A 72,089-nucleotide genomic window follows, 5' to 3' on the forward strand; every position below is an offset into this window, starting at 1 on the left:
AAGCTTAAAAAAGGTTGACTAGTGGCGCCATCTGGATGTCCAAAATAATTTGAAAATCTTTAGTAATTATATTAAATGTGAAACTTAAGTCAATAGCTACTAAAATAGGCCAAACACTGACAGTAAATAGCAATGTCCGCCGATTGCTCTGAAGCAAACCACTGTGACTCGGGGCGAGTACCGGCTTCGGACGACGAAATCCGTTCGACGCTCATGAGAGAATGAGAATCATGAGATACAACTGTCAAGCATTTAAAGACGTTTATATCTACGATTCAAGGATGGTAAAGTTTTGAATTTTGATTTTTTTTTTGCGGATGGTATTGGATTTCATTCGTTACATCATTATTTGAAGATTTGTTATCAATTATAAGGCAGCTTTACTCTTGAAATTTGAATTTAACTTAGGGTAAATGTACCTATAGTGGTGGTAGTACCAATAGTGGTGGTATTGCACTAAAATGCGGTTCATACGGCAAATCACAAGTAATTAAGTTATTTACGTTAGTGTAAAATGTTCTTTAGCCTTTTACAAAAAGGTTAAAAAGTTAAATGGGGCCATTCCGTTACTTAGTGTCCGAAAAATCCATTATTTTGTGAAATGTGTCAACATTTTTCCAAAATCCTTAGGATTTCAATATATAATATATATATATATATATATATATATATATATATATATATATATATATATATATATATATATATATATATGTATATATATATATATATATATATATATATATATATATATATATATATATATATATATATATATATATATATATATATATATATATATATCGAGGGTGGCATCGTAGAAGTGATACACTTTGTTTTTGTAATAAAATTGACACCAGGATTGATTTCTCTTAGGAATCGATTGAAATAGCTTCTATTGGTACTAAACCTGCATTTCATTTAATTAATTTCAAATCTTTCACCTTTACACTTGATAACCGCCCGTAGGCGCTTTTGGAAATCGTTGCAGGCCGCACGCACAACTTCATCCAGCATTTCGTCCCATATATTTAACAACCGTTTCTTGAATCCGTCCAAATGCAAATATGTGACGTCGCCCAACTTTTCAAGCATGTATCCCCATATGCAGAAGTCCAACGTGTTCAAATATGGAGACGACGCAGGCCATTCCGATGCACTGATAAAAAATAGCAAAAGCACATTGCACCACTTCTGAAAGATCGAAGCCTTATGGGCTGGAGGTGAATCATGTTGGAAGCAAAAGCTGTCGTTGCCAAAAAGCTTCTTAGCGTATGGCTTCAAGTGGCCTTGAAAAACGTGTTCTAAATAGTTCTCCTTGTTGATCTTCACGCCTTTGTCGAGAAAAAATAACGAAATCTTCTCTTTGACCGAGATAGCTCTCCAAACCATCACAGCTGACGCATTTTGATACCGTTCGACTGTTCTTTTGACGGCTGTTATATCCCGAATACATGTTCCATAAATACGATCATTCTGCTTATTCAAAGTTTCCTCCAGAGTGAACAGTTTTTCGTCCGAAAAGATGATGTTGTGGCCTGCGTGCGTCTTCAGCAACAAGCGAGATCTGGTCACCCTTTCGGTAATAGTTTTGCTGGTAAAGCCGTGATTTTTTTGCTTTTTAAACGCTCTGTAACCAAGGTCCTTTTTCAGAATGCTTTGCATGGAAAAGTGACTCACGTTCATTTAACGCGCCATTTTTCTTCCCGCGCGAGCTGGATTTTGCCCCACACGTACCTTTACAGCTTTGATCACCGCTGGAGTCCGAACACTCAGTTTTTTGCCCAGTTTCTTATTTGGAACAACCGTGCCTGTCTCCTCGTATCGCTTGATGGTCCGGTAGACGAATAGTCGACTTAAATTGAGATGAGACAGTTTCTGCTTACTCTGTATGTTTGTCAATCCATGCAAATGCAAGATTTTTATTTGTTCGCGACTTGAATCCATTATAATATATGAGAACACTGAAGTGAACACTAAGTTTACGTTTTTCACGATAAATAGTAAACAAATTAAGCAGTCAAAATATGCAAATGAGTTTGACACACAGTGACAAAAAACACAATACAGGAGCACTCGAATAGGTGTATCACTTCTACGATGCCACCCTGTATATATATATATATATATATATATATATATATATATATATATATATATATATATATATATATATATATATATATATATATATATATATATGCAATAACATATATAAAGATATTTGAATATTTATGTAAAGGTCAAATTTAATGTTTTTCACATAAATTTGTTACACTGCTGAAAACTTTATAGAAAAATATCGCAAAACATTTTCACCATGTAAATAACGTTTATAACTCTTTAAAATAAAATCAATCAGTATTTTTATACATTTTTATAAAGTAAATTCAATCCTGCCGTCCCTCCTAAATTTGAACTAGGGTAAATGTACCAATATTGGTGCAATTTGTAGTGGTACCGATGTGTTTTAATGGATTTAAAGTGTCAGGAAGGACATTTTCTGAATATTTTAACACATACCAATTGGAATATGTTTTATCTACGCAATCACAACTATTTTTATCATGAAATACATCAAATTTACGAAAAAATACATATTTTTGTGACTGCTTCGTTGTACCTATAATGGTGGTATGGTTCCTATAGTCGTCGTATTGTGTTCCTATAGTGGTGGTAAACAAAGATGCATCAAAACCGGTGCATAATATCAATGAAAGTTTTGAAGCTGTTTTCGTATGAATAGGAAGGATTACTGCCATAATATAGGGTTCTTGCGTAATTTGATCGTAAAAAATGTATAAATTTAATCAATGAAATTATTGACTAAAGTACTGCATCACACCTGTCATCAACCTACACCCGGAAGAGTGTGCTTGATTTTAAGTCAATTTTTCATTCAGCCATATAAGGGAATTTTGGCCTGTTTTTGATAAATTACCTACATAAAACTCATTTCTGGTGATTATTTTAGTGAAAACAATACGACATGTCAAATATATCCTTGAAAAAATCTAAAACGACCTGTTTTCATTGATTTTATAACTATAACCACTATAGGAACATGCCTGTTTTGTGTACCTATAATGGCACTATGGTAAAAAAACACTTAAAAATGCATAAATATGGTCAAAAGGCAAATAATTTTAGTAACACAATAACATTTCATAACAGTTATGTTGAAAAACTAGTAATTGCGTGGTTATGTGGCCATTTGGAACGTTAACAGAAAAATGAGTTTCGTTATGAAATTCTATGGATTTTGGAAAAATGTTGACACATTTCACAAAATAATGGATTTTTCGGACACTAAGTAACGGAATGGCCCCATTTAACTTTTAAAACCTTTGTAAAAGGCTAAAGAACATTTTACACTAACGTAAATAACTTAATTACTTGTGATTTGCCGTATGAACCGCATTTTAGTGCAATACCACCACTATTGGTACTACCACCACTATAGGTACATTTACCCTAAGTTAAATTCAAATTTCAAGAAAGTGAGTAAAGCTGCCTTATAATTGATAACAAATCTTCAAATAATGATGTAACGAATGAAATCCAATACCATCCGCAAAAAAAAAAATCAAAATTCAAAACTTTACCATCCTTGAATCGTAGATATAAACGTCTTTAAATGCTTGACAGTTGTATCTCATGATTCTCATTCTCTCATGAGCGTCGAACGGATTTCGTCGTCCGAAGCCGGTACTCGCCCCGAGTCACAGTGGTTTGCTTCAGAGCAATCGGCGGACATTGCTATTTACTGTCAGTGTTTGGCCTATTTTAGTAGCTATTGACTTAAGTTTCACATTTAATATAATTACTAAAGATTTTCAAATTATTTTGGACATCCAGATGGCGCCACTAGTCAACCTTTTTAAGCTTGAGTATAACCCTAGTAAAAAAATAATTTTGAATTGATCATGTAATTTCAATTTGTGTAAAAATAAACATGTATAATTGATATTATTTTAATGTTTGATATTGCCCGTACCTAAAATTATTTAATTTCAATGACATAAATTTCAAAATTTAAAAAATAATTTATAAAATAAATAATTAATTTATACTTTTAATTTCAATCGTCGATTTGAAAATGAAATAAATTGATTAAAAATATTAATCATACTATTTTGATATGAAACATATTGAATGAAACACTTGATTTAAATTTAAAAATAGTGGAAATATAAAAATGCATTCATTTTCATCGTTTACTTTACATAAAATGTAACGTCTTCAATTTTAAATTATTGAAAGTATCATTTATTTTATATTACTTGTTATAAATTAAAACAATGTCGATTCCTTGAATGATTTATTGCCTACCAACTTATTACATATGTCATTTTACCTATATCTTGTATGAGCGGCTCATTCAACTGATCTAAAATGTCCATAATATCATAAAAGGACTTGTTAAGAGGAAGTACATTCTCATTTGAATTTAATTTTTCAAACTCAAAGAAAAGTCTACAAAGAAGGTGAACTAATATAATGATCTGCTGGTGAACTAATAGAATGAAGGTGAACTAATATAATGATCGAACAGATTGCTCTCTCTAGTGCATTTACGTGCATGGTATTCCCTATCATTCTGGAATATTTTATGTCGCGCTTCTCCGTATTCTGCTCCTGTACTTCCTAACAGAACAGGAGTGTTAAGAATTAGTTCTCCAGCATGCGCTAAAATTTTATGAACAGTTGCTGGTATGTAACACCAGCTATATAAATGGATCTTCTTCTTCTTTGGGTCAACAACCGTTGTCGGTCAAGGCCTGTCTGACTCACTTGTGAGCTTGGCTTTCAGAGGCTTATTGATTTCCCCCATAGCAGGATAGTCAGTCCTACGTATGGTGGCATGGTCCATTTGGGGCTTGAACCCATCACGGGCATGTTGTTAGGTTGTAAACATTGACCACTGCACTTCAAGAATAAGCACAGAGTATTTGATCGCAAAAATGTCGTATTTTTAGCTCTGTTTGTTGCATTTAGTATTTCAATCAATCAACTTTTAAATTGTTCAGCGCTTAGAAGGGACAAAAGGGGACCGAAAAATTTTCAGTGAAGTTGTAGAAAGTGTTAAACTTTAATTCAATGTGGATAGCAACAACAGGAAGTTACAGGAAAAAAATGGCGCTCTATAATATTTCTTCTTCTTCTTCTTCTTCTTCTTCTTCTTCTTCTCTGGTGTGGGAGGTTGTTACCCGGTTCGGTATGAGAATCCAGCTTCCTGGGCCTTCATCATACTACTCCGCGTATGGAGCACAAAAAGGAACTTTTTTTCTCCAACCTCAAACTTGTTTAGGACCGGCTACTTAGGCCATATATCCTTTTTCCTTTGTAGTTATATTTTGATTTTTTTAATATGTTGTGACTGAGGATACAGAGCTTCCTGTTCCCCAAGTTCGCCAGATTGAATGCCATAGACATTTCGATCTGATCAAGCTCGGTTAGAAAAAGAAACAGGAGTATCTGATTTTTTTTATTTTTTTTTAGAAGGATATTCTGTTCTTCTTAATAAAGTCTATAATTAACCTTAAGGTTTTTGTATCTTTTTTTTCCATGCTGCTATGAAGTTTGGTTCATTTATTTTTTGTTGATATTTCTTTCTGCAGAGTATTTTTGGCATTTAAATACTCTGTGTGTTCCGGTGTCCGGTTCGTGACATGTGTTGCATGTGCCGTTGTCTGTTAGTTTCATTTTGTTTAGCCAAAAGTTGCTGTAGTCATGTCCTGCAATAAGTCGGTTTAGTGTCTTTATGTCTCTTGGATATATAATATAAACATATATATATATATATATATATATATATATATATATATATATATACATATATATATATATATATATATATATATATATATATATATATATATATATATATATATATATATATATATATATATGTATAATTTATTTATATAACTAGCACTCAGCAGTGATTACGGGGGTATAAATTTCGGCTCGCGAGGTAAAACACGTCTGCACTCTTCGGCTGCTTCTCTACCTTACTGATTTTAATTGCCGGGCTAGTTTTTCAGTTATAAAACAGCTCTCACTTCCCGAATCTAGCAACACTTGTGCGTTGTGTTTGTGGCCTTCATCGTCAAGAATTATGACCATGTCAGTGGCCAGGAGGACTGTCTTATGTTTGCCTGATGAAGCACCTGTGATCCACTCGATGACCGATGTTGATGCTAACGTGGTCGGAGAATCTCGCTGTTCTTCTTCTGTTGACGGTATAGTAGGTGAGGGTTGCGGTAAAATACACAATTGTGTATGATGGCGCTTGTGACAACTCTTACACGTGCTGGAGGATTTGCATTCACGTAGATGATGACCGGGACAAAGACAATTATAGCACAATTTGTGCTGCGTGATGACCTTTTGCTTCGCATTTAAGGATAGTTTTTTTTAAACCCGTCACATGCATACATAGGATGGTCTCTGTAGCCATAACATAAATTTTGTTGATACCACAACAACCACAAGAAACCGTGCCGAATTCGACCGTTGTGCAATCGAAGGCGAAAATTGTGTTATTAAATTGGACAGAGTAGCTTACACCATCCGATGTGTGAGCAAGTGGTAGACAGTGGTGTCTACTCAAAACGACTATTATTGCAAACAAGTGGACACTTGTTTATTTATTTATTTTTATTTAATTTTATTTTATTAATTTCTCGGCCACGTTGGGTTACAGCAATAGTGCTTACTGACTATAGTATACAATTATTCACGAAGGAGTAGGAAGGAGTTTATGGTACGGAAAAGGAGCGAAGACGGGATCGATAGACAGGATAGGAGAGGACAGCATCAAGGGAAAGCGGAAGTGATTACATTAGTAAACGCTGCTACAGCTTGATTTATGTCACAGTCAGCATCAGTAAAGGACCAATCGGTACCGGCTAAAATATGATGAAGCTTTTGGTAGTACAGTTTCCTAAAATTGAACATACGAGCCGTAGGTATTCGTTGAGAGGATGCAGGGCGAGAGTGCGTAAGGAGCACACTTGTCTCATGAGCAGGATGATGATTGTCTAGCGCGACGAGTGGAACAGGTGAAGCTATGACGGGGGAGCTGCGCTCCAAGAAGGCATAGCATTGGCAGCATTGGCAAATAGAAGGTCCAATTGACTTCCGCGTATATTTTTTATGCCAGATAATTGCAGCAAACCGTTTACCGACATTCCATCAAGCAGAGAAACATTTTCACGAGATACACCAGTAGGAATGAAGTGATTAACCCACGATGCAAACGGTTGCCAGGAGAGTGATGGTGAATTAAAATCACCAAGTAACACCATAAGATCATTTGATTTAAGTTTGCCAGCAACGAAACTAACACTCTCATGCAAATTGTCAAGGACTTCTTCGGAAGAACGCAGATCGGGTGGAATGTAAACGGCGCCGATATAGATTGCAAGGTTTTGAAGCTTAACAATTGTCGAAACAGACTCCAGCGAGTCGAACGGCAGTGATAAAGTTGACGTGTTCAGCACGGAAGAGCAGGCAATGAGTACACCACCACCACGGCAACGGTTACTGCTGAGAGAATTTCGGTCGCAGCGATAGATGACATACGCATCCTCCGAGATAAGAGAGGACGAAATTGAGCCATTGAGCCATGTTTCAGTTAACACCAACACATCCATATCAAGTTCAGATAGACAGAGAGGCGTAACTCGTCTAGTTTTGTGCGCAATCCTCATACGTTATGTTATGATAGTAGATGTTTACCCAAGGAAACATTTTGGACCTAGCTTGAACAAAAACTGGGCTGTCTTGCTCTATCTTCTATACCGCACCTGCTTGCAGTCATTCGCGAGCGTTAAAATATACTCTCCCGCTTTCATGTTCTCGCGAATTGCCTGCTGCTGTAAGAATGTATGAGTGAATGTGTAGCGTTTTTCTCTGTGCTTCCTCTTCTCCCCCTCGTTCGTACTCCCTTCTTCCATCGATCCGATGCGCGATTCCTGATTCGACCGCGCAATAACATTTGTAAGGTTCCGCCGCAATGAGATACTATACGGAAATATACAGATCATTTCCTTTAAGCATCCGTGGTCCACACGGAACGCCGATGAACCAAACACCACCGGCTAATGTCAAATTCTCGATATTGACGGTAACTGGTGAATGTGTCCCTCCCCTCCCTTATCAACTTTAATTCACTTACTTCTCATCTCCTTCCCTTTCCCCTTCTCCTAGAACTCATACAAATGGAATTCTAGAGAGAAGTGGAGAAGAGGGGGCGGAGAATCAGCTTTTAGCTCTCTCTCAAAAAATAAGTCCAAAATTGTCTGCCTTTGGGTACCAGTTTGAGTACTGAGATAGGGCCCCATCTCAGGTCCATAGTTTTACCCATTCATCGCGTTTTGGACGTTTGGGTAGTTGATCGATCGAAGGGATGAGAGAGCGAGATGCGCCGGGAGTGCTCTCGCTGCAAGTTATTAACGGCGAAAGAGAGTCGGACGGATTATGTGTATTAGATGCAGGGTTAGCTTCCATCAATTCGGGTAAAGTCGGTAGTTCATGAGAATATTCAGCCGGATCAGCCGGTTTACGCTTGCTGAAAGTACTGCGTATAAGGCAAGCTCATAGGGCTCATCTGGCGAAATAGTGAAATCAGCGTTTCGCAGTTGTGTCGTGTGGTTGATAGAAGATGGCGATGAAGGATGATCCGATTCACGAGTAATAGGCGCAGAAGGTGCAAGGTATGCTGCAGTAGTGGGTCGCCAAACATTGACGGAGCGGGGATTAAGGTCGATGAACTCCTTAAAAGAGATCTCGCGAGGCCAGGTTGAAGCAGCCAAAGCAATAGCCCGGTGCGAATCCGGTACACCAATTTTAAAAGATACGTAGGAGAGCGTAGAAAGATCCCGGTCGCGTCGTACAAGGCTGTATACCAAGATGTCGTCTGTCCCTATGTTGGAACAGGCCATTTCACGGATCGCTTCAATCGGAGTATCAGGAGCAATACGGGAGATAAAGACCCAAGTACGGGGTGGGCGTTCAGGAACGGTCGTAATATTATTGCAGGACAACCCTGTACCCGATGACAGCATAGCGCGTGTAACGGTATTGGTAGGCGACGGGTCGGGAGAGCGATCCATCAATCGACGTTTGGAGGGATTCTCACCAACAGCTTGATGGGTGAGCTTAGAGGCCGCAACTGGATTCGTGGTCGTTGAGTGCGTAGCAGGAATCGCGGAATGGTGAGCACTCGATGTAGTAGTATGCGTGGCAAGATGAGAGTTGAGCTTGTTCATTAGTGAGTTGAAGGAAGTGAGAAACTCACGGTGCATGAGATCAAGCCCCTTGATGCCATGCTTAACTTCATCAAGCGTTGTGAGTAGTGGAGCCTGTGAGTAGTTGCGTTCCATTGAGTGAGAAGCAGTAAGTGAGTCGATGAAATCTTTCACGGAACGAATTGATGATGCTGATTCCTGTTTCATCAAAGCTATCTCGTTTCTAAAACAATCCAATGAAGAGGAAAGTTCAAGTCGCAAGCCAGCTGATGTCGCCTGCACAGAACGTGAGGTATCGCGGAAATCGGACTGCAACGATTCCGACAGGTAGGCAGCATCACGAGAAAGGCCGTGCGAGAAGCGTAAAGTGTCAACGGCCCGCAAACGCTGAGCACAATCAGCGCAAGCCCAGAATAAATTTTGTGACTTCTTAAAATCACGCAGTAGCGGGGTTGAAAGTCCAATGCACTTATCGTGGTAATAGTGTTCACAAATACCGAAGCACGGAATTGGATCTTTGCTAATAGCACCTTCACATTTCTTACAGATCACAGACGCCATCGCAAAATAGCGCAAAGTTCGACTGAACAGTGAGTGGTCACAACAACCGCAGGCGGATTGCAATGTTTATATGTTGAACCGTACAATTCACAGGTGCCGCACAAATTTTGTGATACGTGAACGCGCGAGTGTAAATGAACCGAACTAAAACAATTCAAGCCTTAATCAACAAGAAAATCGCGGTAAAAAATCAACTTGGAAATAGGAGAGTGAGAGAGCACAATCAGCCGCTTTGAGTGACAAGTGACAAGTGGACTGGAAAACCCTGTAAACGCGAATGGCACAGCTATGTCGAGCAATTGAGTAAGGTAGTAAATGTTTCAGTACCACGTTTAGTATGCCGATTAGATTTCACAATAATACAGATCCACATATTTTGTGATGCGTCAGAAAAGGGCTACTATATACTCTTACATACGTGCCGAGACAATGAATGGCAAGGTGTCATCAATGGTACTAAAATCAAAGTCAAAGGTGGCTCCGATCGCCAATAGACAAACTCTGCCTCGCCTGGAGTTATGCGCAGCGGTATTAAATAGTCGGTTATACGGCTTCATCAAAGAGTCATTGAAAGCCGAGGTAAGATGTTACCTATGGACTTATTCGATGATGGTACGACATTCGATCAACTCATCACCGAGTCGATGGAAAAACTTCGTTGCCAACCGTGTAGCAAAAATATAGAGACATACGAAGGAGTGCGTGTACGCCAGGAAGCACGTTCCTGGTGCAGAAAATCCAGCGGATTAAGTCTCACGAGGATGCTTGCCGGATGAAGTAACCACTATTTGGTGAAATGGACCTTCGTGGTTGTTAATGAATGAAGAATTCTGGCCACTACAACAAGAACTAAAACAAGATGCAGTTATAGAAGACGAGAAAACTGTTGTATTCATCGTCACGCAAGCAGAATCCTTTAGCAAGCAACTATTCGCAAAGTTTTCATCTTACTCAAGGTTGCGAAGAATAGTGAGCTACTGTTTACGTTTTATACATCGATGGTTAAAACGAGAACAACTAGCAAAGGACAACGACGATGAAGGGTCAAGGTGGTTGACTACGACTGAGCTTCAATTAGGAGAGAAAGCCATTTGTAGTATGGCGCAGCGCGATGCATTTGCAGCCCAACTCAGCACATTGGCGAAGACGAATCGTGTCTTAGAAACATCGCAGCTTCAATATTTACACCTATTCATCGGCACAGATGGACTTATTAGAGCAGCCGGGCGACTGTGCAATGCAACATTAAGCAAGAGTGAGCAGTTTTCGATAGTTATTCCAAGAAATCATCCTCTTGCTGATCTATTGGCTTATCACTTCTTCTTTTTGACACAACAACCGCTGCCGGTCAAGGCCTGCCTGTACCCGCTAGTGAATTGGGCTTAGCTTTCAGTGACTTATTGTCACCATAGCAGGATAGTCAGTCCTACGTATGGGGGCACAGTCTATTCGGGACTTGAACCCATGTCGGGCATGTTGTTACGTCGTACGAGTTGACGACTGTGCCACCAGACCGGCCCAATCACTATCTTTTGGCTTATCACTATCATCGTCGAATGTTGCATGCTGGACCGCAGGCTATGCTGAACGAGATTCGTCAAACCTTTTGGATCCTGCGACGGACATACAGGGTTTCGAATCATATAAGGGAATAGTTCAATCACTTAGGGGAATGTTGCAAATCGGTAGGGGAATGTTGCAAGCAAGCTGTGGAAGTTTGCAATCACATAGGGGAGTGTTGCAATCGACTAGGGGAATTTTGCAAGCGTACTGTGGAGCTGTCGTCAGACGGTGGGTGCCGGTGTGAAAAGCTTCGAATTGATACCGATGATGTTTTTTTAAACATCATTTGGAGTTGTTTTTGTGTGGGATTCAGCTGTACACATGATAAACTAAATAAATCCTGCTGCGGAGCCATAATTAAACATGATATGTTAGTAAGATTAACAAAAATATGTTGAGGTACGTACAGCGGCACCCACCGTCTGATGACAGCTCCACAGTACGCTTGCAAAATTCCCCTAGTCGATTGCAACACTCCCCTATAAGATTGCAAACATCCGCAGCTTGCTTGCAACATTCCCCTACCGATTTGCAACTCGTACGACGTAACAACATGCCCGACATGGGTTCAAGTCCCGAATAGACTGTGCCCCCATACGTAGGACTGACTATCCTGCTATGGTGACAATAAGTCACTGAAAGCTAAGCCCAATTCACTAGCGGGTACAGGCAGGCCTTGACCGGCAGCGGTTGTTGTGTCAAAAGAAGAAGTGATAAGCCAATAGATCAGCAAGAGGATGATTTCTTGGAATAACTATCGAAAACTGCTCACTCTTGCTTAATGTTGCATTGCACAGTCGCCCGGCTGCTCTAATAAGTCCATCTGTGCCGATGAATAGGTGTAAATATTGAAGCTGCGATGTTTCTAAGACACGATTCGTCTTCGCCAATGTGCTGAGTTGGGCTGCAAATGCATCGCGCTGCGCCATACTACAAATGGCTTTCTCTCCTAATTGAAGCTCAGTCGTAGTCAACCACCTTGACCCTTCATCGTCGTTGTCCTTTGCTAGTTGTTCTCGTTTTAACCATCGATGTATAAAACGTAAACAGTAGCTCACTATTCTTCGCAACCTTGAGTAAGATGAAAACTTTGCGAATAGTTGCTTGCTAAAGGATTCTGCTTGCGTGACGATGAATACAACAGTTTTCTCGTCTTCTATAACTGCATCTTGTTTTAGTTCTTGTTGTAGTGGCCAGAATTCTTCATTCATTAACAACCACGAAGGTCCATTTCACCAAATAGTGGTTACTTCATCCGGCAAGCATCCTCGTGAGACTTAATCCGCTGGATTTTCTGCACCAGGAACGTGCTTCCTGGCGTACACGCACTCCTTCGTATGTCTCTATATTTTTGCTACACGGTTGGCAACGAAGTTTTTCCATCGACTCGGTGATGAGTTGATCGAATGTCGTACCATCATCGAATAAGTCCATAGGTAACATCTTACCTCGGCTTTCAATGACTCTTTGATGAAGCCGTATAACCGACTATTTAATACCGCTGCGCATAACTCCAGGCGAGGCAGAGTTTGTCTATTGGCGATCGGAGCCACCTTTGACTTCGATTTTAGTACCATTGATGACACCTTGCCATTCATTGTCTCGGCACGTATGTAAGAGTATATAGTAGCCCTTTTCTGACGCATCACAAAATATGTGGATCTGTATTATTGTGAAATCTAATCGGCATACTAAACGTGGTACTGAAACATTTACTACCTTACTCAATTGCTCGATATAGCTGTGCCATTCGCGTTTACAGGGTTTTCCAGTCCAATAAACAAGTGTCCACTTGTTTGCAATAATAGTCGTTTTGAGTAGACACCACTGTCTACCACTTGCTCACACATCAGATGGTGTAAGCTACTCTGTCCAATTTAATAACACAATTTTCGCCTTCGATTGCACAACGGTCGAATTCGGCACGGTTTCTTGTGGTTGTTGTGGTATCAACAAAATTTATGTTATGGCTACAGAGACCATCCTATGTATGCATGTGACGGGTTTAAAAAAACTATCCTTAAATGCGAAGCAAAAGGTCATCACGCAGCACAAATTGTGCTATAATTGTCTTTGTCCCGGTCATCATCTACGTGAATGCAAATCCTCCAGCACATGTAAGAGTTGTCACAAGCGCCATCATACACAATTGTGTATTTTACCGCAACCCTCACCTACTATACCGTCAACAGAAGAAGAACAGCGAGATTCTCCGACCACGTTAGCATCAACATCGGTCATCGAGTGGATCACAGGTGCTTCATCAGGCAAACATAAGACAGTCCTCCTGGCCACTGACATGGTCATAATTCTTGACGATGAAGGCCACAAACACAACGCACAAGTGTTGCTAGATTCGGGAAGTGAGAGCTGTTTTATAACTGAAAAACTAGCCCGGCAATTAAAATCAGTAAGGTAGAGAAGCAGCCGAAGAGTGCAGACGTGTTTTACCTCGCGAGCCGAAATTTATACCCCCGTAATCACTGCTGTACAGAATTACCTGTGTGCAGTGCAGTGCTGGAAAGTGTTGTTCGTGTGTGGTTTTTCAGGAGTTTTGTGCTGTAGTGTAGTGCGTGTGGGATAAAATACAAAGTTTAGGTATCCTTTTACGTCGTTCGTTGTTTTCCCAACGAGACGTTCTTCTTCTTATCTTCTTATCTTTGCGAGTTTGGACCTATATGCTCCTATGTTAGATGGTAACCATCTCTCATAGTCCGAGGCTTGCGGTATTCTTAATTGTCGTCCAAGTGGCTATCCAAGTTTTCTGACTGCCACAAATTGCTACGAGTAATTGCATATTGCCTTAGAATGAGAACCAAACGTGATGCTCTGAAAGAAACTGTCGTTATTAGCACAGACGAATTATGGAATGCTGAAATCAGATTCTTGCGAGTGGTTCAAAGTAATATCTTTGAAAAAGAATGGAATCAGCTCAGTCAAAATAGTCCTGATTTCAACAAATTTAGGCTAAAATGGTTCCATACATTTCTTTGCGATGATAGTCTTATCGGCATTGGTGGACGTTTATCAAATTCTAATCAGCCATTTGAAAGCAAACCCCTGTAGCGACCTTGGCCGCTACGATATAGACCGTCGATGACAGCTGATAACGGCGGCCGTATCCGTACAGGCGGCTAAAGAACACGAACCGTGAAATAGGAGAGGAGGTGAGAGAAAGATCATCGTGAGAATGGAGAGAGGACAAGGTTGACGATCGAAGGAGCCAACGGGCGATGGCGGTAAAAAGATGAAGGAGATTCTGGTGTCGGTGCTTGGCTAGATCGGAAGTGTAGTAATTGAAATAAAAGTTCTGGTGTTGGGGAGCATAAAATTTAGCATTTTATTTATAATAAATAGTTCTAACCGTTTCACCCCGCTGCGCAAAGCGATCGAAAATTTCTCAACCTCTCGCTCTATGTAGCTAGAGAGCAAGAACCAATAAAGATAAAGCGTAGTGAAAGGATGAGGAAGAGGGGAAGGAGGATAGAAAGAGATCGTGTTTGTGAACAATTTTGGCCATTATCATTTTTGCGCCAACACGGTCGCGTACCGGAGCTTTGCGTCAGAAAGAGATAAACACATACAGCGCGCTCTCTCGAACGACCGTAAACGCTTCAATCGATCAAGAGCTTCGATCGGTTCTTCGGACGTTTCTGCTCGCTTTCTCGATCGGTTTCGGCGGAAAGCGAGCTAGAAACCGAGCTCAAAAACTGCTTGATATTGTTGTGCGGGTCGAATGGATACTCAAAAAACACGGATAATGAGTCGAATTATATATTTTATCTCAAATTCCTGTTTTTTAAATTAAACAATGTTTTGGTAAAGTGTAGCCAGTTTTTATTAATTTCATGCTTTGCCAAAGAGCAACAACCTATTTTCGAACATCCTCTTCAGCACTCAATGTCACCTTTGTATTTGTAACTGACACTTTTCAACGGCATGGATAAACGAAGAGCTGGATAAAATGTGCCCATAAAAACGGTGCTCCACTGCAGGAGATTTGTTTTAGAGCTTAATAAAAGTTATCTGTTGATTACAATTATATAGTTATTTGCAAATAAATATATCGATGTATTTTAATTCTTATTTTCTGTTAAGAATAATGTTCTGTACCATATTATTTGTTTATTAAACGTCGATGATATAAACATTTAAAAAAGAAATGTGTACTCAGATACCTGTATTTACAACTTATAATACTTAATGGTCAACTAATACTATGTTGGGTAAAACCAGGTTTACTGTGTCAGCTAAAACATGTATCGGGGAGTACCTATACATGGTATATGGGTCCAATAAACTCCGTGGTAAAACAAAAACTCAGTGGTATCCAAACGGATGATTGCCATAGCAGATCTTAATTACCTACGGTTATTACGACAGATAAGAGGAATCGAAGCTTTGGGATAAAATCATTGTCATCATAGTTTTTGCACTCCTCGGACTGCATATTCTTCTATTTTTATTTAAAACGAGACATCAATGTTCTCCCGTGTGAAACCGGGTAAATCAGCTAGTAAATAAATAAAAGAATAAATAAAAATAAATAAAAAATAAATGTAAATTTAAACGGACATTTTGTTAAGTCGTATAATCTGATGATTATTTCGAAGTGTTGAAAATTGCATTATTTTGCTGCTAAATTTAAATTTGTATTGTTCATGATTATCGTTCCATTACGGATTATAAAACTTACATGATTTTGATTCAACACTCAAATGAATACATTTTGAGTTTTGAAATTTATCCTTCCTGTGAAATGTTTCTTAGAAAGAGAGTGGTCATTGAGCCTCGTAAGAGCATGGTGTCCCATTTTTTTCACAAAAGAACGACAATGCGCAGAAATAAAAAGAAACGAAATCAATAATCAGTGACAAAAACAGACAGGACAATCTTTATTCTTGAGTTGGCGATAACATCAAATAGTAATTGATTTGTGGATCAACACCGGCATTTTTCCGAAAAACAAACAAGAATGATTCACGCTTCTGTATCAAGCACAATATTCCTTGGGTTTCGTAAATTATTTATGCTTCAGCTTCGACAGCTTCTGCTGCTTCTTCCTTCACTTTGCTGTCACCTTTCTTGGACCAGTCCGGTTTCTTCTATACATTCAGAATCATGTCGCGATGATGCATCACATGTGTAGGTTGTCACGAATTCCCAGATTGAAATTAAACACGAACAGTTTGGATGATGACGAAATGACGAAGAGAAGTTGAAAAGGAAAATTGAAAGATAAAAAAAATTAGTCATGATAGCATATAAAACATCGTGAAGAACATCGTTAAGAGATTCCTCTTCTGTTATTACTTTAGGCGTCACTATTTGTGTGGTCATGTCAGCATTATACAGACTTACTGGACTTTTTGAACCACGTAACCGGATAGTCTGTCGTTGCTACGGGGGACGATCGTGATGGGAATTGTCTTTGTAGGTACTGGGATACCCATTAGATCATCGGGCCACCCCGATTGGAAATCAATATTACTTATAGAAAACTTATTTATTCTTGTAGTATTTAAGAAATGAAGAAAAGTCTGATTAAGCATATCTCATTCATAGTGTTTACTATGTTAATTATTTTGAAATACTTTGTATTCTGTGATACAAGGTATAAATAATTTCACTATTCCTCACGAATGGGATTGGAATCAAGCAACAGAAAAAAAATGCAAAAAAGAAGTTATTTTAATCAATGACAGATTCCCCAACTTTTTAAAACGTTTAAATGATTGAAACTCGCACCAAATTGTATCTATCGGCAACTTTTAAAATATATCGGTTGATTTTAATTGATATTGCGATTGATCCAATTTTTGTTGGAAAAAATTGAATAAAAATAAAAACTGTTACATTTTTATATTTTAATGTTTAATAAATTTGTATGATTTTGTTTACTCTCGTACGTGTTTACTTAACGTGCCTCTTGATATCAATGAGATTATTTATTTCCATTTGTGACATGTACACAAAAAACACCTATTATAAAACATAATATTTTACGACCAACGGCACGAGTAGCAAAATAAAATAAAAAAACTTAAAAATGATATGCAATAAATTTTGATGCTCGAATATGTAAATGTTTCAACTGATTCTAAATAATTGATGTTACAGTTTTTGAAGTGATTTTGAACGAGTTATAAAAATACCAAAACATTTCAAATTCACTTTTATGATTTTTATTTGTTGAATGATATTATTGATTAAGCTTTTGACGAGTAAAATTGCATGATATCGTCTATCTCGGGGAAAAAATCCGGTGACAACAATACAGGAAATATTGCATATTTCAAATTCAAGTATGATAATCAGTGAGCAGTTATACTTCATCTAAAGTATGTTTTGTCATTGTTCCAGTAATTTTTAACATCTATACCAAAACCTAATTTTTGAACGATCTAAAAGAAGAATGATCGAATCGAATGATTAACAAAATCTAAAAATATTCGTAATAAAATTAAAATAGGTTTTTTTTAAATCGTTAGCTATTTATTTCCCATATTATGCAAAAATTCGGTTGCTCAAAATTTGATATCGAAGAAACCTGATGTGATTAAAATCATGTGACAGCTATCAAAGTTAAATATTGTTGTTTGCATATCATATTTTGTTTGTTTTGATTGAGTGTCAAATGGATTTCTTTATATGGTTTGCTTCATTCTACGTAGATGCTGGGTCATGGTGTCTGCCACATCTACTTCTTCTGCCAGTCGGCTTTCTCCGATTTCTTTGCCTGTTAAAGGTAGTAGGAATCGGTTCATAAATGTAAATTTTTCATTGTTTTGAAGGTTTTGAGCAAAAAACAAAACATTATGAGAAGGACCAAAATCCGAATCAAAAACATATGCGACATTTAAAAATACTCCCATTGGACCTCAAAATGTCAAAATATAGGTCCACATTTGGCGCAAACTAAAAAAAAAATCAACTTATTATGTGGACACCCTGTATGATTGAAATATACTCACTATATTTTTTTACCGAAAGCATTGATCTTGCATCAAAAATATGTGTTTGAGATTTAAAATAGCGATTACGGTTGTCATTGTAAAGGATGACAAAAAACATTGATCCTTGAAATTAGTGATGAACTGAAAAAAACTATTACTAACAAATAAAACACAAAATTGGCTAAAAATTTTCACAATGTGGTTTGTTGCGCATTTACATTAAACGAAACCAGCTTATTTAGTTAACATCAGCAAATAACTGTTATTCTAAAAGATTTTCATTGTTTTAGTAAGCAATGAAAAAAATAATAAAATAATGATTTTCAATATTTTCTATTCTATTATGTGCTCGATGCAAGAAAAACAGCTTATTTAATAATGATTAAGTCCTGTTTGTCTATGGACATTTAATATATATATTATATATTAAACTTCACGTTATTATACGTTATTATGAGCTGTTAATTGATAAGGCTGTTCAATGTATATTGTATGTATAGAATATTTCATTTTCATTTTATAAAATCTTTAGTATCGAGTGAATGCTACTTTATAAGTTAACATTGTGTGGATAAATTGAAAATGCGGCTATATACGTGCCGTAATAATGGAATAAATTGTGTGAATGAATTTATGTAAAATACTATTATTTTTCTACCTTAGCAAAAAATGATTGAAAATACAATATGTCTTAAAAAGATTAAATATATGCTGAAGAATAAAATGGGTGTTGTCGCAACAATCAAAAACAAATTTAAAAAAAGTTTAAAAAGAGGTCCTTCAATCTAGCTTCAGGCAGAATAATAAAGCTTACCTCTTTGTCCTCTTCCTCAAGAGTAAATTCCTTCTTCTTGACAACCTTAAGTTGATTACGGAAGTTGAACTCAGCAGCCTTCTTTTGAAGTTTGGCAAATTTGTTCTCATACTTGGAAACCTTCTTGAGAGTTGGCTTAACACTGTTGGAACAAAACGAAACAAAATTGAAATGAAAATGGTATTGAAAATTGCAATTGAAAATTAATAATTCGTATACTCACAACTTGCCACGTAGATCGTTAACCTGGGCATTTAGATCGGAGATCTAAGTTTTGTGTACATTGTGTGACAATAGAGTATATTTAAAATGAGAAAAAGTATAAGAACAAAATTAGTTTGAAAAATTAAACAACTCATTTAGTTATGAAGAAAAATTTAAGCGGAAAGGTAAGCATAGAGTGTCTAAATAGATAATAAAAAACTGTAAATTATATATACTTGCAAAACATGCATGATGCTGTTATTTTCAAATTAGAATTAAAGAAAAGCAGTGAAGATGATAACATCAGAAAAGCATAATTACACTATTTTTCTAATCGTTAAAATTTGAAGCATTGAGCATCACACCAAGACACCAGTTACTGTAAAGTTATAGGGTCATGTTATTCAAGTTATTGAAACTCTTGTGTTGGGTTTATTTTAAATGTATAATGTAATAAAGATATGAAAAATTAATTGATTGCGTTAATGATTAAACAATTGTTTTTAAAGTATGAATTCCAATTTTCGGGATTCAAAAAGAATTGTTTTAGTTTTTAAATAAGTTAGTTGATAATCTTTGAGATAATGGAAAATTATTTAATTGTTCATAACAATGTAAAGTAGGATATTCATTTTAAACTGAATGTAGCCATAAATGACAGCGTTTTTTCATAACACTTTTGATTTTCACAAATTTAAAAGCGCTTAATTGTATAAAGTTTGGTGGAATTAAAATCAACCATGATTGTAAATTGCGCTTGATGACCAACTCAAAATCAATGGAGCCAATGCCAAGAAAAAAATATAAAAATACAATAACTTTAAATTGCATGTGTTTATTGAGTTGCAAATTTTTTCATTATTATTAAATTTTATTATTCATGAAACGAGAGTTTAGTATATTTTTCATGTTTTGATTTACAAATATGAGTTGAAGATAAAAACTTGCTATTGATTTTTAAATCATTAACTGGAATTTTAAATGATATATTTCATATTTGTTAATTAATTCTTTTTTCTATTTCGTAACATATTTTCCCATTGAAGAGATAAACGAAAACTGATAGACTATACAGTATAGGGTTCATAACATAATTTAAATGCATTAAACACTGTGTTTAATACTTATTCGACGTTTAATACTTATTCGACTGTAAAATCTTTAATAACATGTTTTTAACAATTAACAAAGCTAAACTCATTACTGAATACAACAAATACACCATACTAAGCTAACAGTATTAGATTATACATTCGATTCAAAGTTTCAACGTGTGTTTCAAAGATCGCATATGGTTTGAGACGTATTAATAAAATAGTTTGTAATTTCTTGCTTAACATATGCTGTTCGGTATCGGTTCTACAAAAAAATCTGATAATTTCATATACATTTACATACATTTGATATTATACTAATTTGTATATAACACAACATCGATTATCCAAGATGCTCAAGATCAAAGGTCTTCAAGATGATAGGTTCTCTAGTACTTTTTTACGGAACACTACGTATTTGATAAGAATTGAATTGAATACGAAATATTTGTCTAGAATGAGAATGGCGGTTTTGGTACTTTAACAATACATTGAGCTTGCTATGCAAATTAATGTAAACTTGTAACCTTGAATATCCGAAAAAGATTTTTACCTAGTATCATTTTTCATTATAAGCTTTGACAGACTGTTCTTCCTGATAAATAATATTATTTATTAACTAATTAGACTTTTAAACTGAGGGAACGCCAGCATGTACTAAAACTATGTTAAAACATATGTTTAACTATTTAACTATTTACTAACTATACAACGACCTAAAAAAATGCAAGTCTTTTTTGCAATATCCGAAAGCTATGAAAGTTATAAATGATTTTCTCAGAAGCAAAGTGACTATGCAAGTATTTGGTAGTTTCATATAGGATCTTCATCGAGCAATATCTCCTTCTTTCAGGAAAAACTAAGTTAAAAGGTTATTCGTATTCTAAAACAATATTGCCTCTTCTAAACCATATTGCCATATCTTCTAAACTAAAATGGCTTTCGGTTGCCGTGCCCACCATAGCGAAATAACTTATAGTGGAAAAGAAAGGCTATAGATTGCCTTCAAAATGAATGTGTGGCCAGCCACTGGTTAAATAAATAAATGATAACGTCAGTACTGAGACTGCGTAAGCTTATACCTCCTCAGAACACAATTGAAATATATTTATTCTTTGTCGATTGTTTTCATTGTACATTGTACATTCTACGAATTGGCTGTAATGATCCATTTAGTGGCCAGGATTCATACTTATTTTAGCGATGCAGTTACTGATCACGTACTTGTTATAAAAGCCAGTTAATAAATTTATGATCTTATTGGGCTGGTATTCAGCCTCTGATATCTCATTCGCCTTATCACTTATTCATCAAACAGATCATATCAAATAGGTTTACAAATTTAATTCTTAGGAACCCAACATACTTTTCCTACTTTTCCTACATATTAACCCAAATGTTTTGGATTGTCGATGATACAGACTATCTTCGTTTATTTTTCTTCTTTTATGTCTTGCATAAAACATAAAATCTCATATTTATATTCTTGTTCTGATCGTCATGGCAAGCTAATTTGGCAGTATGCACATTTTTTGCAACAATCAAACAATAAAATTACGGTAAAACACAGTTGAACCTGGTTTGAGCTCAAACTCGCATAATGGATGTACAATTGATTTACTTAATTATGTATTAATTAGTTAAAGGTAACAGGAAACTAAATAAAAAATCATAGTGAACAGGTCGCATATGTTTCGCGTTCAGTTCTCAGTTCGACGGAGACTTAAATGAAATTTTAACGCAAGTTATTCGTAAAAACTTTTAGAATAAAGTTACTTTTAAGCCAAGATGTCTGCATTGAAGCCGAGTTGCTTGAATGCTGTAAGTATAGCTCTAAAGGTCGATGAATGAACTGATATTTAGTTACTGCTATCAATGCTAGTTATGTCATCTATTTTACTGGGTTAACTCTAGTCTTTGTTGATATAAGAATATATTTTATAAAAAAGTAGTGAATTATGTAAAAAAGTGGTGATTTAAAAAAAGAGTTTTGATTTCTTTATTTTACTTGTTCCACCACTGTTGAAGTAAATTTAGTAAAACTAAAAGTTGTCCTGTTCTCAGATATTTCAAAATGTTTTGGTTACGAATTTTTAATACTCGTTTCGTGACGTAAGATAAATGGTAAACATAGATCAGTTTGCCATGTCTAATCATACGATCATGTTAAACAATCACATTTTTGGTAAAATTTTCTTTCATGTTGATTAATTAATCAATTAATCAATCAATCATGCCTTGGAATTGTTTTAACATAATATAATTTAAAAAACAGGTTTTTAGTACATGCTTACCGTGTATCCCTACCAAATATTTACTAAAAAAACTTTCCTGGTTGAACAAAAACTTTAACCTCCAGACTGAACAGCACAATATATTTGGGTTTTATCAACACATTAATCTCAAACTATTATCATGAACAACTATCAACACATTCCTTAAATACTCCCAACGATTTGAATGTTTTGCGTATTTCTGTACATAATTTATCTAACTTCTGGGCTTTTTGGTTTGATTTTCTGTTTGAATATAAAGACATTAATCAAATAAACAATAATTCAAAATGATAGCGTTGCTTGTGTCATTATTACTCTTGCAACTAGTTACTAGTATTTAGTGAATTTTGGAAACTTGAAAAAATAATTTTAATAAAAATACAAAATAAATAGTGGAAATAATAATTGATAAACTGCAGTTCACATAACGTAGTATCCATTACTATTGCAATTGCTAATGTAATATTGCTTGTATATCTACTAACAATAATTAAGTAAAATAATTGTGTTTAATGCAAAACGATATAAAAAACATGAAATTAATTAGCTCTCTCCATATCGTTACTTTCCGGTGTTTTTTTGTACACAATGAAATGAACTAAAGAATTCAGAATGATATTGTTGCTCATAGAAACACGAAACGAGTTCGTAAAATGTGATGGAATGATTGAGCATGCGTTTTTAAGATTACACTGTTTTTCAATTGTCTTCATCATACTTTGACAAGATCATACTTTGATTACATTGGCCTTCAAAAGTGTAATTATAAAATAGTTTTACAAATGAAAGGATACTATTTAATTCCTATGGCTAGTCAAGATTATAACTTCCACTTTTACTCAAAATGATACAACGCCCTAACGCCCCCATTTTGGTGGAATATTTATATTAGTATTAGCAAAACTTTAGTGCGCAGCAACATTTTGAGTTAAATTAAAATAAAAATAAAAGAAAAGGTAAATTGTTGGAAATGAATGTATGAAACGCAAAAAATATATTGCAACTTTAAAAGGTTAGCGCCCAGAGGCACAATAAAGTGATCACGATTGCTTGAAAATAAATGAACCCTTGCAAGATGTGCTAAAATGGACATAACTCATATTATATTTATGTAGATCTTTTCAGAATAAACATAATGTGTAAGCTTAGAACGAAACGATTAATTTTTTGGGATTTGTAATGTACTTTTATACTGATTAATTTTGTCAAACTTTTTTTAAATTATAATTAACATATTACTTTTAAATAGTATTACAAGTTTTTACTCGTAACATAAAATAATATTCTAGAAACGTACTATGGCACGCTAAACCTAACGGTATTTCAAACATCAAACAGTGAAATAAATTTAAAAACATTAGTGAAAAAGTGAAATTAAGGAGTTTTTTACTTATAAAGTTTTCTTTACATTAAGATTAAAGATAAATATATTATTTCTTCAAGAGCATTTGGCAACTATTTCAGTTTTAATTAAAAAAAAACATGGTTTTTTAAATATTGGCGTATATACACCGACAAATAAAAAAAAATGAATTTTTTGTCTGCATTGCATCTAAAATCGAAAGGTATTCAACCTTTCAAGGTGTTAAAAAATTCAATATTTGATTACTTTTGAATTATTAATTTATTGGCAAATAAATAAAAGATTGTGTTTGCTTCAAACACATAAATTAATCGTTGTTGTAAATTTTTGGTGTACATGGTTCAACCTTGCACAGTCTTTTTATTGGGGATCTGACACAAAGTGTCACTTAAATTGAATCATGTGTGCTTTTGATTGCCAATTAAAAATATATTAAAAATTATCGAATTCGTACAAAGGATTGTGAATATTTCGTTGTCACATCAAACTTTTTAATTAAAATGGGTTTTATAATGCATTATCTTGAGTTTATTACTAAACAAACAAATGACAAAACAAAACAAACTTGCATCCATGTCTACTAACTCATAACACTAATGTGCCAACTTCTTTTATTAACTTTAATAAGCAATTAAATTTAATTTTATAAGCTCTTTTGTTGTATGTTTCGGAGGTTTATCAGCCTCTGCTTTCGCTATGCTTTATTCATTATTAATATTTTCATAACGTTTCCTAAATAATTGTTTTATGAGTGAAATCTAAACACTCAGAATTTACTCAATATTCTCTAACAGAATTTTACAAATTTAAAGCATTAAAAGTTCATGTAACGAGAAAAATAAACTTATTCCATCATCACACATATAACCAATTTTGGTTCTTTGCTTTTGAATAAAGCACAAAATTGAAGAAATCTCTCAATAAATTAAGAAATCTGACAAGTGGAAGTAAATCTTGCAAATCATATTAATTTATACAAACTGAATAGATGACACAGTAAATGACAAATAAATCAAAAACAAACTGGAACAACAATTTAATAAAACAATTCGTTTATATACACTCAAGAACTCACAGAAGAAAAATGTGCTTTTAAATAATGAAGCTGTCATAAAACAAAACATATGTTAAAACGAATAAAATACTACCATGCTCTGCACGAGTTATAACAAACTGTATAACAGTAATTAAGTTTTTTTTATCTGTACAATAAAATGAATATTTTTATCCTTTTCAGACGAACTAAATAAACTCCCGAAGAAAAAAAGCGCTGCTGAGTCTAGTTTGTTATAATTGCTTTTTTAAGTAAATTGTTAAAATGAAAGGATTTTTCAAATAACTTTTTACCTTTTCAATCTAATACGAACGTGTCCTTTATTCGTTTACGTATAATATTGAAAATAATGTTTATAATTCTAAAAACGTTGTTTTAAAACAATAACAAATACATGTAGCATAGGCACTAAGGTAAAGACTATTCATAGAAGAAATCATCATCAATCAATTTAAAAAATCAGAGAGTACGTTATTTCAAAAGTGTATCCATATACACAAGGCATATGGCCGGACAATACATCGGGAGAGTAATACGTAATATCAACAATTGCATAATCAAGCAGAGTTTTGGTAACGGATAATATATTAGCGCAACACTCAAAAAGACAGAACTTGGTCGATGTAATAAAAACTTTGCTTAAAATTTGTTTTACATTATTACCAAAGTTTTTAATACATTTTTCATTGATTTTGATAAACTATGGGTCACAATCCTGTACATTTATCGTAAAAATTCATGAATAGAAGTCTTAGTGAAGAAAAGCGAAAGAAGCAACGAAAGATATGAGATGAAGAAATGAGAATTTCAACATAAAAAAAAAACAAAAAAACATTGTTGATGTTTTTAAACAAAACCAGACGAAAAAATGTTCAAATAAGTGCACAATCACTTTAATTACTTAAAATGTGAGTGAAAAATTATAAATACTAGGAAATTCAAATTACGTGTTGAAATGCAACTACAATTAAGAATTCAAACTCATGTCTCACGTTAATTTTGTATTGTATTATTAATGAATTGTAAAAAAAAAGTCCTGCAATAGTGTGAGTTTTACTAATTGGATATGTATTAAACATTGATAATCAGGAGTGATTTGGCATGTATTCATGGGATGGTAAAATGGCTTATATTTATGGAGTTTACGTGAATTGCTGGATTGGTTTTAATCGGTTTAAAATAGTTTTCGAATTCAATCAGTACCTCCCAATCTCTTTTCCGGACTTCATATTCCAAATCCCATTTTTGGCCTTCACACGTATACATACGGTTGTAATATTCTTTTACAATGTCTTTCAACTGGTCTGCAAATGGGAAAAGCGAGTATCGATACTTAGATGAGGAAAGTTTTTACACAAGTTAATCTTCTAATAGTTATGATTATTATACACAAAAACTAAAATACACAATATTGTATCAATTTACGATATATATCAGATAATAAGGAACTTTTGAATGAAACAATGCAATAATCATTTATGCAAACATTGATTAATATGATATATAATGATACAAAAATAACACATTAATATAAAAATGGAACAAATATAATATATTATTGATAGAAATTACACCAAAGTGCGTGTGCTGCAAAATATGTATCTATATTCATATTTATTTAAGATAATTATAATAAGACTTGAATCATTTAATTGTCAATGAGGTTGAAGCTAATGTTGCAATGTGTTATTAATATAAAACTTGAAATGTCAATGGAATGCTTATTAAACATTTTTGTTTGAACTGTAGTTTTACTGAAACTATGTTTAATATAGTTGTGTAAACATAGAACATAACGCATATCATATTTGAATGTAGAAAGTCCCATTTTGTCCCGATATCTTAAATCTTTCGTATTTAGTTTTTTCCTGTTTACTAACTAAAACCATTCGCCTCATTGGAAAATTCGTCTTTACGTAATAAATGAAGTTAAACAAAGTATGATGTCATTATACTTTGTCATGTCAAGATTACACGACATTCAAAGAACGCGTAATAAATTTTGTACATTAAAATAAATGTGTATCAAGAATTTCATAGAAATATTAAACAGTTTAATTTTTATTCGGATGATATGTATTAACTCGTATGTATGTTACGATTTATGTTACGTAACAGAGTGAATGACTTAAGATATTTTTGAAGAAAAATCATGAAGAAATAAATAGAAATAATGATCTAGATAGTAACATATTTTAGCAAATGTTTAAAAGTAGTACATATAAATAGATCAAGTTAATATCACTGCAAGTCAGTCTTGCATTTACATTTCATTATTCAGGAATTTCAGAAGGGGTCTGTGGTTGTTTGTTGAGTTTTGTTAGATACATCACACCATTTTATGACTATTTTCACCATATGTTTTTTCTTTCGTATTCGTTTTCACTATTTAACGGCCCCAGAAGTTATAAAAGAAATGATTCAAACAATTGAGAGAAATATTGCAATAAATGGTGAGGCGATTCGAAAAATATGGGATAAATCTTGAATATAGTAAACTTTAAAAAAGTCTACTGTAACAATTTGAGAAAATGTACAAAGATATGAACATAAAACGTAATAAAATTCAACGAACACGTTTCTAAGCCACATCCAGAATAAAGCAAGGAAAAGGTTACATTTGCTTGCACCATTATGATTATAGTATAAAAAGTGTTTGCTTAAAATTAACAATTACACTTAATCAGGCCCTTCAAACAGATAAGATTTTTCATTTGCTCATCGTTCATCAGTTTGTAGAAAAAAGAAAATTAAATATGTTAACCAATATTTATTAAACAACGATTTGAAAGATGGCAGGAAAAAATAACATTTTGAAACACCGTAGATTTAAGTACAATCAAACTTAATTATTCTACTCCTAATTCAGTTACAGTTAATTTGATTGATATCTGTTAAAGCTTTCGACAAAACTCATAAATTTCGACTCAATTCTTTTTAATGTGATGTTATTGCAGTAAAGCGTTTTGTAAGTTCACTCTCAAATATAATACATGATTATGCAAATATTTTGCTTGTATATAAAAATACTGATAATTTCAATTCATTTCATTGGAGAGATGATATGTAAGACTATTGTTCCCAGTAAAATAATGCATATTTTATGTTTGCATGAAACTATGAGCGCCAAGCCTCATTTTAAAAATTCTTGCTGAACTACTTTTGTTGTGCTTGAATAGATCGTATACTGTACTATTGTGATAAAGCTTGAGTAACATACTTTTTGGTGGAGTTAGCTATTACTAGAATTTAAATTACGTTAAAGAATTAAGTGGAAGTTCCAGTATGAAAAAAATGTTGGTATGCTTCGGATAACAAAATGTTTGGTAAAGTATAAAGCGCGGATGATCAGGGACGCATACAGAAGAATAACATATATGTATTTGTGCATGTTTATAACGAAGTATAATGACACACATACACTCACGCTCATGTAGATATTTATATATTGTGTGTATTGGGACAGTTTTATATTAATATATACACTCAAATTTATGTATAACTATTTATAAATGAGAGTGTGTAGATTATATGCATACATTATTATTTCAACGGCATCAAAGTAATTGTATTTTATTTGTTTTTTTCCTGTTTTTTCATTGGCAATCAAACAATTTAATATTCCGTATGTGTGAGTTGCGCTGTCATCAGCTAGTCAGTGATTATTGAATAAAAAATGCGCCTACTCTCCTTCATTTATGTAATTGTAATGTTGTGAAATATGTTCTTCATCCAGAAGACGGGATAAACAAGACACTAAAGTAGTTTTATATTCTATTGAATGAGTAAATTACATGCTCTGGATTATTTTTGCGTTACCTATAGCCGTGGAATTGTAATAAAGCACTCAGAACACAATATTTGCTTCAATAAGTCATATTTGATGCATTAATTTTGTATGACTATCAGTTTTAGAATTCCTAAATATGTTTGATTATTGATTTGTATAACAATATTTGCAACATCGGGTGACAGTAGGTGACACCCAGAATAATTGAAATTTGTATCTTGTAAAAAAACAACAAGACGTGATTAACTTAAAATAAAATTTTAAAAGAGCCACTCATTAATGAATCAAACGAAATGATACCGCTAAATTTCAAAATTTACCTCATACTGTTTCAATTTTTCCGTTCTTTCTAAATCAAATTTGTCACCTTCCAAACCAAATACCCTATTCCAATATTCCTTACATATTGTTTGGAGCTCAGCTATGAAGAAGGATAAAATAGGCGAGATTATGGTTGTTATTTTTTATGCGTGTTTTTTCGACCAACATCTAACCTAAGTTAGCCGTTGTCTCAATGGTTGTAATGGGAAAGATTCTAAAATTGCTCTTGTTGTGGTATAAACCATCAGTTTAAATGAAATATTTATTGAATATATTAATAGCAAATAATACAAGTGTAATATATATATATATATATATATATATATATATATATATATATATATATATATATATATATATATTTATTTATATATATATACATATATAAATAAATATATATATATATATATATATATATATATATATATATATATATATATATATATATATATATATATATATATATATATATATATATATATATATATATATATATATATATATATATATATATACATATATGAACAGTCGGATATAGGATCACTTTTTAAAAAATTATTTTACTCAAACTTATTGCTATAATTTGAATGGCTACTACTTCTATTGTGCATCTTTACGTCTCAATATATTATTGTTTGTTTACTATCGCCAGGGATTGTACGAAGGACTTTTTTCATGTTCTGTTTAAATGTCATGTTTTTACTGATTTTCAGTTATACAATTTACTGAATACATTTCAGTAATACACATTTTACTTTAAATCAGTAAAATCAGTGTGAAATTAGCCGTTTCGCTGAATATCAGTAAAATAAATTACTGAAAATGCAGCAATTTATTTTGTGAAATCGACCTGCTAGTCAGAACATTAAAACAAAAGGATTACTGAATCTTGAACTCAAAACAATTTAGTAAAATTTTAGTGAACTGCAGTAAAAAAAGGTTTCTGTGTAGAAATTGCCTAAGAAATTCTTTCAGTTTATGTGATTCGCGAAAATATGTATACTAATTATTCGTTGCGATCTCTAGTTGCAAACTATTTATACCATACATGGTTCAACATCTTCTATTACAATGCAATGCATTGTACCAATGTTGGTTTAAACACTCACTCTCAAATCACTTAAGTAAACATTATGAAACTGTCCAAGGTATTGCAATGAACCGACTCACTTACGAGGAAATAGTAACGTGAGAAGGATGAAAATGAATTTCTTTGTACATGATTTGTTTTAAGATTGGTGTGATTTAGTACTATGTCAATTCGCATGCACACTAGTGATGGGGAAAATGAAGTTACGTAGGAATCGATTCCAGCTACATCCAAAGTTTTCTGGAATCGATTCCGGATAGTAAGCCCGGAATCAGTTTCGGGAATCGATTCTGGAGACGGCTCCAGAATCGGAATCGGCTCCGGAATTGATTCCGGAATCAGCTTCGGAATCGGAATCGGCTCCGTAATTGGCTCCGGATTGGTTCCTGAATCAGAATCGAAATCGATTGCGAAACGGAGTCGGTTTTGACATCTCCATAAGAAAAGGCGTTTGGGTTCAAAGATTCTACGTATTGATGGCCGCAAATAATCAAAATGTATTTGTAATCGATCCATCTTCATGGAGATTTCCGAACTAATTTCGCTTCTCAAACTTCTTATTTCAATTAAAGTTTATCCGATTATCATTCTCAAGCTAATTACATTTCTGTAGTCAATCCTGATCCCGTTTCCAGAGTAAATTACGATTTCCAAGTTGATTCTGATTGCGGAGCCGTTTCCAATCACGGAATCGGCTCCGGAGTCAACTCCGGAATCGGCACCGAGTCAACTCTAGAATCGACTCCCAAGTCAATCTCGGGGTCGGCTCTGGTATCGGATGCGGAATTGATTCTGGAATCGACACCGGAAACGAAATCGGATGCGGAATCGCAATCGGATCCGATAATCGGAACCGGATTCGGAATCGGAATCGATTCCAGCATCAGAATCGGCACCGGAATTGATTACGAACATGGAATCGGAATCGGGTAGGTCCGATACCGACCTCCCACCACTAATGCAAACGTAAACTACCAACCGATTTGGAATCACCAGCTCCCGTGTCGATTATACTGATGCGTCCGTAAGATAGTAGTTAGTAGTTCTTCTTGTTGAATGTTTTAAAGGCAAGAGAGAATGTTCTAATGGTGCAATGGAACTTTGCGCTTATTGCAGTCCTAGTGACACTTCCAATGCTTGAGTCTGTGCTGAGGATCACTTTGGAATATGCAGGGAACCTTTTCATTGCGCACACATATATGTAAATGCTATCCGTATAGAAATGGAGAATGGTGCAGGTACGTGATCTGCCTCCAGGAATCATTGACGCGGAGGCTGTCAACGAGATGAGCAAATTTCGATTGTCTTTAGCGTTCGGCGTAAACATGAGCATTTTGATGCTTTGCTGTGGCACGTGTTTAGTTTGTTCAAACAACGTTGTATGTTCAGTATGATGACTTGACGGCTTGCAATAGTATAGTTTTGGCAATCCTAATCGTGGAAGGAACCACCTCAATTTTTTTAATAACAATATTATTCTAAAATGCATTTGCTGCATTAAATAAAATTTAAGACTTTTGTATATATTTTACAATTAAAAATATACACACTTGAATTGTTTGCTAAAGACTTGAATTTTTATATTGATTTTCGAAAAAAAAAATACACAAAAAGACCTCAAGTGATCATTTCGGCGAATGACAGTGAAAAAAGATTTTTTGAATAGAAAATAAAGATTAGCAAACATTCGCAACCCTCGCAATGTTCAATGCAGAGGCTTTTTAGAAACCATTTCTTTTTCTTCTGCGTCTTCCGTAGAATGCAAATAGGGAGATTCCCTTTCAATCTTCCTTTTGAAGAGGCGAATGAGGCCAATTGGCTCCAAGTCTCTATAAAATATAAATAAAAAATTAATCTTTTGATCCTGGACTTTAAACTCACAATCATACTCATCATGATCATGTTTCGAATAGAATAACGAATTAGCTCAATTGTGAACTATGGTAGTCGACAAAAACAACACAGTACCAAGTTATATCTATTTATAAAACAGGTCCACATGTATCGAGGGCATATCGTTTTTAGACTTAATGCATCGCTTTTTCCATACCCATAATCCAATCCCCTCCATGTTTTTTTTCACAAATTTTCGATTTGATTGTCAATTGAGAAAATAGTTATGAGCTTTGTTTCATTTTTCACCTATATATGACCGAGAAGATAAATATTATCTTTAAAATATCTAGTATTGGTGCAGTTACGATTTTATAAATTGAATAGATGTTCATTTTTCTTTTTTTGTTCAAGAGGGACGCCTTTGCCATATTGCTTGAAATAATACCTATTTTATATATGTAGAGAAAATCAAAGGCTTTTCAAAACAAAATATAAATTAAACATAGTACTAATTACAAAAATAAAGATTGCTCAAATTGTGCTGATTGACTATGTTTATCTAAACTTAATCTTTATCTAAATCCACAATAATGTTTTATTAAGATCTAAAATTATTATACTTATAATTGAGGGCAAGACTAGTAACATAAGAGTGATGAAATATTGATTTATTTTGCAGTCAAAACAACATTTTTTGCATTTCTAGCAAAATCTCATTTTTTCGGAAACGTATTGCTCAAAATTTGGTTTCCAACCATTAAAGCTTTTTGAAAAGTGATAATTTTCTTCTAAGTTTTGACTGCTAAATCAACTTTGTTTTCTCCCTTCGATACGCCGTGACAACTTGTGGTAAATTAAAAAAAAATGTTTTGATTTACTTTTACGTAAATATGAGAAAAGCTAGCTAAACTTCAAACACAAGAGAACGGAGCTAAAATATTGCTTATAATGATAGCAGCATTGAGTAATTATTTAACAAGTTAAGCACATTTTATGAATATTATTATTGTAGAAATTAAGTGAAACTTCAGACTTTTTGCACCAAAAAACATACATAAACAAAAAGTATTATCACCATTGAAAAAAAAAAAACACATATACAGGGAAAATCAGTTATTACGTGAAAAAAGGTAGAATAAATTCTGCAGATTATTAAATAAATAGATCAGTGATTAACAAACAATGCAACGTAGATCATGAAATATACTATAGTAAGAAAGAAGAGATAGCGCGCAGAAGAGAGCAAATTAAAAAAAGAAGATATGATCGAACGTTGAGAGAGTTCGGGCATCGCAGGAAGAGAAGAAAAAATGCAACATAGCAATACATGTTTCCTTTCAAATAGCTTTCATAAATGTTTGCTGCACTTATGTACCTCCATGTCTTTCCTTTTAACAACATACTCAAGATCGTACTTTTCCTCCTCCAGGGAATTTATACGCTGGTGATAGTCACGAAGTATCTTCCTTGCTTGATCTGATTTAATAATCAGACAAAAGTGAAAATCCGGTAATACAGAAGCGTACGTAGAAATGTGTTTAAAAGAGTGAAATGTTTAGATTAATATATGGAATAAGTGTGAATGTGAGAAGCAATGAAATGAGTTGTTTGTGAAACCATTTTGTAACTGATGAATGTTGTAGATATTGAAAGATGATACAACAGAAGTATAGTACACCAAACATACCGTGTGAAATTAATGGTATATGTATAAAAAAAAATGAGTATGTAATGTAAACAACAAATATATGTTTGTTGGCGCTTTTGTGTGTGTGTGTGTGTGTGTGTGTGTGTGTGTGTGTGTGTGTGTGTGTGTGTGTGTGTGTGTGTGTGTGTGTGTGTGTGTGTGTGTGTGTGTGTGTGTGTGTGTGTGTGTGTGTGTGTGTGTGTGTGTGTGTGTGTGTGTGTGTGTGTGTGTGTGTGTGTGTGTGTGTGTGTGTGTGTGTGTGTGTGTGTGTGTGTGTGTGTGTGTGTGTGTGTGTGTGTGTGTGTGTGTGTGTGTGTGTGTGTGTGTGTGTGTGTGTGTGTGTGTGTGTGTGTGTGTGTGTGTGTGTGTGTGTGTGTGTGTGTGTGTGTGTGTGTGTGTGTGTGTGTGTGTGTGTGTGTGTGTGTGTGTGTGTGCGTGGTGACCTATCTTTTGCTTTGTTAAACAGTTCTGTTTACTTTTTTATACTACGTTGACATTTATGGTGACCCTATATACTTGCATGGTTTACGATTTCTTTTTTCAATACCAAACAGATTTTGTTTTCTATCCTACTTTCTTCGAATTATTTTCTAGGTCCAAACCATTTTAAACATTTAGTGCACATGGGCCTATCTTTTGCAAAAAAACAACTTCCATTCAACATATCATTAAAATACAGTGGAACTCCCCATAACCCGTTTATGCCGTTGAAGTGACCCTCTCGTTTTACAAATAATTCGTTATGGCGAACGCTATTTGCCGTTTAGTCTATATTCAAATTATAAACAATTGTTCTAGGACCGCAAATGTGCTGATCAAAAGGCCTACAAACGTATCTGAAAAAATGGATAGTGTATTTACAAAACTAATACTTGGGAAGACATCTGTGGTTTACTATATCTTTGGCATTACTAATGGCCCATTTTCAAGAAAAAGTTTGAAGTTTAAGTCTTTTGCACACCACATATGGAGTTATATGAATTTCCTAAAAGTTCTTACTTAAATTAGCAAGTAGATCCAGAAAAACGGCCCAAAAACATTCGTCAATATATACAAACCCATTGGAGTCTCATACAATTGTATGATATTGCCAGGAGGAGGCAAAATTTTAATATTAAACGATGCTTAGTATCGAAGTTCTTATTTGCCTGAACGATGATAAAATTTAAATAAATACTAAATGTTTACCAATCGTGATTTTGATTTCACACTGGCACTAAAAATCTCAACACGAAAACAAATGATATTGCTTATTACGCGAGATTTTACTCGTTATGAGAAGTGTTTATTGAGCTTTAGATTTGCTCATTATACGAAAAACTCCTTACGAGGGGTACTCGTTATGAGGGATTCCACTGTACATAGCTTGTCAAAAATCACTTGCTTTGTTACAGCGTATGCAGCTAATCTAAATTCAAACGTAGAACCTTCCAAATTTGAGAGGCAACAAATATCAGTTGGTCAACAAAATGTTCCACACATTTTCATAATCTTTTCCTTTCATTAAATGATTATGATAGTATTTTTTTTTTTTGATCAAATTACAACATATGGTTATTGACATTACTTCAATCGGTTTATGTTAATTTACTATTGCCTTGAAACTAACAAATATATGTTTTTGCAGAAAACATTTAGAAACATATTCATTCAGAACGGCACGAATTTACGTCGTGAAAATGTGCCAATTAACTTTTTATCTGTTACATTCTAAGTCACTGAAACTACTTTAAGAAAAACAAAAAAAGCAAGTCTTTGTTACCTTCATTAGCATCCTCAACATTTTTGGGTTTGCCACATCGCTCTTCAATGATGCGTCTACGTTCAGCTGCTTTGCGCTCCTGCTCTTTCTTTAGTTCTTCGGCGGCTTTCTTACGTAAGAGTAACTATTGATAGAAAGACATGTACGGGTTATAAGATTTTCCTGCTATGTATTCTATAAACAGTGTTTTTAATACTTACCCTCAGTTTCTTCTTGCGTTCAGGGGGGTCATGAAACCCTTCTTAGCCTTCTTTGCCTTAGAAGCCTCTTCCATACGCTTCCTTACTTCAGCACGCTTACGCTCGATCTCCGCCTGCTTGGCCTTCTTCGCTTCATCGTCAGCCATGGTGGTTTAAGCTGAAGCTTAATGTTAAGAAAAAGCAGATTAAAGACAAATTAATACTTACATTAAAATATACACATATGTTTAACTTTTTTTAACACGCATGAAATATTGGTTAAGATATTGTTTGTATTTATGTTTGTATATGTCTTGTAATAGATGCAACATAGCGAAACTATCCTAAACCTTGCCTCCAATCCCAGCAAGCTGAAACTGTCCAAGAGATTGTGGTAAATTTGTTGCAATATTCTCGTTAGATGTGTTGGTAAGGTAATACACTGGAACCTCAAGTAGAAGATTTTGCACAAGAAAGAACTGTCCCTACGAACGTTTTTTTCGAAATCAAAGATATATTTTGCAATTTATTTTACTATTTGGATAGGTACCTCAAGAATCATTTTCTCATTCTAAAGCAGTCTGAGTGATTTTGATGTATTTTTTTGAGTATATTGCAAGTCCTATTCATGATCATGTAATACACGAATAAAACACGAATACTGTAAATATTTGTGGCAAATTTTACCAGAATTTACAATCAACGTCATCTGTATTTGGGCGTTGGGATGGTCCAAGCTAGGATGCTTTAATGTTAGCCTGTCAGCGGATTAATCTTCATTATACGAGTTGATCGATTGACAGTTTCGTTCCACCATATTGGTCTTCGACAAACAAAACTCTTTAAACTCTTAAAATGTTTGTATTTTGGAAATGAGTAATAATACGTTTAATACATTGTACCACACTGTATTAAGCTTTTTGTAACCTTTTTTGAGCAAATATGCGTGATTCAGCAGAATAATTCAATAAGACATGAGCTAATGTGATCGAGCATGCGACTAATCGGTTCTTGTATACATTTTTGTAGGCTAAAAAATCTAGGCTGTAAATCTTCCATGGTTTGGGTTTCAGTCTGATGTGTTGTTTTGAATGACGTGTTGATATGATATGTGCAATACAGAAAATAACAATCCTGCTGAACTTTGCGAGGGTTTTGAACAGTTATTCCTGCTCAAAATTGCTAGCAAGTACTGCCAAATTTCATCGATCCCGCATTAATCATTTTTTTATATTGAAATTACACAATTACACTATTACACAAGCGCACATATTCAGTTTTTGTGGATTTTTCATAAATAAGTATCAATTTTCAGAAGTTATAGATAGCTTTATGTTGTGCTGTTAAAACTGATCTCGAGGTGCTATAATTATAGCTGCTAAAATTATGGGCGCAAAAACTACCCACCCACACAAGCTCCTTACTGAGAGGGAGCTGGGGCTATGAATTTGTATGGAGTGCGAGGCCTCATGCGAGCTCTCAGACTGCTCGAAGTTTTTTTGAGAGTGAATTTGTGAAAAACAAATTCGAGCAGTCTGCCAGTACACATCAAGGTTTTGCAATCACGACAGTTTCATAGCGCATGCGCCCTCGCATGAAATTTGCTTGCGAGAGAGAGCATTGTTTTCATCCTTAGTTTCAGAAGTTATAATTATAACACCTAGCAAACTGTTTTAAGAGCACAAATTAAAGCTTACTAAAGACATAAAATTTCATTTTTCTTATTTAAAAATCGCAAAATACATTGAGTGATGATTATTGCTGAGAACCGCTTCACAGCAGTTGCTATATGTGCCATGAACAATGAGTTTTTTTAGCTTACATCACAAAGTTTCGTGAAAAATTTGTATTTTTAATTTAATAAAACAATTTGCAGCGTAAAATTTGATTACATCTGCCTTCATTGAAAAATAATTATTTTATATTTTTATTAATAAAAATCTAAATCCCTAAGAAATCCTGAAAAATGGGCAAACATCGAGCAGATCATACTTTATAACCTTCCTAAAGGTTTTGCTTGAAATTTTATTTTTGATGTTACTTGTTGCCAGCTACATTTTGCGCATGTGCGCATGCGCATATTGTTTAAATTTTGAGATTCCCGTTCCAAATTTGGATCGCATCACACGCTAACCCAGAAACAACGTAATCTATCTATTTATAATATTTTGACTCTCCAAACTGAAAACGTTTCGTATTCCTCCTTAAAAAAATTTGAGCTGAATTTTTGTGTGCTATTTTTAAGTTGGTCTTTTGTATGCTTTCGTTTATTTATAACATTTTTTCTGGAACTTATTTGATTTGATAAATAACTAAGCTGACAAGAGCACCAAGTGAGGACTTTAATTTAAACAGATACAAACTAAAAACTGTATATATTCATTCGTATGCTGACGATTCAATCATCAATTGAATCAAATTGACATCGACATGGAAAACGAATATTTTACACAATACACAAAAAATGCATTTAGTACTCATAAAAATGATTTTTACGTTACATTGTTTCCCCTTTGATACATTTTTTTTTCTAATTGCTGATATTTTTGCGAAGAATAACCCATATCAGTTAAAATATTCGATACACGCATTTTTTACGGACACAAGAGTTTGGGTCATTTCCAAATTAAAACCTACTGTTCTGGAGGATTCGATTAACGATTATCAATTAAAAAAAAATGCTTTAACCTATCTTGACGTAGGATTGACTAGTGTGTTATGCGAAATAAGACACTGATAGCCAAGCCTATTAGTAGCAAGGCCTTGAAAAACAATGATTGTAATGAAAGAAAAAGCATTGGAAAAATAATGCTATGAAAAATTTAATTTTTGAATCTTTTAAAGATTCTAAAGACGCCTTTTAAGAATTGCTTTTATTAAAGAAGACTTTTTGTCAATTCGTGTTGAATGGTAAAAATCACACCTCAAAAAACTTAAACAATGGGAGGCTAATTTTTACATTCGAGTAACTAGCATTCCAAACATATTTCTTTTTGACTAAGATTTTTTTCTACTTCTCCTACATATCTATAGTAAATCGACTTGTAGATTTGTATCCTCAGACAATAGCAGATTGGTATTTGTAGATTTGTAGATTTGTATCCTCAGACAGATGGCAATGCAGACATTTATAAGTTGAAAGGTGTCTGTCCAGCCCATTTCGATTAGCTTAGAGGACGTTGAACATATTAAACATAATCAGTTCTATGGGATTGACACACTTGCGACACAGAATATTAGATCTACTTAAATTAGCTACAGGGAAGTTACCGAACAAAACTAAACAGTCAGTTTTTACTTTCACAAAAACGTATGAGGGCACTTAGTTAAATTTAATAATCGTCAATTGAGTTCCTTTATGCTTGACTTGTTCTTTCAGCCAAGTCAACAAAATGATCACTTTTTCTGTATTAGCAAAATCGATCTGTATAAAGAACGTTTCACAAATGTATCACTCCATTTTAACAGTGCTTAATACTTTTTTAAAATTATTATTTGTAGGTAATCATTTGGTTGAAAAGAACAGTTCTCTGCGAATATAGGCTTCCAAATCGTAAAAAGTGCACTTAACATCAAAGAAGAAGTCAAATTCTCGGAAAAAAATGTTCAAAACCACATTTGCAAGAACACTGCGTTATTGATTAACTTGGCTGAGCTGAAAGTCGGTTGAAGGATGAAATTTTAGGGCTATCCAGAAGACATAACGTGACACTTTTTTTTAGCTTGACCGAGAGTCGGTGGATTTATCCGAAACAGTCACTGTTTGAAAACGGAGTATTGAGGATCAATATTTTGATGATTTATTGTACAGTTTGCACTTTTGTACGGTGAACACATTATAACACGATAGTAGAAAAGTTTGATAGCAGTGGTTTTGTTGGTGTAAAAACAGTAGAACGACAGCACACGCTCACGAACAACTCACCTTTATTCAAGATAAAACTGAATTAGGACGAACTAAAGTTCTGGTAAACCTGCAAACAATTGCAAACAGGGCAACTTTTCAGAACTAGGAGCACTGTTCGATCCGAAGCGACTTTGAAGACTGGCCCAAACATCAGAGGGTAATTCTTGCACCTTGGCTCATTCTTCGACTTTGATAATCATGCGTATTTTGTGGTGGTGGGGCATTTTTGACTCACACCATACTAATGCGCCTGTCTCATTTTTAAAGAAAAATAACTAGGTATGCAGCTACGCAGGCGCAGTTTCCACATGAAACTCATGTTAATGATCTAACCCAATTCTTCTCGCTATTGCAGCGTAGAGAATCTAAATTTAGAATTTTGATGTAATGGCAGTAGAAAACTAGGAAAACTGAGTTGAAAAGTATCATTTTCTAGTAGGATAAACCAACTCACGAATATTTTGAAATAAATAATGAAAACACAAAATTGTGAGCAGATTCAGTAGTACTTCTGGAGATTTTTATTTCAATAGCAACAAGAGTGTTATCGCTACGAATTCTTATATATTTTACACTGGTCTAGACTAATAAACAAAAAATATAAAATAAATGTTAAAAAACTGTAAAAAACAAAGAGAAGTTTTAATTTCATTTGATTGTTTCTGCCTTCATTGGAAAAGTATAATTTTCTACAAATTAACATTTTTCTTCTTTATAAAATAGCTGATTGAACGTAAATAAATCTCAACGTTAGTATCACATTTGTGAAATAATAAAATTGTTCAGTTAAATATTTAAATAAGACCATAGCTTCAGTGACGCTTTCGTTCCTGTAAATCCGGGGGCATCGTGCTGATCTTATTTAGACCATCTTCGTGATAAATGCTGGCAAAAGAAATAAGTGGAACAAATCAGATGCAGGCGGATGTACAGAATAGTAAAATAAGTATCCAATTTACTTCAAAACAAAATAAGAGCTTTTAAATTAAATATAAATTTTAAAACTTGTGCATAAACTGTTCCAGGTAACTGGTGAAGCTCAATTCAATTGATAATGATTTGTGTTTGGAAAAGTAACTTCGTTGTCGTCTTTGGTACAATAATCGTTATTGGTCAAGGTCTGCCTGCACCACTAGTGGGTTTGGATTTCAGTGACTTATTGATTATCCATAGCATAATAGTCAGTTCTACGTATGGGAGCAGGGTCTGGGGCTTGAATCCATCACGGTCATGTTTTTAAGTCGTACGAATTTACGATTGTTCCACGAGACCAGCCTTGGAAAAGTAGCCCTTAAAAATTAAAAAAGCCACGGGTTGAAACGTGCGATTCTTAGATTTTACTGTTATTTTGAAAGGCTTGTTTGAAAGTAAGTAGATTCTTAATCAAGATTGTTTATTGTTTTAACATTGAGAGGTTCAGTTTTTTATCTACTTTAAGTAAATTGTTGCTTGTTTAATAAAACTTTTTAAGGATATATTCATATCGCTTGCGCAAACTCCGAAATGTGCGCTTGAAATTTCAAAAACAGTAAATTGCATCATGCGTGAAATTTACTCTATTGCGCATGCGACGTTTACTAAGTTAATGTACGCACAAGCTTCCGCTGAAAGAATTAAGATTTTATTTATTTTTAGTTACCATTCGATTCTGCGTGTTGAAATGAAAATGTCTCTTTCAATTTCAATTTAAATTCATTTAATGCATACTTCTTTATCCTATAGTTTTATCTGTCTTATCCTTCAGATATTCTGTATGTCGTATTCTGAATGCTATCATTTTAAAACATAAGCAAACAAAGGAGGATCAAGAAACAACAGCAACATGTATTCTTCTCTATGATGTATGTTATCCTTTCAAAACGTAAGCAAAAAGGAGAAACCAGAAACAACAGCAAGATGTATTCTCCCCCTTCACCCCTCCCTTTAGGCACGTTTGGTGATGTTAAAGTTTAATGCAATGTTTAATGTATTTTTGGGGGGCAGTAACAAGCCTTAAGATTTTTTGAGGCAATTAAACAATAGAAAGGAGTGTTTTTCAAAAACCACATTTAAACCATGATTTTCGTAAAGAGAGAAATAGTAAAGGGTAGAGAAATCGGAGGGGAGAGACAGGATATAAAAGAGAATGAGAGAAAGCGAGAGAGGAAGAGAGAGAGAGAGAGAGAGAGAGAGGGAGAGAGAGAGAGCGAGAAAGAGAGAGAGGGAGAGAGAGAGAGAGAATTATTTACACCAAGCTGAAATTTCAAATACGTATCTTAAAAAAAATACCGAGCGTTTAGACACACCAAGACAATTTCATCTTGTGAATTGTGAAAAACTAGCCAACATACATATAGATGTAACATTTCCTGCCAACTTGTGTGTGCATAGCTATCATCCTGTGTATTGCAATCAAGGTGGTATATACAGGTGTGATCTTCTTAGTATTTCAGCAAACCTTTTGAAATTTAACTTGAGACAGCTATACCGTTCATGTTTTGTTTTTCACTGACAGCAGCCTGCCTGTAATGCAATGAGGTAACTGATAACATATAGAAACACCATCACCTTTGACAGCATAAGAAAATGAGTAGTAAATAAAACTCCTAACTTATTATTTCCTAGATTTTCCATCACATACAACAAACAACAATGTATCAATCAAAGAGAAGAATGTGTCGTTCAATTCTTTTTATACAATAATTCATTTATACGAATTAATGGTCGAAAATCGAGAATATAAATGCAAAATAACAATTCTTTTGCTCAATTATTGCCATCGTTATTTGTTATTTCCGCTTACGTTGGGCTTTATGCGTTCTGTTTCACTTCAAGTTTGCTCTACTTTGCAAACCGATCACTGAAGTGTTTATTTATAACTTGTTGCATTTCTGCACGTTGAGGTAGGTTGTCACCAACCTTTTTTTGCATCATAACGCATAATTGTTGCTTACCGCATACATTATTTTTTCAAACGGTTCATCACTTATATTTTCGATGAATTGTCATTTTATACACCACCACCTTGCTTCTCGTCACTCATTCACCGTTATTGTTTTTTTTTATATATGGGTCACTTGTGCCAGTTGCGGTGTAGAATGTTCTATATAAATTTGCACATTTGACACTTTTTTCACTTTCCGTCGAATGCCGCACATGGTCGCAATACTTTCAGGTGCGTTAACATGACACTGCTATACGTTATAGTTGTGTGCATCACATTTTACTTGATTTCACTTAAACTTCTGCCCGTCGATTGCAGATTATGGTCACGGTCGCCATGTAGTAGGTTTGGAGATAGCTATGGTCGCCATATAGTATGTTCGGTTTTTGATACGGTCGCCATGCAATCTGATGAGCGTACAATGGTACAACTGATCAACGCGTACCATCGCGGTAGGTCAGTGTTTCGCTGACATGTATCGAGGTAGAATAACACTTTGTTCGAAGCGGACTTTTCGAAACTTGATCGTCCAGGCGATCATAGAAACCTTTAGGAGGTTTCCCTTACTGGAAACGTTGGAGTTTAGAGGCCTTACCTTGGGTAGGGGGACATAACTAAACTCTTTAAATGAGAAGTCGATAGATGTTGGATGGACATAGTCCTATCCTGACAGTCCGAACGAATCTGACTTGCCATGGTCGGAATTGGTTTTATTTATACTCAATGGGCTTCGTACATTTGGTTTTGGAATGTGTTTTTGTCCTAATTAAAGGTTATTGATATGAAGTACACTTCATACATTGTATTGGAGTGAGGTGTCTGTCAATTTGTACCTATGCTGCGCTTTTAGTGTTTTTACAAAGGTTCTGGAAAGTTTCAACTGTTCTAGCCAAAGAACGAGTGCGTTCGTCGATCTTTGCCTACACTGCGCTTTTAGCAATAAGTTGCTATGCGTCTCTGTTTGTCCACTTTGCCGCAGTAACGCTTGAATTGCTTATGTTGCGCGTTTCGGTTGTTTTCGATAAATGTGTCTCAATTGTTTTTTCTATGAACGGTATGGTCTGGGTGTATTGCTATGGTGTGGATTGATTTGCTGATGTGTTATAATGAATGTGTTGCAAAGGTGTGATTTGGCTTTCCGACGTGTGTTACGATGTGTCTATAGCTGATAGTGTGTATTATAATAAGTTGCAGATATGCTACAATTCTGCCTTAGCAGCATTTTTCGATCGAAAAAATTTGATCGATCCGGCTGTAATGTTGGTGTCATTCGACACTCATTTCGCTGCCAAGGTGTTTATGATGCCGCCATTTTACTGATCTTTTTGAAAAGTGGTATACCATGGCACATACGAGCAAAATGAACTATGCTAAAAAAAATCTTTGCTAAAAAAATTATCGAATATAAGAAAAATGCCATAAATCAAGGTTGATTTTTTTATACTTTATGCAAAAGCAAGCTTGTAATTGTTTTGGTTCTTTTCCAATATTTTGAGTGATAAAAAATCATTTACTCATTAGTTAAAAAAATTGTCTACACTAAATACTGAACTCGAAGGAAATCGAATTCATGTAGGGGTATGAAAAAATAGTTATACTGTCAGTTTTACGTGTGCGCCAATCGATTTTTTTCGATCGAAAAGTTGTGCTTATGCCGATTGTGAAGCCACATACAGTAAAATGTTACATTCAAACCACCTAATATAAAGCAGGTATTAGTTAAAATATGATATAATGTCAACATACAGGGGTTTGAATCTTATAAGGGAATAGTTCAATCACTTAGAAAAATGTTGCAAATCGGTAGGAGAATGTTGCAAGAAATGGCAGCACCCACAATCTGATGATAGATCCACATTTTGCTTGCAACATTCCCCAAAGTGATTGAACTATTCCCTTATATGATTCGAAACCTTGTACGTTGTTTACATCAGTGCGCTTCAGCCTTTTTTGGGATCGCGGACCACTTGTGTTTAAAAATGCATTTGCCACTGCCCACATACACTGGCCCAGAAGACCAAGTTCAAATCGTTTTGATAAAAAATATGTTCAGTATTATTCTATATAAAAATAGATAATCTTAAATCTTTTATTTGGATGTCATCTTGATTGTGCGCAAAAAATACAATATGTGTAGTAAAAAGCTTTTCTTTAAAACAATGTTTCGCGGACAACATGTTTTCACGGACCTCAGCTAAGAGACCATTGATTAAAATTATCGCTATTTCCTTTTCATCAATGAAACATCTTGTTGAATTAATAATTATTAACGTTAGATTCGATCTGTCGGTGTTATCTACCGTGATTCCCGACAGAGCGCGGTACAAACGCGTAGTGTGGGAACCCACCGGGCACCAGCACTCAGAGATCGCTTGAATACGCGCTTGAAAAAGAACTTGAGTTGGCGAAATTATTCAAGTGATCCGTCGGGTCCCGAAGCCGAAGCAAACCCGAAGCCGAAGCAAAACCCGAACGCGGGTCTGCACGAACCTTCGTTTAATTAGTCCCCTCCCCCTTTTTTGCCAGGATTTCTTTTCGAAATGATACAGTGCACACCATTATACTATCGTAATTCGATTTATTGAATATCGAACCAACATAGAATACAAAAAAACACAACACTTGCACAACAATCACTGCACTTAATTCTAAATCAACGCACATAATTAACAAAAAAAAACACTTTTTACACTCGCACAGTGAAAAAAAAACAAATTCAGCACAGCACTTTCTGCTCCTCATCGCTGTTGCTCCTGGTTTTTCTCGCTGCACTGTACGGGCCACTGCTCCAACACTACGACACAGCCACAGGTTTTTGATGTCTTCGTTCGCCGTGAAACACACATGAAATGGAAGAAAAATGATATTAATTAGAAGGGTTGGTTGATAATTTTAATCACTTTTTCTTACCTCAAATTAAACAAAACTCCGTTTTTTACGGGGTTTATCCGCCAAGCGCTGAAGGTTGATGCTCGACCTCACTGGACTGAAAGTAAAGCCTACTGCGTGAATGTGTGTATGCGCTTCTGCCAAGCCAACCGCGCCGTACTGCGTGTGTAGCCAAGTACGTGTGTGTGTATATTTGCACCACTGGACACAGAACACAAACCTCACCGCACAGCAGAGCGTGTGTCGCCAAGTGTGTGCATGTGTGTATTTGCACCACTGAATTCTGAACGTCCACCGCACCGCACCACACAGCGTGTATCGCCAAGTGCGTGGCTGTGTGTAGTATCACCGTGGACTGCAGAAAACTACCTGCACTAGAACAGAGCGCTGGTATGGTCAAATGTGTGCATGTGTGTACTTGCTCCACTGAAAGCCGGTATCGCACCAGATTTCGGGTGTCGCCTTGTGCGTGCGTGTGTGTTATTCTCACAGCACACTCGTTCATCATTTTTTCGTTCTTTCGCTTGAGCCACTCGATTTCGTTCTTCGCTGATTTTGGCAGCGCACGAGGGGGTTTCGGCTTCAACTTCCAACAACAACAACCACACGAGGAGGCTCGGGGACACTCATCAGGGGAAAATCGCTCAAATTAGAGCGAGAGACAGATAGAAAAAGTGAAAGGTCAATATAAAATCTTCGGCTTTTGACCGTTGGGTATTGGATGCTTCCCAACGGTCAAAAGCCGAAGATTTTATATTGACCTTTCACTTTTTCTATCTGTCTCTCGCTCTAATTTGAGCGATTTTCCCCTGATGAGTGTCCCCGAGCCTCCTCGTGTGGTTGTTGTTGTTGGAAGTTGAAGCCGAAACCCCCTCGTGCGCTGCCAAAATCAGCGAAGAACGAAATCGAGTGGCTCAAGCGAAAGAACGAAAAAATGATGAACGAGTGTGCTGTGAGAATAACACACACGCACGCACAAGGCGACACCCGAAATCTGGTGCGATACCGGCTTTCAGTGGAGCAAGTACACACATGCACACATTTGACCATACCAGCGCTCTGTTCTAGTGCAGGTAGTTTTCTGCAGTCCACGGTGATACTACACACAGCCACGCACTTGGCGATACACGCTGTGTGGTGCGGTGCGGTGGACGTTCAGAATTCAGTGGTGCAAATACACACATGCACACACTTGGCGACACACGCTCTGCTGTGCGGTGAGGTTTGTGTTCTGTGTCCAGTGGTGCAAATATACACACACACGTACTTGGCTACACACGCAGTACGGCGCGGTTGGCTTGGCAGAAGCGCATACACACATTCACGCAGTAGGCTTTACTTTCAGTCCAGTGAGGTCGAGCATCAACCTTCAGCGCTTGGCGGATAAACCCCGTAAAAAACGGAGTTTTGTTTAATTTGAGGTAAGAAAAAGTGATTAAAATTATCAACCAACCCTTCTAATTAATATCATTTTTCTTCCATTTCATGTGTGTTTCACGGCGAACGAAGACATCAAAAACCTGTGGCTGTGTCGTAGTGTTGGAGCAGTGGCCCGTACAGTGCAGCGAGAAAAACCAGGAGCAACAGCGATGAGGAGCAGAAAGTGCTGTGCTGAATTTGTTTTTTTTCACTGTGCGAGTGTAAAAAGTGTTTTTTTTGTTAATTATGTGCGTTGATTTAGAATTAAGTGCAGTGATTGTTGTGCAAGTGTTGTGTTTTTTTGTATTCTATGTTGGTTCGATATTCAATAAATCGAATTACGATAGTATAATGGTGTGCACTGTATCATTTCGAAAAGAAATCCTGGCAAAAAAGGGGGAGGGGACTAATTAAACGAAGGTTCGTGCAGACCCCCGTTCGGGTTTTGCTTCGGCTTCGGGTTTGCTTCGGCTTCGGGACCCGACGGATCACTTGAATAATTTCGCCAACTCAAGTTCTTTTTCAAGCGCGTATTCAAGCGATCTCTGAGTGCTGGTGCCCGGTGGGTACCGATCGAGCCGAATATTCCCGATCGCTCAAAGGCTCCCGAACAGCGTGGCTAAGGCAATGACCGAAGGCAATTCTTTCGCGGTAGCCCGAGTCAAGCGATTGATTTTTAGCGTCGCATTAAAATAATAATATATACTGCTTAAGAAAACGCTTGTTTTTTAATACCAAATACTACTACGGGTGAAAGAAAGAGTGCTGTTGCAATAGTTTGCAACAAGGGTAATCATTCCTGCGTATGGAGGCACGGTCCATTTGAGGCTTTAATCCATGCCGATGTTATTGAGTGGTACGAGTTGACGATTGTATCACGAGACTGACTAAATATTCGAATTTCACATTTTTTTAAATCGTTCACATGATCACGGTTATGTTACATATGGTTATGGATACATAACTTAAACGGTTGTCGAATGGTACAGATTGCTTCGAATCGAATGTCCAAATATTAGAATAATGCCAAGTCCCAAGATCTGGTGGGTATCGAGGCATTAAAAATAAATACAATTTATATTTCCTTGTTCACACTTGCATATTGTATTACAGCTCTTCCAACCCGGTCTGCAATATGAGTACAGATTTAAATATTATAATAGTTATTTGTCTAGTTAAACAAGCTAAATTAATAACAAAAAGTACAACAGATATTACAAATTGGACCAGAATATTAAATGCTACACCATTTTTGGTTTCGCTTATCACTATTTTTATAAACGATACGCGCGAAGTACGATGAAATAATTATGAGCAGCGGTCGGCATACTTTTGAGGTAAAGGGCCAAATTTACTGAATGATCGAGAACCGCGGGCCAGAAGAAATATTTTTCTTTGCACTTAAAATATGACATTATAAAATTATAGAAACAAAATAATTCATTGATGCTATCGGACACTGCAATTGTTGATAGAGTTATTTTTCAATAAGGATATCGGCCAAATAAAGTTCGAAATCGATACTTCCTATTATTAAATTGTAATGCAAAGAATCACAAGTTAAGGATATGCTTAAAAATTATCGAGACAAACCTACATTTATTAACTATCAAAATGCTTTTCGAACTAGTAATGCCATTTTAGGAAAATTGATACCTGATTCCTTAAAAAATGCACTTTGTTAATCGTTGTACTCGTAAAAAGCAACAGTGATGAATCGCCGAACTCGTAAAAACAAGAGTGGTTTTTTAAGGTTTAGTTTTCAAATACGATCGAAAATAGTCTTGAAATAGATAAACATGAAACCAACAGATTTGAGTGAAATTTAGAAGACCTAATGGAAGAAGAAATAATTATCACAAGAAAAATGCATGGATCTTTTTCACTATTACTAAAACTTTGTCTTGCGTGTATGGCGTTGGCGAAAGTCGAATATCTTTCAACGCGACCGTGTTGGCGCAAAAATGATAATGGTCGAAAATTAGTTTACACTAGTGTTGGGTAAAAGAGCACAATTAGGTGTGCAGTGCGCACACGCACGCACATCTCAGTGTGCGGTGCATATTTCGCACTGTGCGCGCACTCCGCACTGTGCGCGCACTACGCACTTTTCGCACGCTTCGCACAGTGCGCGCACTTTTCGCACACTCCGCACAGTGCGCGCACTTTTCGCACAGTGCGAGCACACTCCGCACTTTTCGCACACTTCGCACAGTGAGAGCACACTCCGCACTTCGCACAGTGGAAGCTTCACTTGCTTCAATTTGCACTGTGCGAGCACACTTCGTACTATATTATAGGAAGTCAGGTGGTGTAATACTGAGCATATTTTGACAAACCGCCTTTTGTCGTATAGGTTCTCAAACCAGGTTGTAAAATACGGGGTTTCTCTAACTAACTCAAGCTTCAACTGTAAGCTTCATTTCCAATTCGTAAAATCCCAATACAACATTGTCAAATGTATGTCGAACGTACACAAAGCAACCAATGACATATCATTAGAGAGAGAGAGAGAGAGAGAGAGAGAGAGAAAGAGAGAGAGAGAGAGAGAGATAGAGAAAGAGAGAAAGAGAGAGAGAGAGACTGCACTTCATTCCTCGCTCTTCTTTTCCACCCTTTTACGCATGGCAAAAGCGCAGAACGCTGAAACACGCACGCACTGCTGAAATCAATACAATTTAATCATCGTTGGCCCAAGGCATTGGGTAGAACGAGAAACAACATAATTCTTTGCAAGTGTGGATGGCCGGTGCACGAGCACACCGAAACCGCGCGGAGACATTTGCTGCGAGAATCGAATGCACAGAACGCTGCGCTTGACCACCATCGAAAACCCGTTACACAACCACATGCATACAACACACCCAGACAAAAATTTAAAAGCCCAGAAAACACAATATCAACACAGCGGTCCGTAGCCGGAGAAATTATCAGGAAAAATCGGCTGACACGAAGTACGCGTTTCTTTAAAACAACTATGAACTGTGAAGGTCGTAGGTAAACGGCGCTCCAGTGGGGTGAGGTTTCTTGCAAGAATCGATCACCGGACTGTGCTCGCACTGTGTGGAGTGTGCGAAAAGTGTGCGCACTGTGCGGAGTGTGCGAAAAGTGCGCGTACTGTGCGGAGTGTGCGAAAAGTGCGGAAAGTGCGGAGTGCGCACGCACTGTGCGAAAAGTGCGCGCACAGTACGGAGTGCGCGCACTGTGCGAAGTGTGCTCGCACAGTACAAAGTGTGCTGTGCAGTGCGCACATTGAGGTGTGCTGTGCGCACATTGCGCACTCGCGCACAATGCCCAACACTAGTTTACACCCACGTTCTGTTTCTCCCCTCCTTTCCCTCTTCCCCATTCTTTCATCTCGCTTTATCATTATTGGTTCTTGCTCTCTAGCTAAAATGGGCGAGAGGCTGAGAAGTTTTCGATCGCTATGGGCAGCGGGAGTGTATGTGGGTGTGTGGGGTAGTGAGATACAGAGGCAAATTTCGCTGCACATTAACACATACATTCTCACTGTACGGGTTGATCTGCGAGAGTTCTGAGAGAATATACTCGAGCGCTCGCGCATGAGTGCAAGCAAGCGCGAGTTAATGTATTTTCGGATTAAATGGAAACGCTTTGAGTTCCAGATTCTAACTGTCTTTATTCCTAATAGTTTGATTCCTTTCATCTCTAATCCTAACCTTATCTTGTATGTATGAGTGTTCGGCTTATCTCATATGAATATGGTGCTTGGCTATAGCTATTAGTAAATATAGTGGTGTATCACATACCCATAGGATGGTTAACTCGCGATAATGGGTACAAAACTATGTTCTCTACTCATTGAATTCTATGCTTAATTGCAATCTTGGTCGGAACAACTTAGTATATTTCTAACAATTGCAAAATTAAGGAACAATTTTCATTAAGGGGAAAAGTACAATTGGAATTAAAAACCCCTTGGCTGAATACAAGACTTAAATTAATGTTCACTGCTTATGATACTATGCACAAGCCTTAATATAAAAAAAAGAATTATAGGAATTGTAAAAATAAAACTATATTTTTAAGAGTTCAATTCTCTTAGTATTTGTAGTGGGCTAGTTGTGCACTTTGCGTTGTAGTTTAATTTCAACCTGGCTAATATTTCCACTATTATGGGAATGTTACATTCTATGTGTAATGCAGCTGTGTTGTACCACCGAGGGACTCTAAGGATCTTCTCTTCTTCTTCTTTTTGGCACAACAACCGCTGGCGGTCAAGGCCTGCCTGTACCCACTAGAGAAGTGGGCTTGGCTTTCAGTAACTTAATTGTTATCACAGCAGGATAGTCAATCCTACGTATGGGGGCACGGTCTATTCGGGGCTTGAACCCATGACGGGCATGTTGTTAAGTCGTTCGAGTTGACGACTGTACCACCAGACCGGCCCAAACCGGACTCTAAGGATAGCTTTCAACAATTTGGTTTGAGCTCTTTGCAATTTTAATTTGTGCGAGTGGGCACAATTTGACCAAATGAGTGGTCTGTATGGATGGGAGGCTGCTGCCAGGGACCGAGCAACCTGGATATTAATGTTGAGCGGGCTATGTCACATCGACGTGCTCTATTGTGAGCCAGGCAACAAGAGAGAGAGAGAGTGAGAGAGCGAGAGAGAGAGAGAGAGAGAGAGAGAATGAGAGAGAGAGAGAGAGAGAGACAATTGAACCAAAAAATCCTGTGATACGCCCCAAAAATTATGGGAATGCACCAAAATAATATGGGATGACACCAAAAAAATATGGGAACCAACTAATAAATCATGGAAATCCCAGTAATAGTTTAATAGATTAGGGTGAGTACCGAACTTTCAAATATTGTAAGTTGCTCGAATTAAAATTCTATTTAAAGTGGCATTTTGTTAATTTATTTTAAGTTTTCATGGTACTTTGAAACGAAGCACTTACGATCAAAGTTTCGTTCCCTAATAAAAATTAAAAAAAATCCATTCACCATTCTTTTAGCCAAACCTGGCCACGTTGTTATTTTGGTTTATTCCCTTGCTGTACATATGAATGTACTAGGCGCCTTTCCTACCACTAAAATTGAAATAATTGGGTTGTTTTGAAAGAGAAATAAAATTAGATGGGTCATATGTAAACAGGGCTAACATACGGTGTTGTGTATTAGTTACTAAAACGACTAGTTTCTGTATAATGTGAAATACAAATGGTGATGAACGGTAGCCACATTTCTCTGTTTTTCTGTGATTTTGCTACCACAATTTGTCTTTCTAATATGATACCACTCTAATTGGAAAACCCCTCTTATTTGAACTACTAAAATCTTATCAAATCTGTATCCCTCATATTCTATCATGGTGTTTCCAAGGTGTATGTAATGATGTATGAACTTGTATGATTTTCTTCTTCATTTTCAACTTCTTTAATTTAAACACACTTGTAGCGTTCGGATTGTGTTGTGAGTCTTTTTTAGGTCGTGTGTGAAAAGTGTTAATATTATGAGTGGTACTTTGCGTTTTATTAACCCACGCCAAAATATTACTCACTTCTAGTGGTTGTTCACGCTACAGAAATTTTCCGTCGAAAAAGGCCCTACGGCACCAGCCCAGCCCTTTTTATAGCGAATTGCGCCGCCTACGCTTTTCAACTTTCCGACTCGCGCGTGTAACCACTACTCGTTATCATCAAGGTGGATTTAAAAATATCAGGTGGTGGACTATAGTGCATTTTGACAATTCGCCACTTGACGTAAGGTCCCCAGGATTCAAACTTTGTTTACATTTCGGTGTTGACAGTGCAGCTTCGGCTAATCATTCCTTTAATCATCGAAACGCATTGCTTACCGGTGCAGCAACTGATGCAAGTTCATCGTTTGAAGGCTTCGTTCCAAATGTTGAGCCACGAGTATGGATGTTTGTCACTCACATCGCACCGCACGTTACTGAAGAAGATATGACAACTTTTATTACCAATCGCCTTGAAAATAAAAATTGTATGGTAAAAAAAATACTTCCTCGTGATCGTGATCCTGCAACGCTTCGATTCATCTCCTTCAAGGTCAGTCTCCCAAATGCACTTAAGAATAAAGCACTTTCACCTGCAACTTGGCCCCGCGGTTTCGTAGACGCCGAATTGGAGTTCCGTAATAAAAAAAATCAACGATTTTTTTACACCACATACCCTATACAACTCACCAGTATGACTATGAGATCACAGATCGTCCCGAACACTCTCACACCCGAAGAGAACAACCCGAACACCGAACATCATACTGTTTCGCTCTCCGACACTCTCCCAACGATCACACACTCACAGCCTCCCCTGAGTGAACTTTCGATATATTATCAAAATGTGCGTGGGCTACGCACTAAAACAGCTGATTTATATGCAGAAAGTTATGAATAAGAATATGACGTTATAGTTTTAACTGAAACATGGCTCGACGATGCTATTTCCTCGACGATGCTTTTTGACGACAACCGCTTCACAGTTTACCGTACCGATCGTTCCACTACTAATAGTACAAAGACAATAGGAGGGGGAGTTCTTATTGCAGTTAAAAAAAATTGCCTCTAGCCCTTGCACTCCTCTCTCAAACATAACTGAGAGTCTGTGGATTCAACTGAGAACCCCTACGAATTCTTTTATAGTTGGTGCTATCTACCTTGCACCGGATCGTTGCAACGACACCCACACAATAAATGCTTTATGCTCCACTCTTCGGTGTGTGCGGGATAAATATACTGATGATACAATGATCCTTATGGAGGATTTCAATCAGTCTCAGCTCGTATGGAGCACATCCAATGAAAATGTTGCAGTTTTAAATACATCGGAATCACGGATTAATCCTTCCTGTTCAGTTCTCTTCGATGAACTCAACTATGCAGGACTGTCCCAACTAAACTGCTACATGAATCCTCATGGTTCTATACTGGACCTTATTTTGGCTGATGATGGGATTCCTTACCACTTATTAAAGTTGGAGCTCGTTCTTGACCCTTGAATTCAACCAGACTCCTACCACCCGGTGATTGCTCTCCGCATATTTTCTGAATCAAACCACACTACAACACCACAACATACATCAAATATCCAGAGTCGGAACTTCCGAAAGACGAATTTTATAGGTCTCTCATCGGCCCTTACCAACTTCAATACAGAATATAGGTCCTGTATTGAAGAGCTTGGCCTCTAGCTCATCACTGCCAGCAGACTTATTGCTCTTAAACTGCTTGATAGATGGCGAAGTTACTTTGTCGTCTGTACAGTTACTGTTGCTGGTGTTATTGATGTTTCCCATTCAAACAGTCGGAATTTCGATTCGAGCCAAATTCGCCATTCGGTTTCATAAATGTGTTTCTATCATGTTCTATTTGGCGTACCCTTCTATGCGGACATGCCGGCCTATAAGGCTTTCGAGACTGAATTCAATCCTTGCTACGGGGGGAGGTCCATTCTAAGCTTGAACCCATGACGGGCATGTTATTGAGTCGTTCGAGTTGATGACAGTACCACGGGACCGCCCCATCGTGTTCTATAGTGTTACAGGTCCCTTTTCAAGACTGATACCATCCTAAACCTTTTTTTCATTTAACTCATTAACAATATTTAGAAATCAACTTATCTGGATATCTGAAGATGTTATCACATTTAAAAATTATTTAACATCACACAAATAAAAATTCATTGTAATGTGGCAGCAAATCCTATTGACAGAACTGATTGTCCTCCTTTGCACAAACTACCATCAATAGGTTCAACCCGGTACTGAATTTATCTAACTTTCCGTTCCGCCTACATTAACTGAATTTAAGTTGAATTTAACCAAATATACACGAAGCAAATGGGGCGGTCCCGTGGTATATTTGTCAACTCGGACGACTCAATAACACGCCCGCAATGGGTTCAAGCCCAGAACGGAGCGTCCCCTCGTAGTAAGGACTGACTATGCGGCTATGTGGTATTGAATAAAGTCTTGAAAGCCTGTATCGGCCGGCATGTCCTCGTAGGACGTTTACGCCAATTAGAAGAAGAAGAAGAACACAATGCAAAATTGATTTTATATTTGCTAAGTTTTCAACTCAACTGTTCATCAATACTGATGTGTGTCCGATGAGATTTGCGTCAATCGCAATAATTTTTAGAACACGAAATTCTTCAACCATTGCACTGCTTCCATTCATGAGGGCAGAGTACAGTTGATCGTAATGATTGTTCATCTCCCATCAAAAGACACAGGGACCACCACCGGCGTACTGGAAAGTTCGCTGGTGGTCCCTGTAGACCGCCATAGCGTGTAGACCTGAACGTGTTAATCTGTGCTCTACCTTCTGCAGGATTTTATTGTAAAAATGTGATTTGACTCAATCAAACGCCGTAGCTCTATAATTAACAACATGCATTCTGCTTAACATTCATGGTTTTGCTTTGAGTGTTTAAATGTAAATTGATAATCACTGGTTTTTGAGTTTCATAAATTATAGATGATGAGTCCTGCAGTACTTGGACGCTAATGTTTATACCCAGGAAACGGCACCACAGTGGCAACAATTTGAAGCTATCGTTGATCTCATCAACGTAAGTGCATCGTAAAATTACAGGAATTATTTGTCTTAAATTGTGTGATAGGAGTGCCATAATATCAAAATCTACTGTTGTGTGTTTAAGTGTGTGGATTTCTGTTCAACACATCAAAGAAATAATTGTGTATGTGTTTGTCCCATAATGCATCCATCTCAGTTTGAAAGGTTGAATTGGACATGTGGGTATATTTTGAACATTCCTCTTCCTGCATTACTTGGTAGCTGAAAACATAAACAATATGTAGTTAACATCAACCAAACTAAGAAGGACGCAGGTCTTTTTTGTAAAACATTTAATAAGTCCGATATTGAATGAGTGTAAAGCCGATTTTAAACGACAGCGTTGTAATTGTGTTTATGACATTGTTGCGGTGCAAATTTAACACCGCATAAAAGCCAATGTTAATTAATCACTTTTTTCTATGATATTTTGCATGAATTTTTCAAGGGCGATGTCGAACATGCATTTGTAAAAATCATCATCATTATCAATTGTTTGCCATAATTAACTTCATTTCCAGTCATAGGCCGATATATGATTATGCACAAGCATCTGAATATAGTTGTTAATCGACTTGCGATTTTGTTTCGCTTTGCTAAGGAATCACACACGTCCTTGGCTGATTTCGGAAAGTAAAGTAGAGAATTCGATGGTTGTTAAGTTTGAATTTCTTGCCGGAGCACTTCCGTACGTTCTTTATTTGAACTCGCATTCACAGCTACGCGACTGCGAAGCATGTTCTTCTTTTTTTCTTTGTATATTTTTATGTTTTTTGTAGTGCCTGTTGCGCCTGTCCATCTCACCAACCCTATTGCGTTCGGCTTCTACAACTGGACGTTTAGCTACCTGTAATTACTTGGTCCATTCATAACGTACATCTCCTAACCCTCCTTGAAACAGGATACTTCATATGCCCATCGTTTTGTTTTTAGGTGCGAGATGAGTCACCCTTTTCCTTCTGTCTTATTTAGTTGTTTCGTTGTTTCAAAAGCTACAGGTAAAAGAAAACCGGTTGGTCAATTTATTTGCTAACAGCTGCGAATAATATCGATGTGCGATAAAATACCCACCATACTGTATGGATCTTCATTTATGTTCATCTTCATACTGTATGGATCTACATCTGTGTTGGCGTTTGATGTCCTTGAAGCTATTCGATTGGAGCACGCTGGTCAAGGATTCATACACACATGAAAAAGATACATTGTTTATGGTTAGTACTATAAACATCCGTACGAAACATCATCCAACTTACCAAACTGGTCGCGTTTCAACTTGATTATACGAAAGCACCATTTTTGAAAATATCGACATGCCTTTTCTTTCCGCAATCTCGATTCACCTCAACACACATTTGATCAACACCCAAGCAATTCAATTGATAAACAAAACTGGGCCCAGCACCAGTTAAAATAGTCTCAACGGTTTTAAAAAAATATTCCACAAAAAAAAACAAATCCAATTCCATCAACCAGATCGAATCCGTACGGTTGAAAGTGACTGGAAGATCAAAACAACCGGTCAGCAAAAGTGCCCGAGTACGGTGCACGTGTACGAAGAAGAGCAGCCGTTGAGAAACAAACCGTCTCCGTAACGGAGTCACCATAACACCGTCACCGTAACTCCGTCACCGTAACGGCGTCGCTGTAACGGCGTCACCTCGTTGCCATGGATTATATAGATATGTACACATGCGCTACGCGCTATGATACAGGTGCTGAGTAAGAAAACGGTCACAAGCGAGCCATCGATGTTACTCCACGCGCGGAGTCAGGTTCCAACGGGAACTCCACTGGAAGCAGGTTCCCACGACCAGGTGTGGTCGTATGTTCAGACGGACCGAGGCAACATGATCATCATAAACGTGGACGACAACGTGACCGGCAAACCTGGCAGCACCGAAAACACCAGCCTAGCTAAATAGTACCGAATCCAGAAGTTAGCTTTAGTCTTAGTTTAGCAGTTCGCAAATAAAGATCCCCAGTAATATTTTTTTAAAACTTACTCCGGGCAATCGTGAACATAATTATATATAGGAGATCTAGCAATCGTTGTATATGTATATGTATGTACAAACTTATGTGTAGATCACAGTAGTCTATGAACGCATAACGGATTAGTTAGTTGTAATAAAACCTTTACGAAGAACAGACGTGTTTATTATTGAACCACCGCCGAAGACGGGTGAATTGACCGGAATCTTGCCGGATCTGATGCAAAAGGTGCGTGGCATACGATTCTAAGTGAAGTGAGTGAAAACAGAACGCAAATCGGTCCTATAACGGTGAAAATAAGTGTATAAAAGTGGTCCGGGAAGTGTCAGCCCCGTGGAACAAAATCGGGCTGACCCGCTGAACAATCCGGTGTGACAGGGGCCGCCCAAGGGGCAAAATTTGAAATTTCCGCCCAGCAGGGGGGTAGTAATTTGGTAATTTTCGTCAAAAAAGTTGTTGTGAAGCAGCTTACAACAGCAGCGAGCAGGAAGAACATCAGCTAGGCGGCGTAGTATCCCTGGGGTCATCCGGACCCCCCGATGTCACATCGACCCCCAGGGTCATTTCGACCCCCAAGGGTTATTCTACCGCATCTCCATCGCGAACGTCGGTAATCGCGATGGAAGCACCCGGGAGATCGACCCGCTCGGGTGCTAGGGCGACGTCGGTGGACTGCCGCACCAGCTTGGCACCTAGTTCCAAGCTGTTTGCGGCCGAGCCTCGTGTTGCGCTGCCTAGGGTAAGCGCCACACGCATTAGCAAGCCCACTGCACCGCCAAAAGCTGCCTCAGCAACACCGGCACCGGAACTCGAGTTGCTCAAGGCAACGATCCAACGGCTAGAAGAACAAAATGCCGAGATGAAGGAGCAAAATGCTCACCTGCTGGAGCAGATAACCGGCATGTACCAACTGCTGCAGGAGGAGAAGGAGGAGGAAAAGCGCAGAGAAGAGAAGCATGAGGCGCAGATGGAGAAGCTCGCCGCCGCACATCAGCGAGACCGAGATGTGCTCAACTCTCTTCTGGCGGCAAAGGTTGGCGGCGGACAACCGTCAGCTAGTCTGCGTCAACCTCCAACTCCGTTGCCGCGCCGATCCTCTGCGCAGCAGCTGCAGCAACAACAACAGCAGCAGCGGAACCAGCACGAGCAGGAGCAGCCCCGCGCGTCGACGTCGCGCGTAGTCATGCCGCCGCGCAGCGAGGCATTAGGCCCGATTATTAAACACAAATTGTAAAGACAAGTTGTCAAAATTGGAAGATTTGTATTATGACATCCGTTTGTGTTGTGTGTTGGAAAAAAAATTTGACGAAACACAAACTCACAAGCATACTGCCAAGATATGTATTATGAAACACAAACGGAAATCCAAAATTGTCAAACTGCTTTCCGTCACCTTTTGGTAACGGAAAGGCGCCAATCTCAGATTGATTGTCCAACAAAACAAAACAACAGAGTTGTTGCTGTTGCTTTCACGACAATATATAAGTATTTTATTTCAGAAATAATCAAATTTTATCATTTTAAACAAAAATATGTGTACTGCCATATCCATACAAATGGCGATAAGCTGGAGATACTTGTAACGTGCTGCTGTTTTGGGTTAAGAAGCTGCTGTTATTTCCTTCCTCTGTTGTTCTTCGATGGTAGTCGAAAGATGAAGGGCTCACGCACCCGGTTTGCGTTCAACAGCATTGGATTCCAGCAACTTCTTCAGTGAGTGGCTGCTTCAACAACCAACAGCATAGGCACATGTAATTATCACATCTAATACTGCATACACTTTTAGTAATAACAAATACTCGGAGGGCTCGATCTCCGCCAGAATGTCAAGGAAAATTTCCTTCGACACAAGAATTTTTTTCTTAAATCTGAAATTAACAACCACGAAATGAAACATGTATAACACGGTTTGCACAAATGATCCGCATGCTTAACTCACGCTTGGTTAGAAAGCTGTAACGGGTCGAAAACACTTCGAAGCAGTCGGCGCTGTTTTGCCAGATCTACCGTTGTTTCTTCTTCACTGCTGCTATCGTCACTTACGAAGTGGGATAAAATCATTTCGATGTTTTAAACAAGGATTGTTAGCTTGATAAACGATCGTGTCTTAAATAAACTTGTTTACGTTTTTTTTTTTGAACATTTTGACACATCGACACAGCTTTAACGAAAGAAAAACTTTAACGAAACTTGTCTGTCACAAGAACCTCACGAGTTAACGAGCAGTATGAGATGTGACAAGCCGTAGTGATCGAGCGCTACAGATTCGGCGTTTGCAAAAGGTGCTTTGAGACCCAACGCTCCATTGGATCATCATTTTAATCGATCGGGCAGTTAAAATAAGAAAGACGACAGGGTTTCCCACGATTTATTGGTAGGTTCCATCAATTTTTGGTGGGTTCCCATATTTGTTTGGTGCGTTCCTACGATATTTTGGCCGTTTCCCAGAAATGTTTGGTCCAATTGTATTGATATCCAATCGGAAAATACCATTGAATTATTTGAACGAACCAAAAATCTATAAGAACCCACCAAACATTGACGGGAACCCTCCATAAAATCATGCGAATTGACCAATAAATCGTGGGAAACCCTGTAATCAGCTGCTGTGAGCCAAGATAAAAAAATGCGACATATTCATATAGCGCTATTTGTTAAACATAGCTTTTAAGACCAATTTGGTTCGTAAGTATTCACCCATCCAGTTTGCATTATGAACCATGTATAAATATTTTCGTGTTTGGCCTGTTTCCATATTTTTGTGAAAAGATTATTGCTATACCAATACAAATGTCCAAGTTAAAAAAAAAAACCACTTGCCACAGAACAATATATATTCTCACCTATAACCTAAATAAGAATAAAGGTAAATTAATGGTTGATATCGAAAAATTGACGAGGGTACTTATCGTCACTCAAGTGTCTCACTTTGTGTGGCCTCAACTTTTATAATAAAATAACAATCGGATGTTTAATTTGGGATTACTTAATTATCTGCTAGTAAACGAGGAATATTTCACAAGATACAATCTAATAGGGCAACATATAACGTAGTTTATAATGTATACAGCGCTGCTGAATTTAACAATTTGCAATGTTTACACGGCCAATTATTTTATATACAACAATGGTGCTATGCTGTCAATTTACCCAGTGGTATCACAGTTCAACCAATTCAGTTGGCGCGATTATCCGGGTCCGCACCCTAACGTTCGTTTTTTAAACATAAAAAGAAATACCGCTTAAGCGAAGAAAAAGATACCCCTATCTATTTTCAATTATTTTCTCTAAAATCTAACTTTCAGTAGGAAAGACACAAGCATCAACACAGTGAGAAAGTCTACAACCAGCTACACACTGTTCAACGGCTTCGACTGCTCGGAATTCTATCTTTGAATAACATCCGAGATGATATGGGACAGAATTGGGACGTCGTAATCCAGCACTTTAGATCTCTAGTGTGGCTGCATCGCATGAGAGATTTAAATCTTGTGAAGAAGGTATACCTTCTCAACACCTTCCTGCTACCGAAGCTGTGGTACGTGGCGTCAGTTTGTGGCGCCAGAGCATTGGACATTGCGAAGGTCACTAGTGTTATTGGTTCCTTTCTGTGGCATGGCACTGGAGGAATCCGGATCCCACTTCATCAGCTGGCACTACCACGGAAGCGAGGTGGCCTGAATCTGCACATACCAGCAGTTACAGTTCATGTTCTCTTGACGAACAGGTATGTTGCAGAACGAGAGTGCCTAGCAATCGGTGAGCCACACATCATCAGGGCCGGTAATCCACCGGATCTCTCAAGCATTCCGACTACATATCCCTGCCTGAGAAACGTGATCAAACAACTTGCGTACGTGCCACCAGAGTACGGTCAAAGGCCATCGTCTCGGCTGTTGCGGCGTATGCTTACGAGCAGATTACCAGACGCTAAGATAGTGCGTGAGACACGACAACACAGCTGGAGAAGGATCTGGAGAAACGTCAATTGTCCAGCCTTATCATCGCTTCAACGTTCGACACTTTTCCTACTGGTCAACGGAAAAATTCCAACATGCGATCTCCTTTTCCGAATGGGGCGAATTGTTACCAACTCATGTCTGTTTTGTCCGTTCGTGGAAACCCTGGAGCATAAATTTTCATGTTGCAGAAGAGTTTCTGCGGCTTGGGAGCTATTGCAACAGAAAATTACTGTGTTAGCTCCAGGTTGTGCTCGTTCTTTCAACTGTTTGCAATTCCTAGTACTAGCCGGAGTTAGTACTGAACAGAGAATAGGTGTTTTGCGTTTGTTTGCAAACTATATCATGCACATCATTGGTAACAACGATGGTATGATTGATCTAGGTGTACTCAATTGATGTCTAACGTTATAAAATATGTTATGTTTTTTTTCCCTGCGTCATTCTGTTTTTGTACATAAATTAGTTCATAAGCATTAGACTTTACTCGCAAATATATATATATGTTTAAAAAAAATAAAAAATTGACCAATAAATCGTGGGAAACCCTGTAATCAGCTGCTGTGAGCCAAGATAAAAAAATGCGACATATTCATATAGCGCTATTTGTTAAACATAGCTTTTAAGACCAATTTGGTTCGTAAGTATTCACCCATCTAGTTTGCATTATGAACCATGTATAAATATTTTCGTGTTTGGCCTGTTTCCATATTTTTTGTGAAAAGATTATTGCTATACCAATACAAATGTCCAAGTTAAAAAAAAAACCACTTGCCACAGAACAATATATATTCTCACCTACAACCTAAATAAGAATAAAGGTAAATTAATGGTTGATATCGAAAAATTGACGAGGGTACTTATCGTCACTCAAGTGTCTCACTTTGTGTGGCCTCAACTTTTATAATAAAATAACAATCGGATGTTTAATTTGGGATTACTTAATTATCTGCTAGTAAACGAGGAATATTTCACAAGATACAATCTAATAGGGCAACATATAACGTAGTTTATAATGTATACAGCGCTGCTGAATTTAACAATTTGCAATGTTTACACGGCCAATTATTTTATATACAACAATGGTGCTATGCTGTCAATTTACCCAGTGGTATCACAGTTCAACCAATTCAGTTGGCGCGATTATCCAGGTCCGTACCCTAACGTTCGTTTTTTAAACATAAAAAGAAATACCGCTTAAGCGAAGAAAAAGATACCCCTATCTATTTTCAATTATTTTCTCTAAAATCTAACTTTCAGTAGGAAAGACACAAGCATCAACACAGTGAGAAAGTCTACAACTGAAAGCGATTTAAACGCCATAACGATGATTTTTTTTAAAATGTGAAAAATTTCATGAAAATTTATGCGAAATATTTCGACAGCTTCAAACCCTTAGGCGCCGATGGCTATGCTATGCGCATAGCACAAAAATCATGCCCGCGTAAAAAAAAAGATGGCCGACACCTGCCGTACTTTTTGCTCACTTGCATCCAAGTTGCGTGCAAGCAAAACTTGTAGGGCCTTCTCTACTCTTTAGCCCTGAAATGGATATGGAAATTCGTCAGGTGAGTGCTGTAGTTGCAAGTATACAGACCACTCATCATTGCACAATGGGCATTTGCCGGGATGAAATTAAAAAAATCAACTTTGTGATAGCGCGATTCCAAATAATAGGTTTTAATACTAAGGGTTAAACTAAGAAAAATACCAAATATGAGCTCTTTATCTTTTCTGGTTCTCTAGAAAAGACCTCTCAAAGTCGAGACTTATTAAAAAAACGCAGAAAAATCTTCATTTTTTTGGAAAACTTTGAACCTTTGTAACTTTTTCAAATATGAACCGATTTTAATAAATTTAGACATTTTAAAAAGGATATTTAGTCAGCTTTATAAATACATAGAGTTAAGTTAATTTTATGCAAAAATATACGATAATAACTCAAGAAACTTCCTGAAATTTTTCATCATTTTAATCTTTGACTTGATGCCATTATGAAAGTGGCGTAGAGTGGCGTTGTCTCATATATGTCACATAATAGTGTGATATATATACTATCAATATGTGAAGAAATATTCTGCGAAAGTTTGCGAACGCGAATTTTATTGAAGTTTTTTTACATCAACTTTTTCTAAAAACAGACACATGCGTAACTAGGCGGCTCCATAGGTGCCTAGTGTAGCGTATTACGTGTATTCTACAAAAATATATTCTACGTGCTTTTAATCACCTTTAATTTCCATTACGAAGCTGTGTATCTTATTTTCAGCTCATGTACTTATCTAATATGTAAATTTCTATTCTAACCTATCTTTATTATTAAATATAATGAAGCAAATCATAACCAAATACCTTTGGTCATATTCCAGATTATAGACGGATGTAAGGAAAATAATTCTAAAATTAGATGCATAACAGGAAAACGTTATGAATGCAGCAGCATCTATTGGCATTTAGAGAGAAGAAACTCCCAAAAGTCATGACAAACTAAATATAAGGATAGAGGGGAGTATGATACAAAAAATATTTTGCAAGAAAGAAAATGCATATAGAAGGACATTTTGTATAATGAGCTGTATTCATCTCATTCGTTAGCCAGTTCAATATCAGTAGCTACACGCAATAAAACAAAGGCAGAGTTTAATTTTACAAATGAAGTAAATACTTTATTTGTAGTTATCGTTGAATTCAGATTTTTTTCAAAAAGTTGTAAAACTAAGAACATCATTTTTAGTTTTATTACCCCTTCTGAAGGCAGTACAGGACTTGGAAAAGTATTGGATGAATATTGTGTGATATCAATGCTCAGGAAAATGTGTAATTCCTATTTTTTTTAAACAACAGATTTAAAATTTTAAGCTCCAAAGACAAAAAATATGTGCTGCTTTTCATTATTAATTTGGGAACAACTTTATTTCAATGTACCTGCCAAGTCTAATTATTCAAATGCCTTTATTCAGTTCTTTAGAAATGTGAACTAGACGTCAGGAGCTTTTAATAGCATCCCCCCAATGTAAATTTTTAATATTTGTTCTAACTGTTAGTAAAAGTGATGAGAATCAGCTACAATTGTCCTATAAAAAGCAGAAAATATTATCTTATTCAAAATTATTATGTTTTGTTCATATATTATGGAATATTACAGTATATTTAAAAATGGTTCATACTATTAGAAACAACAAATACAAGATAAAAAACACACTAAATTAATAAACCTAAGCAAAGATCTCTTAAAAAACTATTTTATGTAGCGCCACCTGGTGGTATGGATGCGAACTACATATAAAATGTTATTTAGTGTCATAATAGTTTACTACAAACGATAAAAACTCATAATTTCTGCAAAAATAATTTTATCCCAAAATTTGTTCTAAACTGCCCATTGTGCATTGGTTAAATTTGTCGTCGTCCTACACCAAATTGTTACATATAACTGCATACTGCACACGTTTCATACACAATACAAAACACAAGACAGGTACAATCATCACAAGTTACCTCAGCCGTATTATCGATCACCCCTGAGTCTATAGAAGCAGCTAAAATCGTGCTTTGTAAACTGGCACAGCAGCACGAGCTTTCATCTGAGATCCAACTGCTGAAAAGGGAGAAATGGTACGAAAACAAACACCTCTACGGATATTGAATCCGTTTCTCGACAAGGATGGAATATTACAAGTAGGAGGCCGCTTGAAACTTGCACAGCTAACGTACCAGTTCAAGCATGCCATCCTGCTTCCCAAGAACCATCAACTGGCTCATCTCATCGCGGTGCACATACATGAGAAGCTGATGCATGGCGGGGGAAGACTACTATTTTCCCAGATACGTGAGGAATATTGGCCACTCGATGGACGTCGGCTAGTAAAATAACATAGTGAGGAATTGCTTTCGTTGCATACACCAGGATCCGCAGCTGACAGAACTACAAACTGGTCAACTCCCGTATAAACGCATCACCCCGAACCGGCCGTTTTCCATAACTGGAGTAGATTATTCCGGCCCAATGTATCTGAAACCCGCACACAAGAGAGCCGCTACCGCTAAATGTTACTTGTGTGTGTTTGTGTGCTTTCTAACCAAGCAGTGCATTTGGAGCTGGTGGGCGATCTCACTACAGAAGGCTTCTTGAGTGCTTTTTAACCAAGGCAGTGCATTTGGAGCTGGTGGGCGATCTCACCACAGAAGGCTTCGCATTACATCGCTGCACATCCCGGCGAGGATGACCATTGGGCATACACTCCGATAACGGAAAAAAACTTTGAAGGTGCGGCACACGAACTTAATGAATTATTTGATGTGTTACAGAACGAACAGAGCTAAAACGTCATCGCATCCAACTGTTCAGACTTGGGTATAACTTGGCACTTTATTCCTCCTAAGTCCCTACATTTTATACGGTTTCCGTAAAAGGCGTTCGACCGTGGATGCCATCACTCGGGTGATGGACAACGGGAAGGTCGCTCTGGACAAGAAGTGAGAGGGGGATCGCCTCTGTGCGGTGGTAACGGTGGACGTCCGGAATGCATTTACATCGGCAAACTAGACAGCAATCGGCCAAGCTCTGCAGCGTAAAAACACTCCGGCTTATTCACAGGCGTTGCTGCGGAATTACTTTACTGGCCGAACGCTCCACTACGATACGGATGGAGGAGTAGTGTCGAGGACAGTATCTGCTGGCGTTCCTCAGGGTTCGGTTCTAGGACCAACACTGTGGAACGTCATGTACGACGACCTACTCCGCTTGCCGCTCGAGGGACTACGAACGGACATCATCGGGTTTGCTGACGACGTGGCCTTCACATTTTTAGGAAGGACCACGGAACAGGTCAGTGCTTTAGCAATGGCTAACCTGGAGAGGATTGAGCGGTGGCTGCAAGGAGTCGGATTGGAACTTGCCCACCAAAAGACCGGGTTCATGATCTTTTGTGCAGAGTGGACCTCTGCCGCAAACAGCACCACAGCCGACATCTGGAAAGGGTGGTCAATAAGGCTTCACGGATCACGAATACCTTGACCTGCCTGATGCCGAATAAGCGTGGTCCTAAGATCCGCAGTAGGAGACAACTCGTGAACGTCGGCAACAATATCATCCGATACGGAGTTGCTACCTGGGGGCGACGGGTGCTCGACAAGGAGACCCATCGCTAAACGGTGCAAAGGGCGCATCGACCGGGGGCTCTCCGAATCACCAGCGCCTTCCAGACCGTTTCTTATGATGTCGCTTGCGTTGTCGCCAACACCACCCGGTTAGTCCTCCTCATGCAGGAGGATATCCGCTGCTACGACGAAAAGGTAGCGAGTGGTGGCGTTCAATCGGACATACGAAAGCGGCAACAGGAGGAGACGAGGTGCTGGCACGACCAGTGGACAACGGGTGCAGGGCAACCAGGAGCACCAGGACTGAAGACGAGGAGGCTGATTCCAGACATTAATCTCTGGACCAGCCGCAAGCATGGGGAAGTCGACTTTTTCCTCACCCAGCTCCTCACGGGGCACGGGTTCTTGCGCTCCTATTTCGTCGAGAAAGGCATCCTGGATGGCTTGCCTAACTGCCCCGAGTGCAGGGACGCTGTGGAGGACGTAGAACACGTGCTGTTCCGCTATCGACGGTTCGATCAGGTCCGGAACGAGATGCAGCAGCGGTGCCATTCCCGAGTAATAATGGACAACATTGTCTCGGAAATGTGCGCCCGCAGCGATACGTGGGAGGCCGTCCACGCCGCTGCCAGAACAATCTTCTCCACGCTCCAAGCGAGATAGGATGTTAAGCGTCCACCAACGGCAAGGTGATGCAGGCGGGCCAGACGGCGGGAAAGGGACGCAAATGGCGGTCCTTCAGGCTCTGCGGCACGGCAACAACTCGCGCCGCAAGGGCCACCGTAAGCTGGAAAGTTACTAATCTTTTACTTCCTTTCTTTTCGTTTCTTTGAAGCTTCCTTTTTCTCTTCTCTCCTTCTTTTTCAGACTTTAACCATCACTTTTCTTTTTAGTTCTTTTTTCTTGTTTCCTCTTCCCAAATTTTCGTTTCAAGAGAACTGCCTTACGTGCTTGGAGTGGTGATCAACGATGCAGACCTCCCATTGCCCACCCGAAGTGTGGGCGATAGGATCACATGGACCACATCGCACCACGGAAAGCAGTGTAAAAAGCAGAATCTGCAGACCAGATCGCCGCAGCAGAGCGTCAACCAGGGTGCATCGCACGCACGACTCCGCATGAAGTAATACGCACCATAGCGTACCGGCAGGGTTGGGTAAGTAGGGGAAGGGAATGGAATACGCTCACTCCTCGTTAATAAAAAAAGGCCCCATATTTTGGTGGATTGTGGGAAGCAGCGGTTAAGACGGCCAAACGACATCTCTACAGGCAGCTAGGCAGTTCGAGGCTGTCTTACGAAGGATACAGCACCATTCTGCAGCAAATAGAAGCGGCAATGAACTCGCGTCCTTTGTTGCCTATGACGGATAACCCTAATGACGGATGACTACACCCGACTGAAACCATACACGTTAGACGAATTGCAGAGCTGGCAATTGCTTGTGCAACGTTTTTGGAAGCATTGGACAACCGAATATCTGCAGGAAATGCAGAAGAATGATAAGGTAGTTAATCGTACCGAAATAGTACCTGGCAGACTGGTCATCCTTGCGGACGATTCGCTTCTTATCACCCGATGGCCACTTGCTCGCATCATCGATGTACACCCAGGAGAAGCTCAGCTTACGCGTGTAGTGAATTTGAAAACGGCAAAGGGAAGTTAAAATTAGCTTGTTGCCTGTTGCGAAGCCTTCCGAATAGCAGCACGTGTAGTTTGTTTTCTTCTTCTTCTTTGGGTGATGGAGTTTGCCCTCCTATGATGTTGTAGGACAGCATAATCAGAGGTTGACCATCTTGGTTGGTAGAGAGACTTTGCAGTCTATTTCTCTTGAATTGTTTTTTTTTCTTCTCTTCCTTCAGTCTTTGGTTGTCACATCGTTTATATCACAGGGTTTGATACTCAGATTGTTTTTGTGTATTTTGTGTTGTCTATCGTGTGTTGTTTTTGTGTCCGTTTTTTTTAATTTGGTGTGTATGTGTGTGTTGGTGACTATACTGAGTTTTGAAAACAAAATTCAGTTAGTTTCCGTCTGTTTGTGTTGTTCCATTTATTTCCCTAGTTAATAATGTTTATCTTTGCCATTGTTTTTTTTCTTTTGTTTATTTTGTTTTTTGTTTTTGTCGGTTTAGGGAGATTTTTTTTTCTTTAAACGATCTTCCATTACAGGAAGAGATAAAAGTTGTTCCTCCATTTCCTCTCTTTTTTCATATTTGTGGTTTTGTTTTATGATTTTTTTTTTAATTAGCTTGATTGTTTTTCCAGAGGGTTCTCTCCATGTTTTTCGGAAATCTTCAAATTTTGTTCTATTGTTATTGTTCTTCTTCTTCTTCTTTGGCACAACAACCACTGTCGGTCAAGGGCCTGCCAAGTACCCACTAATGAAGTGAGCTTGGCTTTCAGTGACTTATTGTTACCATAGCAGGATAGTCAGTCCTACGTATGGGAGCACGGTCTATTCGGGGCTTGAACCCATGACGGGCATGTTGTTAAGTCGTGCAAGTTGACGACTGTACCACCAGACCGGCTTATGGTTACTGTTATTATTATTATTATATTTGGGACAATCAAAAACCATCTGCCATCCTGTATTTGATATTCTACAAGTTTCACAAACGCCTTTTTTGATTGTTTTCATTTTAGCTTGCCATTAATCTGAGTTTTCATGCCCAGATAAAATTCTGTTCATTGTTTTTATTTGTTTCCCGCTAATTTTTATATTTTTGTGCCAAATTTCAGTTTTGAATTCGGTTTGGGAATTTAGGAATTTATTCCCTTTAGTAATGGACTCATTTGTGTACCACTCTGTAGCATGCTTTTCCCTTTCCTTGCGGTAAAAATCTTTGACATCAGTAAATCTTTTTTTTGTCGAATTGTAAACTTGTTAGGCATCCTTTATTCGCTAATTCGTCTGCGACTTTGTTTCCTTTTATTCCTACGTATGATGGTATTCAAATAATGTTTGTGTTAGGTGCTTTTTTGTAAGACTTAGTACATTATTCCTTCTATTTGTGGTTCTTTTTGTGCTTTTTTTTAGGATGTTACATGAAATTAGGCTATCAGTATATTACGTTATGTTTTTCATGTTATGTCTTTTAGCTATCTCCAAGGCTTTTTCGATGGATATCAGTTCTCCAGTATACTATATGTTATGTTTTCTATCTTTTATGTAAATTCCTATTCCCGCGTGATTATCTTTTAAGCTACCGTCTGTAAAGATTGTTGGTCCATTATTGTTGCAGCTTTTCATCTTTTCTAAGGTTATTGTTTTATTCGTCTCTTTATTTTTTTTTTTTGCTTTGGTTCCCTTTTCTGTATTAAGTGTTGTGTCTATGTTTGTTTTTGTTACAATGTTGTTCATTTGGCTTATGGATAGAAGTTTTAGTATGTTATAGTCTTCTTCCTAAATTTTTCTTGGTATAATTTTGAGGTGTTATTGTAGTTGTTATCTTTTGCCGTATTTATTTTTTTAATAGTTGTGAATATACTATTATTTTTGCTAGCTCTTATCGTGCTATGAATTTTGATCAGAATTGGAAAAGGATTACGGCTGCAATAGCATGCAAGGTATTAATGGGTGTAGTTTTAGTGCATCCTATAGCTTTGCGTATAGCTTGGTTAATTATTCTATTTCTTCTTTTGCTTTTGTTGCTATTGTTTACGTATGATGAACTCGTTTCAAATATGCTTCGAATAGTTGACCTGTATACTCTTAGTGATTTTTGTGGATCTAGATTATTATTTTTTGCGCATAGAATTTTTAAAATGTTTAGTCTATTTATGGCTTTGTTCCTCAAATATTCTATGTGTTTATGAAATTGAAGCTTATTGTCTATTATGGTTCCGAGGTATTTGTAAGTGTTTGTTATTTCTATTTGTATGTTTCGTATGTTGAGGTTGAAGGTATGGTTTTTATTATTAAATATCATACTTAGTTTATATCTGTGTTAGTTTTATCCGTGTTTATGGGGAGGTTTAGTTCTTCTTTTTCTTTTATGAATGAGTTTCAAGCTGTTTGAAGATTGGTCTTCAGTTCGTTTTGGTCCTTTCCTCTGGCAATTATCACAAAATCATCTGTTATTGTATTAATATTGTGTTTTCATTTTTTATTTTATTGTGTATATCTTTGGTATAGTAAAACCTCGAATATTATCAATTTGAATTTTTGGCTACCAGAATGAACGGTAGACCATTTTTTATTTGAGATTGCCAAGATTTATTTTAACTTTGTCGATGGTTTACAAAATGTGATACGTCTTCGAGAAGAGAATAAAGGGAAAGAGATCGCGTGTAGTGTTCGCAGGGTTTTTATAAACGCTGAGACGGAAATGTCTTGCGCGGCCTCGTGGCTTATGTCAAGTTGACATATTTGGTTAATCCGTGCGCGTTGTATGTCAGGCTGACGTTTCCTGGAGAATCTGTGTGCGGTGTATACAACCGGACCCGAGCCGCAATGATGGGTGATTTTTGACAGCTCTACGGTGACATCCCCCGAAATGCTATTTCGCGGGGGAACTCAGTGGTACTCAAGTTGAAGCCATCTTGGGCACTCAATTTCCATCATGGCTGCCGCTACCCGTCCGGCAAAATGAGTGTATTTTTGAGTGATTTGAGTGACGCTGTCGAAATACACGGGGCGAGTACCGGCTTCGAACGACGAAATCCGTTCGACGCTCATGAGAGAATGAGAATCATGAGATACAACTGTCAAGCATTTAAAAACGTTTATATCTACGATTCAAGGATGATTAAGTTTTGAATTTTGATTTTTTTGGCCGTTGGTATTGGATTTCATTCGTTACATCATTATTGGATGATTTGTTATGAATTATAAGGTAGCTTTACTCACTTTCTTTAAATTTGAATTTAAGTTATTTCAAATTTAGGAGGGACGACAGGATTGGATTTGCTTTATAAAAAAGTATACAAATACTGATTGATTTTATTTTAAAGAGTTATAAACGTTATTTACATGGCGCAAATGTTTTTCGATATTTTTCTATAAAGTTTTCAGCAGTGTAACAAATTTATATGAAAAACATTAAATTTAACCTTTATATGAATATTCATGAATGAATATATTATAATATATATTATAGATATCTATATAATATATATATATATATATATATAAATATATAAATATTATATATATATATATATATATATATATATATATATATATATAAATATTGTAATATCCTGGAAATTTGACCCCTGATAAGACCATAGTGCTCAAAATGCCGGATCAGAATAGGACCATCACCGTGACAACTGTGCGATAAGAGGAATGTCAAAATAAAGATCATTCGTTTACGGATCGTCGTACCGGCAACATCTTCAGTCTTCTTCTGTGTCGGTTTATTTCTTCTGCCTTTATTCTTCTGCCTTCGGATTGTGCTCAGTTTGAGTTCATCGGTTGATTTGAATTAATTCAAATTAATTCTAATCATTACATCTCAGAAGTGGGATACGTCTTATCGCCTGCACCTGCTTTGCTGTCCAATCCAGCACGGCACAAGATTG

At 36.9% G+C, this 72,089-nt stretch overlaps 1 protein-coding gene across 1 annotated transcript; it reads right to left on the reverse strand.

Moving 5' to 3' along the window:
- Positions 1-16,245: 16,245 nt before the first annotated feature.
- On the reverse strand, positions 16,246-39,873 carry LOC120906153 (troponin I). Its single transcript, XM_040317642.1, is given in 9 exon segments — positions 16,246-16,486; positions 16,695-18,120; positions 19,152-19,293; positions 19,375-19,418; positions 33,555-33,655; positions 35,629-35,752; positions 35,829-35,852; positions 35,855-35,991; positions 39,733-39,873. Coding segments are annotated over 7 exon segments (594 nt in total). The 5' UTR covers positions 35,975-35,991; positions 39,733-39,873; the 3' UTR covers positions 16,246-16,486; positions 16,695-18,081.
- Positions 39,874-72,089: the final 32,216 nt, after the last annotated feature.

This window comes from Anopheles arabiensis, chromosome X (genome assembly GCF_016920715.1).
Source record: "Anopheles arabiensis isolate DONGOLA chromosome X, AaraD3, whole genome shotgun sequence".
Lineage (NCBI taxonomy): Eukaryota > Metazoa > Arthropoda > Insecta > Diptera > Culicidae > Anopheles > Anopheles arabiensis.